General features: G+C 34.4%; 2 protein-coding genes across 2 annotated transcripts in view; both read left to right on the top strand.

The window, feature by feature from the left end:
* Positions 1-2,215: 2,215 nt before the first annotated feature.
* Positions 2,216-35,221, top strand: LOC110116065 (cycloartenol-C-24-methyltransferase 1). The gene is made up of 13 exons (XM_020849511.2): positions 2,216-2,339; positions 3,472-3,563; positions 18,660-18,726; positions 21,534-21,607; positions 28,541-28,625; positions 28,725-28,780; positions 30,224-30,278; positions 30,468-30,515; positions 32,922-33,005; positions 33,113-33,313; positions 33,383-33,508; positions 33,643-33,740; positions 34,825-35,221. Exons 2-13 carry the CDS (start codon positions 3,481-3,483, stop codon positions 34,883-34,885), a joined length of 1,038 nt encoding a protein of 345 aa, XP_020705170.1. The 5' UTR covers positions 2,216-2,339; positions 3,472-3,480; the 3' UTR covers positions 34,886-35,221.
* Positions 35,222-42,898: 7,677 nt separating this feature from the next.
* LOC110109799 (cycloartenol-C-24-methyltransferase) overlaps positions 42,899-50,524 on the top strand; it is an 11,025-nt gene continuing 3,399 nt past the window's right edge. Inside the window, exons 1-5 of the mRNA XM_028697029.1 lie at positions 42,899-43,143; positions 44,406-44,472; positions 44,725-44,798; positions 45,221-45,305; positions 45,405-45,460. Coding sequence (XP_028552862.1) covers positions 42,899-43,143; positions 44,406-44,472; positions 44,725-44,798; positions 45,221-45,305; positions 45,405-45,460 — 527 coding nt within the window. The remainder of the gene's footprint in view (positions 43,144-44,405; positions 44,473-44,724; positions 44,799-45,220; positions 45,306-45,404; positions 45,461-50,524) is intronic.

Raw genomic sequence — 50,524 nt, forward strand, 5'->3', positions numbered from 1 at the left:
CATATGTAGATCCTCCTTATTCTCTCTATATTTCTCTGTCAAACCTCTCAAAATGTATGGCTTCCATAGTAAACCTTCCCGGCTTGAATCCAAATTGATTTTGAGAAACATTAGTATCATGCCTCAACCTACGCTTCATAACTCGCTCCCATAGTTTTAAAGTATGACACATTAACTTAATTCCTCTATAATTCACACACTCATGTGCATCACATTTATTCTTAAAAATAAGAATTAACACACTCATTCTACACTGATCTGGAATCTTTTTAGTCTTCAAAATAATATTAAAAAGTTTAGTAAGCCAAGAAATTCTTTCATCTCCTAAGCATTTTTACATCTCTTTTGGAATATCATCAGGTCCAACAGCTTTTCCACACTTCATTTTCTTTAAAGCATCTCTAACTTCGGTTTTACTTATACGTCGATAAAAACTAAAATCTTTATTTTCATTTTTGGTGATAAAGTCACTAAAATCAATCATATTTTCACATTCTTCATTAAAAGTTTAGCAAAATATATCATCCACATTTGTTGAATATCATCTTCTAAGAAAAGTACTTTTTTATCTTTATCCTTAATACACTTCACTTGAACTAAATCCTTACTACTCTAATCTCTTTGTTTGGCTAACTTATACATATATCATTCTCCCTCCTTAGTATCTAATATAGTATATAAATTATTAAAAGCTAAACTCTTTGCATCGCAAATAGCTTTCTTAGATTCCTTACGAGCCTCTTTATAACTTTCCTAATTATCAGAATTTTTACATCTAAACTAATTTTTATAACAAATCTTCTTATTTTTTTATTTTTTCTTGTACATTTGTATTCCACCACCATCTATTTTTACTATTATGAGCATTTTCTTTTGAAACTCTAAGAACATCTTTTGCAATATTCTTAATATCATAAGCCATTTTTTTTTCACATAATATTGGCATCCTCATGCACAGATAGAATCTTAAGATCTAAAATCTTACTCTCAAAAATACTTTTATTAATATTCTTTAAATGTCCCCATCTAATTCTAGAAAATCGTTTTACTTTATTTTTTATTTTTTGCCCCTTTATCTTAAAGTCCAAAACTAATAATTGATGTTGAGTACATAAATTTTCACTTGGAATAACTTTACAATCTTTGCAATCTAAACGATCTAATTTTCTTGTAAGAAAATAATCAATCTACGTTTTACTATATCCATTTTTATAAGTGATAAGATGCTCATGTGGAGATTTGTCAGAATGCTTCATGTCAGCGAAACCGAGCCACAATGCCAGTGGCGAAGCCATTAATTTTTATTTAAGGGGGTTTTAATTCTTTTTATAATAATTATTTTATAAGAAGATAAATTTTATAATAATTAAAAAAAAATGATTGCCATGTTAATCTAAATATATGAAAATTATAAAAAGCATATTTAGGCTATTTAATTTAAATTAAATATTATAATTCTGCTCTAATAGAATTTATTGATTGTAATTACATAAATTTTCTATAAAAGAGATATGAGGTTTTCAAAATAATAAAAATTGAAGGAATTACGTGCGCCCCCCACCCCCCCTAAATCCGCCGTTGCACGGTGCTGAGCTTTGTCGAGCAGTACCGATCCGCAGTATCGAGCAAAGGGGTGACGTGGTGCATTCTGATTTATTCTATTATGCGACAATTTTTTTATAATTATTTTTTTTATTGTTTTGAAAAAAATACTAAAAAATTATATTGAAAAATAATAAAAAAGTTATTCCAAACAAAATTTTAATCACATAAGATTTATCACTAATAGGGGTGTCAATTTCGTGTTTGGGTCGAACCCGGAATTGACCCGATATTATTTGGGTTCGGGTCAACCCGACCCGTTTTTGTAAACAGGTCGATTTTGTGGACCCGAACAAGACCCGCTTCGGGTTCGGATCAACCCGACCCGACCCGCTTCGGTCAAATTATTGAACCCGAATCCGATCCGCTTTGGGTTCGGGTCAACCTAAACCCGAAATTTTCGGGTCGGATTTTCGGATCAGGTCCAATATCGATAGCTCTAATCACTAAGCGCTGAGCTTATACAGAGGCAAAATAAAGTGTCTCCATCCTTTTAATTTGCATGGATAAATATGCCTTAAATAGTAAGATAGTGACATATTTTTGCTGAATTAAAAAAAAAAAAAAAACTATTAACCGTATTGTAAAGTCTATGCGGGTGTACTTATACAAATGTCACCACCCTGGAATCCGTTCTTCACGTTACACGTATTTACTCTGCAGATGTGCTTATAAATCCGTTCTTCTGCACTGCAGAGAGCGCGAGAGCGGCGACGAGAGGAGGAGCCAACGGAGAGGTATATTATCTTTCATGGCCTAATTACCTAATTAGCTTTATAATCAAATCATTATCTTTTATAATTAACGCTCCTCTATTCATTTCTAGTTAATTATCCATAGTAATGCAATTATTTTCTTTCAGATCTAAGATTTTTAACTTTAATTTTTTTCTTGTATTGGTTGTTTTTTCTCCATTTAAATACAAGAAAATTGTTCTTTTTAAATTTTTTATTTGTGTATTTTTTTTGGCTTATTAAAATAATTTTTGGGTTTTTAAATTCTGTTGTGTTGATTAATCAAATTTTTATTTGATTAAATTCACGATTTGTTAAATATTTAACATTTTATTTGAGGCAGATTTAGGCTTTGTTTGGGATGACTTTTTTATTACTTCTTAAAATAACTTTTTTTTCTATTAGAAGGCTGCCTTAAGAAGCATTAAAGCTTCGTTTGGGACGGCTTTTTTATTGCTTCTTGAAGCAGCTTTTTAGCATAAAAATTAAAAATTTTGTATTAGAAAGCTGCTTCAAGAAGCAGTAAAAAAGCCGTCCCAAACGAAGCCTAAGAAAGCCATACCAAACAAAACTTTGGGATAACTTTCTTATTAATTCTTAAATTAACTTTTTAGTATAAAAATTTTAATTTTTTTACTAAAAAATTATTTTATGAAACAATATGAAAACCGTCCCAAACGAAACCTTAGTTTTTCTTATTTTGCCTTTAGAAGCTTCTTTCTCAGCTACTTTTCAAAAATATTTAAAAAGAAAAAAAGAAAAAAATTGAAATAAGGGTTAAAGTGTTATCATTCAAACACATAATATTTTCTCTAAGTATTTTTCTTATCACTAAAACTGTCGAAAAGTTGTTCAAAATAAAATTTAAATGATTATAAAATTTTCTCCTCTCAAATAAATATGAAAATAAATAGTCAAATAATTTAGCAAAAAATAGTAGTTGCTCTATCAAATAATATTTTAATTTTAGGCATCACAAGATTTATTAATTCTAACTTAATCCTAACTTCTAATAATTATCTTGAACAACTTTCTTATATATATATAAAAGAAAGTTTTTCTCTATTTGCAGCTTTATTTATAAGAATATTTGTATTTTTTTTTTTTAATAATGTTGTTTTTCTTGATGAAAAAGAATTTCAAGATGGCTAAATCTGGAGCGTTGGATCTCGCTACGGGAGTTGGAGGAAGTATCAAGAAAAAAGATGTTGAATCAGCTGTGGAGAAGTACGTATTTCTCTGCTTGTTCTGTGATTTTTATATACAATTCTTGTGAAACTATAGGAAAGAAAAGTTAGCTGTAAAAACTAGATGAGGCGTGTAGCTAGAAAATTCAGTCGATCATGCACGCATTTTGATGCACATTGAAATTGTTAATTTTCAAATTTAAATTTAGAGTCGTTTGAACTTTGATTTTAAGAAATTTATAGTCACATTAAACGTCTTAATGAGACTAAATGAGCTCAAAACATGGACTTAGTGTAATTAGATAATTTATGACTTTAATTTAGAGACTAAGGTTTCGTTTGGGATAATTTTGTTACTGTTTTCTAAAACTATTTTTTAGTGTAAAATTTTTTTGAACTAGAAATTTTTATACTTAAAAGTCATTTTAAGAAGAATTAAGAAAGTTGCCTCAAACAAAGTTAAAATGATCTCCAATTTTTACATTTTTATAGTCAATCAAGTATCTTGACTAGATGAATCCAACGAGCCAAATATCGCTAAATTCTAATATGATGAAGTTACCTAAAAGCTAAAAAATATGAAGAGTACCACTCTTAAAAACCATAATAAAGACGATCTCTCTAAGTGAAAAGAGGAACACATATATGTGTTCCTCCGAAAGAGCACCGCTCGTGGAGTTTGAATGCAAATGGTACGACCGCACTATCCCGGAGGACAAAACGATCGCAGGCCTTTACACTCGACACGAACAGGTCAATGGAAGGGCAGATTAGATCGTGCATACGACTAACCATTGAGGATAGAGACTCTCGCCAACACACACCGATGGATAGTAATATACACGACTTGATCAAAACGGGTTTCCCCCACTCGATACAACAGCTCGAGCGGGATTTATTAGATGTGGGGTCAAGTTTCCCACAGGCGCAAGCCCCCGTGGTTAATTACATTCCAAGCCGGAGCCCGAGAAGACTCTCGATTAAGGATCATATATTATCCCTTTCAAAGTGGGATTAGCACAAGGGTATAGACTAAGAAGTCTTACTAAAGAAGGAAGAAAGGTCTCAAATGGATCAGTCAACATGTGTGGTTCACACAAGCATTCGGAGTTTCTAGGGTAATAAAGAGAAACTGGAAAAAAAGAAGATCAAGCATCCAATTACATGCGTGAGAGAATGATGAAGGTGACGTCATCCATGTGACGCAGATAAGTAGGATTTAGAGTCCCTAGAGAATAGGGAACTTACCTACTATTTTAGGCATACTACGAGACCGAATATAGTAGCCTTGAATCCTAAGTCTAGGTTGGCTTTAGTGCTCTACGCACACTAACACCCGTGTCCTAACTAATACAGTGCAAAGATTTGTACATACACCGACCTGAATTTGGGAGCCAACTAACCACCTAATTGCTTTAAAATTATGCTATCAAGTCATATATGAAAGATGGGTGGGTGGTATAATTTTTTTGTAAATAGGACCGACATCTAGAGAGTTTCCTAATTGATCCTGGACTTATGTTGGGTAAATGCTCCTAACTGAAGCAATTAAATTTTAATTAGATTTGTTTCTAATGCGATGCATGCTAGTTGAAGTTTCCAAATCAAATATGCATTGGATTTTAAAAACAAGCTTATTAGAAAATAATTTTTTTATAAGGAGTCTAGACTTCCTCAGGTCCGGCACCTCATCCTCATATGCCAGATTATCCAGACTTTACCCGCAGGTGGGGAAGTGTCTCATAAGAAGGAGAGAGAGAGAGAGATGCAGCATTATGTATGCAACCCCGGACGATCCCGGCAATTCCCTAGCTTCATTAAGTTTTTATATTATTTAAACCTTAAATATTAAATTCTTATTACGAGTAAAAAAATTTTGTAGTCCTTAAAGAGCCTAACGAATATCTAGACTAAACCAAAATATGGCATGCAATTCACCAATAAACTAGAAAGAGCATGCAATCTTAAAGGCACACAGCATAAGTAAAACATATCAATATAAATCAACTAATTAGTTAAATGTTCATAGGCCAACTGCACTTTAATTATAACCCAGGGTCTGTAGAAAATAAAGTGGTCGGGCACCACTGCCAACAACCCGGATTTCTAAGCCTAGGACTGACGCAAATGACTTTGAGTGGGATATTGGTCTTCAAGTCTTTGGTCTTCTTGGACTTCTTTTCCTTGAACTTCTTGGATTTCTCCTCCTTGGACTCCTGGATATCTCCTCCATGGACTCCTTGGAACTCTCCTCCTTGGACTCCTTGGATCCGTCGTGCCTTGAATATCCAAACGAAGAGACAATTCCCCTGAAAGGGGTGTTGCCTTTTCTCTTTGGATATCTATATCCATCTAAACTCGATCTTCCAAGTGAAAGAAGACTCTCCCCTATGAGGATGCCTTCTTTTTTTAGAATCCGAGTTGGATAACTCAAAGTTGCATTTTCATAACTCTTTATAATTTATTACAAATAATTACATTAATTGAAAGCAGTAAATCTAAGGTCACCTGTAAGGTTATCCTAATAAAAATTCCAAGCAGTTATAATCCCAAGCAGTTTATATGAATATAAAAGTACACATCACAGTCATGCTTGATCATGCTCTTAATTACTAAGGGTTAAGCAGTCTCTAGAGCACCTGTAGTAGTTATTATTAATGATTTTTAGCCCTCATTTGTTTATGAGGGCTGAGCAAGCACATGAACAAAATATTATTAGTATAAATCATGATAGTTGCCCCCTTTTAACATTGCATGAGCATGAACACCTGCAAGAAAAGCAATATATATGCCATCCCAAATCTAGGGGTATATCTAACTTACATCACATCAATTTCACAAAGTACAGTAAAGTAAGCAAACACAGTAATTTTATCACAACATGCAGTGAAAACCTTAGAAAAAACTAAGCACATAGCAGAAAAGAAAACACCGGTCTAGCCTAGATCTATAAGTGGTTCCCTAACAAATAATTCTATGTGTGTGTAAGATTTGTGTGGTTATGATGGATCATAAGTTGAGTAATTAGTTAAAGTTACATAGAGTTCAATTTGTTGAAGGCTAGAAAAGAAAATTTTAGTTCAAATTCAAAATTAGTGGATTAAGATCAATTTCAATTAATTTAGTTTGTTGATCACTTTTTAATGCTTAGGGTGATGATATTTTAAGTTTAAATAATATTATCTAATTTTGGAAAGTCCCGGAGCCTCCTAGGTATGAGGCTGAGCAGGGTCCAAAAGGTCGCTATGGGAAATAGGCTAGATCTAGGGTTCCTAACATTTTAGGTAAATACTAGACCTTAAGGTGAGTAGTTAGACATGTAGTTTGTTGAATTTGGAGCTTCCTAGGCAAAGCTATGAATTTTCTAAGTTTCAGACTTTAGACTATAGGCTGAGGTTGGCCGGAGAGTTGACTTTTAGATTTAAGCTAGTTTCTGGAATCCTTATATTTTTAATAAATACTAGACCCTAATTAGAGTTAAATTTAATTAAGTTTTTCTAATTTGGAATTTTTTACAATTAGTTATGAATTTCTAAGGTTTGGATATTTATTGAATTATTTAAATTATCTAATTAAGGGGGGATTTTATGGTTTTGATCCAAATCAGCTCCAAACTGATTGGAATCACCACTAAAGGTCATAAATGACCTAAGAAGGTGTTCTCAAGTGTTTGGGAAAAATTTGGAATTTTTAATATTTTTTAATTATTTATTAGAGACAAAAAGGTAATTTTCAATTGAGGCTAAGTTAAGGATTAGGCTGAGATCAACCTAAAGTGCCCTATTTATCCCTAGTTAAGAACCTAATTCTAAACAATTTGAGGTATTGTGGGTATTTTTTTGAGTTGAAATAAATTTATTGTAATTTTTAGAAGGTATTGGGCCCTATTTAACGGGTAAATTATGGTTGATTAATTAAGGGGTCTAAAGAGCCCTAAAAATTCATAAAAAATTCTAAGATATTTCAAATGTCGCTAGGTTTAAGTGTTAAAGTTTTCATATCAATCGATGATCTACCCTAGCTCATAAAAATTTTCTAAGTTCGCTAGACGGGTCCTTAATTATTGTCCTCAGGGTGTCGCTACGTTATAAAGGTTTAAACTGTGTTTTGAACTAATCCTCAAGGTAACAATGCATGGGAATACACAAAAGTAGTAAACACATGAAGTCCTTAGATCTAGGAGAGCCTAAACTAAGTGCTCGTGCATCCTACACATGCAAACTACGATAAAGAAAAATAAATGCAATTAATGAAATGATCACTAATCTACTCCCCCATGATTACTCTTCACATATACAACCTATGTTTAAAATTTTACTGGAAATGGATCTCCCAAAGATTAGGATTTAATTATAAATAGTTTTAAAGTAATTAAAAATACTTATAAATATATATATTTTAGAAAATAATGTAATTAAAAATAGATCAATTTTATAATAGATAAATATACGGGAGATCCCACTGGCCACCCAAACGAGGTTTCAAAAAGGGTTTAAAAATAGTTTTTAATTTAAAAATAATTACTATATTTATTATTTAAATAATAGTAAAATAATCAAATAATAAACTTGTACAAAACTATAACAAAAAAATAATATTTAATGTTTGCAAATAATTTTAAAATAAAATAAATGTTTTTCTGAAAAGAACGAGGTATGGCACGCCAAAATAGGATTTAAAACGAGGAAGTTATAAATTTTTGAAGTTTAAAGGTAATTAAAGGCTTTAGAATAATTAATATCTGAAAATAATTATAAAATTAGGTATGCAAATAAATGATAATAATATTATTAATAATAATAAATAATGAAAAATACTTTAAAATAACAATAATAATAAATGTTAAAAGTACTTTTAATTTAAAATACCAATAATATTAATAATAATGATAGTAACTCATGAAAATAATACTTAAAATATTTAAATAGTATTACAAATAACAAGTAATAATAATTAAAATAAAATAGGATACAAAATAATAATGATAATGAAAAATAATAATATAGTTTTACTATTTTTAGAATATTAAAATAAATACTTACTTTTTTTAATCAAAATTAATTTTAAATTAAGGAGAATTAAAATACGAACAATTCGATATATTATGTGCGAAAAACGGATTGAAAATGAATTTCCTATGATTTTCCAATGTTCTGTCTCTTAAAATATATTTAAAATTAATTAAAACCCAATTAAAACCCTAATCCGACGACGGGACCTGCGGGAGTGCCACGTGGCCCGCGTTCAATGGCTTCGCGGAACGGCGGTGGCTGCACCCAATCATGGGTAATGATTGGCGCCGCCGCCAATCATTACCCGATGATTGTGGCGGCGAACGGGACCCACGCGGCATTCACTTATGTGAGTCAGCGAGCCGCGCTAGCCATTCGATCCCCGCCGTCTGGATTGGACGGTCGAGATTACGCAAAGCGGCCAGCGTAACTGCTGGGTCAAGACCCACAATCAATCCAAACCACAGACTAAACTGATAGCTTCCGTTGATCGAGAGATCAACGGTCATGATCTCCCTAGGCGCATGCATGTGTAAACCGAACCCTTAGAGGGGTTTTCGCCACGTCCTCCCTTGATACACAACTAAATCGAATAAAATTTTATACGTATGATTTACACGTGAAGAACATCAATGGGGGAAAAAATCAGGTCATAAAACACATTGTACAGGGAGTCATTTAAATCTAAGTGCTCTAGCCTAAGGTTAGGGTTTTACCTCAATCCACACAGTGGATTCAGGAGATCTTAGACTTGTTGCACTTGTAGTCTATCCTCGTACATTTCTCCTCTTAAAACCACGATTAAACGAGCTCTGGATCGAGTGGATCGAAGCCTTGGACGGATATAGCCTTGGGTCGCCGAAAATTTGCCACTGGCAACTTAGAAAGGTCGGGTTTTGGTCGGGGAAGATGGGAGGGATCTCTAAGAGTTCTCACACGAGATCTCAGAGGTTGTGGGGCTTGGGGTTAGAGAATTTTGCAAAAAGTCTCTTCCTAAACCTAATCTCTCCCTATTTAAACATCAAAGCCATAGATGAACTGTCTAGATCGAATATAGAATGAATTAGGAAGGAAAATCCCTTGCCTTAGCAGTGGTTTGCAATTCAAATCCCCCTTGGCATTAATTAGGGCATTAAAAGAGATTCAATGGGCCTTAATGGGTCAATTTGACCCATTAAGACCTAAGGTTGACCAAGTCAACATTTGACTTGGTCAAACCAGTTAATTAGACCCAATGAAAGAGTGGATTGAGCCAAGGATGAGTCTAAAATAGTTTGGGATTCAAATTAGCATTAATTGGGCTCTTAAGGGTTTTAATGGGTCAGAATGACCCATTAAGGCTTGGATTGACCAAGTCAAAGATTGACTTGGTCAACCTTGTCATTTAGACCCATTGAAATGATGGGAATGAGTCCAAGAAGGTTTGAAATCAGTTTGGAATCAAATTGGGCTTAAATAGGTCAAAGGGGTCAATTTGGTCACCCTGGTTGACCTGGTGAACCAGGTTGACCCAGGACCTGAGTTTGGGCTCAGCAGACTTGGCTTGACTCCCTGAATCCATTGGGATGGGTCATGGGGTCTAGCTTGGTCAAATTTGACTAGGTCAACTCTTTGACCTGTTCTGGGGCAAAAGCAGGTCAATAAGATATAATTTGTAGAGAGATTGAGAGTTTAAAGAATCCTAAAGCTCTACTCAACCATCGACATCATAAGAAATCGTTCAATATCAGATCACCTACTGACCTCTACCATTAAAAAATTGTCTTATCACTGTTGTTGGACCACCGCTTGATGTTCATCAACAAAAAACTACTCGATCATCACCGATGGACCACTACTCAATCACCATTGTTGGACCATCATTCGATCAATGTTGTTAGACCCCAAACCTACCAATATCATCATAATACTACAATATTGTTGCTATTAGATCACCACCCAATCACCATCATTGGACCCTCATGTTAAACCTCTGCTCGACTCCTGTCGTTGGACCATTACTTTCTAAAAATTGCTCTACTAACATAGTAAGAATGCTTTCTTTGAAACACCACATGACTATTGTTGTTAGACCACTATCGAATTATTGTTGTTGAACCAACGCTATATCACTACTGTTGGACCACCACCTGGCTACTGCTGTTAGACCACCATCAAACAACAACCATTGAAAAATTCCTCAACCATTGCTTATTATTTATGTCAAATGGTGTTACTAAAAGGCAAAATTATCTCTATCAGACCTAAATTAGGTTTAATATCATCTTCCATAGGGTTATTTCCAATTGTATTAGTACACATTTTAGAAGTCATTCACCTATTATAGAATAATAAATTAATATTAATTGCTCACTCTCAATAATAAGAAAGAATTTTTTTGAAGAAATTGACATTGAAAAATATAAAAATGGTTGAATTGACAGAGAGAAAATAGTATGATTGAAAACACAAGTGTAAATTTATTAAAAACATTGATAATAAATGAAGTATACTCTACTACCCAAAATAAAGTACTCATCATAACATATAATGAATAAATTCAACTTTAAATATACACCAATATACTCTTTTATATTTGATTATATATATTGGCTTGTGCAACTCTTTGGTGGCTTTTAACCAAATACTTAGATGCACTAATAAATAGTAAAGAGGTGATGGGTCTTCTTTCTTAACCCTCTAACAAATTTAAAGAAACACTACTGTCATTCAATATGATAGAGAACCAATAGCCAAGAATGCAAGCTTGGATCAATAATATCCATTCAATACTAATGTGAAAAAATTCTATAACCTTGAAAATGAAATCCCAAGTTATTTTCTCATAAGCTTTGTGTATGTCTAATTTAAATATAATATTGTGGACCTCCGAAAGGATACCCCTGACTGTAGAGTGTAGAGGGTATTCGACAGCTCCACCCCGAGGGATAGAGATAATCGCAGGCCTCCGTACTCCTCGCAAGAGGGCCAATGGGAGGACAGATTAGATCATACATACGATTAACCATTCAAGATAGCGGCTCTTGCCCGCGTACCCCGATGGCCGGGTATTAATATATATGACCTGATAGTAACGGGTTCCCCCACCCAATACATCAGCTCGAGTGGAATTTATTTGATGATGGAGTTCCATTTCCGACGGGTGCAAGCCTCCATGATTAATTACATTTCAAGCCTAGGGCTTGAGAAAACTCTCAATTAAGGATCTGATAATCTTCTTCTTGAAAAGGAGGATTGGTACACTAAGGGGTGACTAGGAAGTTTCTACTCAAAGCGAAAGAAAGTGTTCAAGTGGATTAGTCAACATGCACGGTTCACACTGACATCCGAAAAGACTAAGGCAAGTTAAGAATATGGAGAGACTCATACACTTAGGACATACAGAGAGAAAGGATAGAAGTGGCATCATCCATATGACATAGATATGTAAGATTTATAGCTCCTAAAGGGAAGGAACTTACCCACTGTTTAGGCGTATTTTGAGACTCGAATGTAGTAGCCTTGAACTGTATATCTAAGGTGGGTTTAGTATTCTACCCAATACTAATACTTGTGTCCTAGCTAATCACCTGAGCTTATATCCTCCTGAAAAGGAATGCCAGCTAACCACCTAAGCGTTTAAAATCCATGCTGTCTAGTCTTTATGAAAGATGGATAGGTAGTTAAGTTCTTGGAAGTAGGGCCGACGTCTAGAGAGTTTCCTAATTAGCCCTAGACTTATGTGGGGTGAATGCTTCTAGAGCTAATGCAATTAAATTTTGATTAAATTAGTTTCTAATACAATACATACTAGTTGAAGGTATAAATCATGTATGCATTATATTTTAAAAATAGACTTATATAAAAATAATATTTAGAAAAGATTGGGCCTCCCTAGGTCTTTCACTTCATCCTCACAAGCCAGATTATTCGGACTCTACCCGCAGGCAAGGAGGTGTCTTATTAGAAGTAAAAAGAAAATTACAATAATATGAATGCAACCCCAATTCCGCTATTCCCTAGGTCATTAAGTTTCTAAGTTATTTAATTCTTAAAATATTAATTTTTAATTACGAGTAAATTTTTTTAAAAATCTTTAAAAAGCCTAGTGAAAACATGGTACACACATGCAAGAAAGAAATCTAAAAAAAGCAGAAAATTTTTACTGCGCACAGAAAATAAGCACATTAATATAAATCTACAAAAATATAGTAAAATCCAAAGTTCACGGCAAGTGCTGTATAAGTATAACCTAGGGTATGCAGAAAAGTAATGGTTGTCAGGCTCCACCGACAACATCCAGAATTTTAATCCTAATTAACTACGCAAGTCTTAAAAGTGGGGCATTTCATCTTCAAGCCTTCGTCTTTGAGTGGATCGTTCTTCTCCAGCTCATCTCCATTTGGATCATCTCTTTCAGGCTCCGTCTTGTTCATCATCTGGAAGGGTACCCAAATGACTAAGAACTTCCCTGTGATGGGCCTTTCTTATTCTCTTTGGGTACCAATTATTTGAAATGTCAGACTTTTAACGACTTTCATAACTCATTGCAAAAAAAATTATGTTACATTTACAATAAGAAAAATTTAGACCCGGACTCCTGCATGGTTATCTTAATAAAAATTATAACCAGTTTATATATCACATTCAAGTAGTTTATAATTATGCAGAAAAGATAAACATGCTTGACCATACTCTTTTAATTTAAAGGGGGCTAAGCAGTCTCTGGAGCATCTACAGAAAACATTGTTAGTATTTAAAGCTTAATTATAACTGCCCCCTTTATTTTAGTGTTGCATGAGCGTGACCACATGCATAAAATTGGATTAGTATAAAAGCGGCCCTAGCCCATGAGCAGTCTAACACACACATCAATCATAAGCAAATATTAAAAGAATAATAATGAAGTAAGCATCACATCAATCATAATAAATAAGGGCTATCAATCAACACTCGTGCCACACACACTCACATCTCATCACAAAAATAGAAAGAAGAGAAAGTAAACACCGGCCCTAATCCTAGAGCTAGAAGTGGTGTCCTAGCAAACAAATCTATGTGTCTGTAGTAGGCTTGTGTAGCTTTTAGATAGGTCCTATACAGGATAGTTAATTCAAGTTACCTAAAGTTCAGGTTTGTTGAAAGGTTTAAAAAGGAACTTTGATTGAAGTTTAAATATTAATGGGTTGGGGTTTATTTTAGTTAATTTAGTTTGTTAATCCATTTTAATACATAGGATAGTGATCTTTGAAGTTTAAGTTTTCTTACTAGATTTTAGAAAGTCTAGGGTCCTTCTATACACTAGGATGAGGGGTCCAAAAGGTCACTGTTAGAAATAGGCTATGTTTGTAGATTATAATATTTTATTTAAATATTAGGCCTTACAAGAAATAATTTGACTTTGAGTTTACTGGATTTGGAGTTTTCAAGACAAAGTTGTGAATTTTAGAAGTTTTAGTGAATTAATAAATTATTAAAATTACTTAATAAAGGGTATATTAGGGGTTTTGATCCAAATCAGCTCCAAGTTGATTGAAATCACCCCCAAAGGTCAGGAATGACCTAAGAAGATTTTCACAAGTATTTGGAGAAAATTTGGAATTTTTAATAATTTTTAATTATTTAATATGGGAAAAAAATTAATTTTTAATTAAAATTAAATTAAAGCTCAAATTAAAGTCTTATTAAAGGGCCCTAATTATCTAAGGTTAAGGACTTAATTATGAAGATCTTGAGCTATTATGGGTAATTTTTTGAGTTGAAATGGATTTATTATAATTTTTTGAAGCTATTGAGGGCTTAATTAATGGGCAAATTAGGGTTTGCTAATTAAAGGGTCTAAAGGGTCCTAAAAAAATCCTAGAAAAATTTGAAAGGTTTAGGATGTCACTAAGTTTAAGTTTTAAAAATTTCATGTCAATCGGGGATCTATCCTTGCTCCTATAATTTTCTAAGTTCGCTAAACGGGTCCTTAATTATTGTAATTAGGGTGTCGCTATGTAATTTTGGTTTAAATACAAGGCTTGAGACTAACCCTTAAGATAAAATGCGGGGATGCATAAAAACTGTAAACACATCAATTCCTAGGATCTAGGAGGGTCTAGGCTAAGTGATCGTGCGTCATACACATGTAAAAAATGGTAAAAGAAAAGGAAACATACTTATTGGTGAGATTAATGAATTATTAGAACTCAACCACCCACTAATCTACCTCCCCTATGAATGCTATCCATGTGCATGAATCTATATTCAGAATTTCAAGTAGTGGGTCTCTCAAATTTAGGGATTTAATCGTATAGGTAATCTCAAAATAATTCAAAATATTCGTGCTTACTAGCGCACGAATACATAAGTTTCAAAATAATATGATTCAAAGTAATTAAATATTCATACCCTTGAGAGATGCACTGGCCCCTTCAGAGAGGTTTTAAAATAATTCAAAATAATTTTGTAATTTCAAAATATTTAACATATTATTTAATTTAAATAATAGTTAAATAATATAAATAATTAAGTAATACAGAAAACAAGTCAGAATAATAAATTTTCAAATATGAAAATATTTTTAAATAAAAGTGCATAATATTTTAAAATTTTAGAGGTATAATTCTGAAAAATCTGATTTAAAGTGAAATAATTATGAATTTTTAAAGTTTAAGGGTAATTAAAAGTAATTTTAAAATAATTTAAAATAATTACCATTTGAAAATAATTATTAAGCTAAGTTAAAGTAAGTGTTAAAGTGCGTGAATTTAGAATAATTTAAAAGTAATTTTAAAAATAAAAAGAAAACATTTAAAAAAAATAAAAAATCAAAAAAGATGAGGCGGCATACCAGACACGCGGTGACCTGGGATTAGGTCTAAAAAATGCGGTGGCGGTGCCCAATCATGGGCAATGATTGGCGCCGCCGCCAATCATTATCCTATGATTACGGCGGCTGCAGGACCCACGCAGTTTCCCACTAATCTGCGTTAGCATCTCTCGGCAGTCATCCGATCTCGCGTGGTATCAAATAGACGGTGCAAATCGAGCCGCACTGCTGCCCAAACAGAGGATCCAGCCGCGCGGTCAATGCAGAACCACGGGATGACATGATATGAACCGCTGATTAAAATGTCAAAGGTCCAGAAAACACATAGCCCAGGTATGCATTTTTCGAGAACCCTAAGGCAATAATCATCTTATTTGATCGATTTACTCAACTAAATCAAACAAAATTTTAAACACAGATCCCAAACATGAAGAGCATTTATGGGGGACAAAAATCATGATCTACAATGCACTATAAATAAATCTATTTAACCCTAAGTGTTGTGACCTAGGTCTAAGGTTTTTGAGGAATCAAATCGTTGGATCTTCAAACTTTTTGCACGGTTGAACTTGTAGATTATCCTCGTCTATTTTTCTAGTTTGGATCGAGCTTCGAAACGCCTCAGATTGAACGAGAGAAGTCTTGGAATAATTTTAACCTTGGTTGGACAGAGATCCCGCTGCCAGCGGGGTCTTGGCGGCGGGTTGCACTTGGGGAAGGAGGAAGGGAGTAAGAAGAGCTCACCCATGAGAGAACTCGGCTTAGGGAGGCTTGAGGAGAGAGTAATTTCAAAAATTCCACAAATTGGAACCCTAAAATCCTTATTTATAGCCTTAGAGTCATGATGGATGATTGGGATTGATCCTAAGGGTAATTAGGAGGAAATTAGGTTGAAATAGCCGTATCTTCTCAAGGGATTGATAGGAAGGCTTTTAAATGCTATATGGGAGAGAATTTGACCTAAAATAGGTCAAATTTGACCATGCAAAGCTAAGGTTGACCAGGCCAAGGGTTGACCCAGTCAACCCAATCAAATAGGTCCAAGGGAGGTGGGGTTTGAGTTAAAGAAAGGTTTTTAAATGATTTAGAATTGAATTGACCCATTTAGGCCTAATTAGGTCAACCTGGTCAACCAAGTTGACCTAGGATGTGGGTTAGGGCCCAATGGGTTGGGCCCGACCCACTAAGCCCAAAGGAGGTTAGATTTGAGCTTGAGAAGCTCTGGAAGAGATTTGAAATCAAATAAAGGGTGTTTGGGTCAATTTGGGTCAACCAGGTTAGCCCAAGGCCTGGGCCAGAGCTCCATAAAATTGATTTGACCATCTAAATTGATTGGGAGGGGTCTTGGAGCCTGGCCTGATCAATTTGACCAGGTCAACCCTTTTATCCAGGGGTTTTGAGAAAAAACAAGGTTAACAAACATTCCCTCCTTTTACGTTATAGTTTATCTCATAAGAAAAGTTTGAGCTAAATGAATATTTTCACAAGTGTTCCTACAACAAATAAAACCATTATGATTGGGAAGGATAATTTCATGATGATAGACTCCTATGTTTTGGAAAATAATTTAAAAAGAATCTTATTTACCATAATATAGAGGTTGCTGAATCTATAATCTTTCCAACAAATGGGATTAGGACTTTAAGTGCTAAAATAATTATAGAAAATTGAAATAATTTTTGGCTAGAAAACCCACGAAAGAATGCTAGAACAAAATCAGAAAGGTCTTCATTATTAAAATCCCAACACTCTTGATAGAAGAGCCTAGTGAAATCATAAGCTCAATAGATTTATCGTTGTTTATTTCAAAATTCATAATTTTAAGCTCTTCATGAAAGATAATTTAATTAATGATTTATTATCCTATTGATTGATTAGGATATATACCAAGGAAGTATAAATATCATAGGAAAACTTATTATCAACTATGAATATATTATTAAAGTATGCAATCTCAATCCCCATTTTGTTTTGACCCATTTTCTTCTCGAAAGGATTAGTAAGGGAAGGAGGGGGATATTAATGTCCCAATCTGACCACCTCATAACAAGGGCATGTGCAAAACTTCATTTTAAAGAGCCATAAAAATCTTAGGATTGGAGAGCAAATCTTGGCCATCAACCTACATGATGTCTTTTTAAAAATAAAATAAATACTATCAAAAGAGACATTGCCAACTATTGCATCAATAATGGTTTCTAATGGGGTGTTAACATGAGTATGTTGGTTTTCATCCAAGGAAAGTTAATCGAGCCATCCTCTTTGTTTCTAGGTGTGTTAATAAGATCATTAGGTTGCATATTCATATTAAAATTTTTATCATTTGGTTAAACCTCCATAGTTATTTTGGAAGGCTTCTTGAAGTTGGGTTGCAAGATGGAGTGTTTTTGAGGTTATGTTCATGTATACAGCTTAAAGTATAGTAATCAATGATATTTTTAAACACAATTCTTGCTAGTATCTATTGTCTTCTCATTAATCCAAATCTCTTTAATAAAGAAGTTTTGATATCGATTTCAACCAACACTCTTGCAACTGCTAACCTATAGAGCTTAGATGTAGTAGCATCCATGAAAAATGGTCTTAAAAAAGTAGAAACAAAAGAATAGCTAGCAACATGATCTACATAGTGAATTGACAAATGAGGAAAGATAGCCAAACAGGAATAATTGGAGTTTCTTTTTAGGATTAAACACAAGAGTCCATTTATGGAGTCTCACGAGGAAACTAAAAATAAAGTTAAATATATGAGAAAAAAAATTCAAATAGTCTTTTTTTTTTTTCTGAGCCTTAATTAAGATGTGCTTGAAAAGCTTATCAGCTTAAGTTCTTATCGATGATTTTTCTTTTGAAACTTGCTAGCCTTTTTCCCCTATGATTTTTATAGGATTTTACTCTTTCATTTGACAATGTAAGGGCTTTCTATTTTTATTTGTTAAGCTATGAGAATTTTGGGTTATTTCCTCCTTCATTTGGCATTAAATCATTTATCTAATGCAGCGTGATATTTTGCAAAACTTGCTCTATTAAATAAAAAGGCTCTATTGTGGATTAACATTGAGAATAACTTTTTCAACATTTTTATCATCTTCCTTATATTGCATTGATGATGAATCTTTTGGTTGATAATGAATTATGAACCCGAAACCTTTTTACCCAATGATGTTTCAAATTTTATTATATCATCTTTTCCATTTTATTGATGTTCCTTCTCAATTTTAAAATTGATATCACATCCTAAGGTCCAAGACTATTTTTCTTATTTTCACCTCTTGTTCATGATTTTTTTTTACCTCTTGTTCATGATATATTGCTTGATTTGTTGCTCTAGGTATGAGAAATACCATGTCGTATTTGGAGGTGACAAGGAAACAAGGAAAACTAATTATAGTGATATGGCAAGTCATTCAATCTTATTCTCTTATTTTACTTGAGTTTTTGGTATTCTAAGTTACTTGAATGTCATTATGAACACTAGTTATATGCTATATTTAAGCTAATTATAGGCCATATCTTTCCATTGATATTTGATGCATTAATTGCAACTAGTCTACTTGTACTAATATTGTCATATTCTCTTTATATATATGAATGTTAAAGATGGATTAGTAAGTATGCCTCAAATAGTTGGGTTGAGGCAAATGATGATCATGAAAAAGTCATGACAGTGTTTTCGTTTGTATAGATATGGGGGACAACTTAGAATTTTTTGTTTTAATATTTGTCACTTCACGCATTCATAAATATTGTGCTAAACATTGAACCCATAGATATTACTTCATAGTTCTGCATGCATGCTATTACTCATTAGTACTGATCATGTTCATATATATAATTATAAAATAGTTACATGTTATAGGCGAGTTGACTTATATTTATTAAGATTTGCTTTCATTGATAGTGCTATTAATGCTAATCGATAGTTTAGGATTAGATTAACAAGTCATTGTGGATTATGGTGTTTCATCGGTAATTAGTGGATATTAGTTAGTTAATGCATCCTTAGGAGTTCTATTTTTATAAATACTCCCCATTATTGAGTATTAAGGCATCAATTTATAAAATAAAATAGCCTCATTCTCTATTAATATGGTTTTTTCTTCTCACCATTCCAATCTTTGGAGTTGTTGATATCCTCAAATATGTCATTTTTATCTACATATTTGTTGTATTTTGGTGGTCCCAACAATAAAGGTGCTCTCATTGAGTAGTGAGACTACCCCATTATTTCTCTAGCTTTGGTGCATGAACACTCACTGTTGTCCTTGGTTCCTTCGACACGTTTGCATTGCTAGCTAAATAACCTTAAATTTAAAAAGGAAAATACTTAATCAAATTATCTTTTGTTTGAACACGAGAAATATCTCCTATATACATATCCTTAATGACTTGAATATCAGCATGAAAAGAACTCTCCGGAGCTTTTTTTTTAGAACCTTATCATATTCTTTTTTTTAAATAAATAGATATCATATTTATATCCTCTTTACTCTCTCTATACTCTCATCCATCAAACCTCTCAACAAATGTATAGCTTCCATAGGAGATCTACCAAGCATGAATCCAAAATGATTACAAGAAACATTAGTATCATGTTGTAACTTATGCTCAATTATTCTCTCCCATAATTTCAATGTAGCCATCCCTCCCATTGAAGAAAAAATTAGATCCTATTGATGATCATCCTTTCCCAATTTCATATGCCAATTTTAGATCTAGATTCACGACCAACACCCTCTTTTGGCATTCACAAATCCATCACCTTATCGTTATATCTCCCACAACACCATTACCATAACAAATTCAACGACATTTCTTAATCTTCCTTCCATAATTTCCATTCATGAGCTAGATCCAACGATCCTTTCAAGTTCTGATCTCCTTTGCTATCCAAATTTGCATCCTCCATTCCTTCTGTAAATGCCTTTACCTAATTCCAAATTCTCAGTGATTTATGTTGCCAATTCTTCCAACCACCAGATCCCCGACCATTTCCTCCAGTCTCGTAGTTTTCATCTTGCAAGATTCTCCACCCCAATTTCCCATCTAGATGTCACTATTTTTTTTCTTTTTTTATCTCGTTTCTCTAATCTTGAGGGCAAGGTCAGTTTCAAGAGGTGACCTCGGGAGTTACTGCATTTTTATATTAGGGCATCAATGAATGAAATGAAATAGCATCCCTTTATATTACTTTAGTTCTTTCTTCTCCTTGTTCCCATTTATTGAATTATCAACTTTGTTGAATGTCATTTATCCCCCTTCTATTTTGTAAGAGATCCTTGCCATGGCTCCGAATCATTCATCATTCTAAGCAAGTTTGTCTTATAATTTTTAAAAGTTCTCATTCATGTTGTCTTTTTTTTTTTCTTTTGGAGTTACATGCACTATGAGGAGTTGCCTCGTACTTTTTCACAATGATGAGTCATTCTGGTTCTTTTATTTACACCAAAGATTCTTCTGCTCAAAAGTTTTTGAGTTCTATTTATTTGATTAAGCTGTTACTGGTAATATGGTGACATGTCAGGCTCCAACTCCTTAGATTAAATTCTTTTTTTCTCTTGGTAATGGTGGTTTGAAATTAGGTTATTCACTTCCTCACCTTCATGTTGGCTGCTGTCAAAGTGGCCTTAAAATTTGAATGAACGGTGCACCACTTTGGGTATATTGGTGTTATAGCCTTTACATATAGTTGTGGTAGTCTAATATAATTTTGTATCAGAATTTTTGTCTCTTGTTCAGGTGAGTGGAAACAGTTGGACTAATTATCCTAAGCAAGTTGGTATCTTTGTTGTCCTTTAAATGATAAAGTTCGCCCAACTCTTATTATTGCAATTTGTATGATTTTTTGTTAGATCACATTTAGAAAAACTCTTGTGACTGATAGTTTTCATATTTAAGTACTCGTGCAGATGAAATATGCATTTTCACTAGCTCTTTAGAATAAAAGAGTTCAACACACATCAGTTGATAGTTCTTATATGTATTGACTTGTGAGATATAACTAGGATGTTTATATAAAGGAATGTTCTTTTTTGCTGGCATTGTTATATCAATCTTAAGTGTAATCTAGAACATTTTGGTTGTTATACTTTATGAATGCCTTCATTAAATTGCATTTTACTTTTGAGTCAATGCTAATATTTATTAAATTTTGTTGATGTCTTTATTGCAAATTATATATACTAATGATTTTTATGCATTTCAGGTAAATAAATACTATGATCTTGCAACTAGCTTTTATGAATTTGGCTGGGGGGAATCTTTCCATTTTGCATCCAGGTTAGATAAGTCCTTTTGTTTATGGTAAAAATTATATATATAAGGCAAGGGGATCAATTAATATTAGGTCTATATGTTAAAAACATTTCATTCAGTCTCACACTTTATAGGATAGTTTTTTTCATCACCTTTTGAAAAGATAAGGTGGTACTCTTGTTAGGTTAACTAGTTGCCTCTGTCCCTCTCTCACCTTCCTGGTTTGTTCTATTACAAAGTGGGTTAAGATTGATTGACCTTTTTCCAGTTTTATGTGTGGACCTCCGGAAGGACACCGACATGGCAACAGAGTGTAGAGGGTATACGACCGCTCCACCTTAAGGGATAGAGAAGATTGTAAGCCTCTGCACTCCTCACAAGAAAGCAAATGGGAGGGCAGATTAGATCCTACATACGATCAATCATTAAGGATAGCGTCTCTCGCTGGCTCATCCCAATGGGTGATAATATGCATGATCTGATCAGTGTCACCGGGCTTCCCCCACCCGATACATCAGCTCGAGTGGGCTTTATTTATTATGAAATTATGTTTCCCACTGACACAAGCCCTCATGGTTAATTACATATCAGGCCAGAGCCTGAGAATACTCTCAATTAAGGATATAATATTATTCTTCCCAAAAAGAGATTAGCACAAAAGGGAGATTAGAAAATCCCACTCAAAAGGAAAGAAAAGCGCAAGTGGCTTAGTCAATATGCACATCTCACACTAACATCCAGAGGGACTATAACAGTAACGAGTGAAAGAGAATCATACACTCAGAGCATACAGAGGGGAAGGATGGATGTGGCGTCATCCATGTGACACAGATAGGTATGATTTGTAATCCATGAAGAAAAGGAACTTACCTACAATTTATGCATACTACGAGACACCCAATGTAGTAGCCTTGAACCCTAGATCTAAAGTGGGTTTAGTGTTCTACCCAACACTAACACCCGTGTCCTAGCTAATGCATCTAGGCTTATGTCCTGCCTGAAAAGAAAAGCCAACTAACCACCTAGGTGCGTAAAATCTATGTTATCCGATCTTTATGAAAGATTAGTAAGTAGTTTAGTTTTTTGGAAGTAAAGCCGACGTCTAGAGAATTTTTTAATTTGCATTGAACATATGTAGGGTGAATGCCTATAGAGCTAATATAATTAAAGTTTTAATTTAATTGATTTATAATGCAATTCATGCTAGTTAAAAGATCCAAATCATGTATGCTTAGGATTTAAAAAAGGCTTATAGAAAATAATTTTTTTAAAAAAGTCTAGACTTCCCCAAGTCTGACACTTCTTCCTCACAGGCCAAATTATCCGGACTCTACCCACAGGCGGGGAAGTGTCTTATAGAAGGAGAAGAGAATGCATTAATATGCATGCGACCATAGAGGCTTCGGCTATTCCCTAGGTCGTTAGATTTTAAGTTATTTAATTTCTAAAATATTAAATTTTAATTATGAGCAGAAAAATATTTTTTAATCCTTAAAGAGCATAGTGAAAATCACTACAGGAAAAACGTGATTTTCGCCGGATTTTTCAGCAGAAAAAAAATCCGTCAACATTTCCGATAAATTTTCTAGCGAATTTCTGACGGATTTTTCGACAGAATTTTTGGTTGTATTATCGACAGATTTTTCATCAAATTTTTTTGTGGAATTTTCGGTAGATTTTTGATGGAATTATAAATTTCCTTGAAAATGATTATTAGAAAATCAATTTAAAAATTTTAAAAATTTAGTATTAGACAAATTAAAAATTTATTTAAGTATATTTAAAAATTTAGAAAAATGATTATTATTAAATTTATTGTTAAATTAAATATAATAATTATTTTGATCTAAATTAATTTAAGATAAAATATAATTTAAATTAAAATAACTAAGCTTTTATAAATTATTATAATTATTTAATATTTTATTAAGTTTATATTTTATTTAGTTTATTATTTAAATATATTAATAATTAAAAATTTAATATTCTATCATTATAATTTAAATTAAAAAGACTCATTTTCTTTAACAGTTTTGCAATATTGGCATGGTGGTAAGGACGGTTTGTCGCGCGCGTAAGGGGAGGCAGGCAAGGTTCGAATCCCGCTTGGCGCAAGTTTGCGGGTGGGTCATGTGCCGATTGGAGATGGGTCGTGGGTTTGAGTTGGCTAGGTGAATCGAGTGGGTCGCCTGGGTCTATAGGACCGGGCCTGCTGGGGGAGAGGGGTTGGGCAGGTAGGATGCCGGGGGTTGTGGGCTGTTGGGCGGGGGCGGTGTGTTATAATTTTTTTTTTCATTTTTTTTTTCTGGCGGAGTATATATGTTGGATAAATTTTTGACATTTTTTCCACTGGAAATTGGCCGGAAATATTTTTCGACGGATTTTTTTTTGTGTCGGTAGAATTTTTCCGACACGCGTTTTAACGTCAAAAACAAATCTGTCAGAAATCCATCGGAAATTATAATTTCTGACGGATTTTGGGCATTTTCTGATGAATTTGGTCCGCCGGTAATGCACGTTTTTTCTATAGTGAATCTGGCCATACACATACAATAAAAGAAATCTAGAAAAAAATATGCAATTTCTACTGCGTAATCGATATAAACACATCAATATAAATTCATAGAAAAAGTAAGAAAAGAAAGTCCACGGCAAGTGCCATATAAGTACAACCCATGGTATGCAAAAAAGTAATGGTGACCAGGCTCCACCGATAATAATCTGGATTTTAATCCTACTGAATGATGTAAGTCTTAAATGCAAGACATTTCATCTTTAAGTCTCCATCTTCAAATGGAGTCTTCCTCCGGATCGCCTTCCTTCGGATCACCTTCTTTTGGATCGTCCTCCTTTGGTTCGTCCTCCAACAGGGTATCCAAATGAGAAAGAAACTCCCCGATAGGGGCCTTTCTTTCTCTCTTTGGGTACCTAACTTTTAAAATATCATGCCTTTGAAGACCTTCACAACTTGATATGAATACAAATTATATTACATTTGAAAAATAAAATCTAGACTTAAAGTCCTGTATGATTATCCTAATAGAAATTACAAATAATAATACATAACATCCCAAGCAGTTAATAATGGTGCAGAAAAATAAACACGTTTGGCCACGCTCTTTTTAATTTAGGGATGAGACTTTAGTAATTTCTGGAGTGCATGCCGGAAGCAAAATTGATTTTAAAGCTTAATGATTATTGCCCCCTCTTTATTAGCGCTCTATGAGCGTCGCCACCTATATAAGACTAGATTAGTATCAAAAGCGTCCCAAGCCCATGGGCAATCTAACACACAAATCACATCATAAGCAGATAATGTAGTAATAAAACATCACAACAATCATAACAAGTCAAACCAAAATAAATCAAGCAATCACACATGCCACATGCAATAAAAATCACATCATAGAGAATAAAAAAGAAAGAAAAGCACCGGCCATAATCTTAGAACTAGAAGTGGTAACCTAGCAAACAACTCTATGTGTGTGTAATAGGCTTATGTGGCTTTGGATATGTCCTATGTAGGGTAGCTCAAGTTGCTTAAAGTTAGAGTTTATTGGAGGCTAAAAGGAGAAATTTTATTTAAAGTTCAAATATTAATGGATTAGGATTCATTTTAGTTAATTTTAGTTTGTTGATCCATTTTAATATTTAGGATAGTGATCTTTGAAGTTTAAATTACATTAGTCAATTTTGGAAGGTCTCGGATCCTCCTATGTATTAGGCTAAAATGGTCCAAAAGGTCATTATTGAAAGTGAGCTAGGTTTGGGAGCTCTAGCATTTTATTTAAATATTAGGCCTCATAAGTAGTAGTTAGGCTTTGAGTTTTCTAGATTTTGAGTTTTCTAGGCTAAATTATGAATTTTAGAAGGTTCGGGCAATTAATGAATTATTAAAATTGCTTAATAAGGGATATTTAGGGGGTTTTGATCCAAATCAACTCCAAACTGATTGGAATCACTCCCAAAGGTCACAAATGACCTAAAAAGATGTTCCCAAGTGTTTGAAAAAAATTTGGATTTTTTAATAATTTTTAATTAATACAAAAAGGTGAATTTTAATTAAAGTTAAATTAGGGTTTAGATTAAATTCCAATTAATAGGCCATAATTATCTATGATTAAGGTTTAAATTTTAAATAGTTCAAGATATTATGGGTAATTTTCTGAGTTAAAATGGATTTATTAAAATTTTCTGAAGTTATCGGTGCCTAATTAATGGGTAAATTAGGATTTATTTATTAAATGGTCCTAAAAAATTCCTAGAAAATTTTGAGAGATTTAAGATGTCACTAAGTTCAAGTGTTGAAAGTTTCATGCCAATCAGAGATCTATCCTAGCTCATAGAATTTTTCTAAGTTCACTAGACGGATCCTTAATTATTGTCCTAAGGGTTTCACTACGTTGAATAAGTTTAAAATAAGTTTTGGACTGACCCTTAGGATAACATGCAGGGAAATGTATAAAAATAGTAAACTCATCAATTCTAAGATCTAGGAGGGCCTAAGCGAAGTGGTCGTGTGTCTTACACATGCAAAAGATGGTAAAATAAGTAATTAAACATGCTAATCGATGTAATTAGTGGATGATTGTAACTCAAACACTCACTAATCATTCCCCCATGAATGTTATTCATGTGCAAAGCCTATGTTTAAAATTTTAAAGTGTAGATCTCTTAAAATTAAAGGGTTTAATAATATGTATAATTTTAAAAAAATTTAAAAAATACACATTAATTAAATATATAGATTTAAAAGTAGATTAATTAAAAAAAATTAATGCAAACACATATGTAAATATAGGAGAGATATACCTGTCACCCGATCGAGATTTCAAAATAATTTCAAAAAAAAATTTTTAATTTTAAAATTATTAGGCTATTAATTATAATAATTAAATAGTCAAATTTATTATAATTAGTTAAAAAAAGTTAAAAAAACACTTAAAAAAGATTTAAAAATAATAATAATAATAAGAGAGGCGGTGGAGGTCAGACCACGTGGCGGCTCCCAATTTGCTCCAAAAATCGTGAGCGGCGGCGATGGCCAATGATTGGCAATTATTACGCCGCCGCGCAATCATTGCCAGGTGATTGAAACGGCGGCGGGACCCACGTGGTTTCACTAATCTGCGTCAGCATCCCGCTGCGGCCGTTGGATTGCCCGTGGTATGGAATGAGCGGCTCAGATCTCGCTGAATCGAAGGCGTGTCCATTAGATCAATCCCGCGGTCAAACGAGATGGCGGAGAGACTGGATCCGGACCATTGATCAAGCAATCAATGGTCTAGGGGCAATGCAACGCACACGAGCGGTTGACCGAAACCCTAAACAAACAAAGCCCTCGTTCTCGCAAATGGCTCAATAAAATTTGATGAAATTTTGAACTTAGGTATTGATATTGAAGAGCATCTATGGGGAGCAAAAACCTCATTCTAAAATTCGGTGATTAAAAAGTTTTTTAAATCTAAGTGTTGTGACCTAGGTTTAAGGTTTTAGAGAAATTTCAGCATTGGATCTTCTAGATCTTTATACGGTTGAGCTTGTAGATTATTCTCGTATAATTCCCTAGTTGAAGGTGTGATCAAATGAGCGATAGATCGTCGGGAAATCATCTTAGATGTTTTTTGGCCTCGGTTCGTCGAAAAGCTCGCCGCAGGCGGGGGTTTGGCGGTGGGTTTGAGTGGAAGAAGGTAGAGAGATGCTAGGGGATCTCACACATGAGAAATCTCGGGTTGAGAGCCACTAAGGAGAGACTAAAAGCAAGAGTCCCCTCCTTGGAACCCTAAATGTGATATTTATAGACCCAAGCCCTATATGGATGGCTTAGATCATCACTAGGGTTAATTAGGAGGGTTGGGAGGAGATTAGCATGGGATTTGGCTCTAGGGATCATTAGGTAATGATTTGAATGCATTAAATGGCCCAATTTGACCAAATTAGGTCAAATTTAACTGGAGAAAACTTGAGTTGACCAAGTAAAAACCTGGCTTGATGAACTTAGTCAATTTGACCCAAGGGATGAATGGATTGAGCAAAGGATAGGGCATGGAGCTGATTTGAATTTGATTTGACCCATGCATGTTAATTGGGTAAACATGGGTTGATCAGGTCAACCAGGTTGACCCAGGACATGAGTCAGGGCCCAATGGGTTGGGTCTGACCCCCTGAGTCAAAAGGAGGTTAGATCTTAAGCTTGAGGAGCTCTGGATTTGATCTGAAATCAAGAAAAGGGGGTTTGGGTCAATTTGGGTCAACCCAGGTTGATTCAGGGCTTGGGTTTGGACTCAATAGACTTGGCTTGACCTACTGAATGCAAGAGAAGCTGTCTTGGGGTCTAGCTTGGTCAATTTGACTAAGTCAAACCCTTTGACCCAAGAGTTAGGGCAAAAATAAGGTCAACATTATGGTGGCATTATATCATCAAAACCTCTCTCTCTCTCTCTCTACCACCAAAATCCCTCCTCCCTCGCTCACACACACAATCTCTCCTCCCTCTCTCTCTCTCTCTTCTAGAATGAATCCATCCTAAAATGGATGGAGGATTGATTAACTTTGGTCACTTTTTTCCCTTCACCTCTCTCTCTCTCTCCTCCCTTGTCACCTTTCTCTTCTGCTTCTCTCTCTGTAAGCCATGCACCCAAAGGGGTTCGCTAGTCTGAGTTTTTTTGGACTATCTGGATTCACTTGATTTTGTTCAACAGTTAAATGTAATGATACTGGTCATCATGGAGCTTTGTGAAATTTGGAAAATTAGGTTGAGAGACCTAGGTGAGATCAGAGTATGATGCTACAACCTTGGTGAAACATTTTAAGAACATGTGAACTTGTGTGAAATGAATCTTATACCTCAAGGAATAAATGTAATTTATTCTATTTATCGTTGTAAGGCTAAAAGAGTACTAGTTGCATTTTCCTGTGTGGAGCTAAATGAGTATACTAAATAGTTTCTATGTGAAGATGGAAAGGTGAATCATTAAAGGCAAGCATCAGACGTTATGAGCACTTTCTTGCCCTTCAGCTAGCCCTCAAAAGTGGAATGAAGGTATTACATGCAACAATTATCCATGCGTGCTATTATGTTATTTGAATTACTCAATACTATGGCTTACTGATGCAACTTTTCTCTCTTTGGATGATATAGGTATTAGATGTTGGAAGTGGAATTGGTGGTCCTCTGAGGGAACTTTCTCGATTCAGGAAATACATTTTTTTCTTTATTTGCTTTACTTATCTAATTCTTTTACTTTTTATTTAAAAATTTATAAATGGTAAATATCACCTAGGTTTTTAAGGTTTAAACCATAGTTACATTTTTGAAAAATCTCTGCATAGGTTTTTCAACTTATGCTTTGGTTGCACCTAGATCCTCACCATAATCATTCCATCAGTTAGAGTCAGAATATCTAAAATGTCCCTCTTAGGTGCCCTATGTTACTGTCCTTATTTATAGATTTTCAAGTGAATAAAGAATCCTACCTAGACCGGCCTTCTTTGTTGTAGATGAATCATGGGTATTATTAAATTACAGAAGGTTTGTTGGTGGTAAAATCCTTGAAATCACCACCAGTAAGTTGATTGTTAATTTGTTCTTGATGTGCTCCTTTACACAGACTAGAACATTATTGGAGAGTAGCTCATTGATTGCAACCCTACTTTCTTCTTTGTCCTTCTCCATTTCCTCCGCTATAGTTAGCTTCACTTCCATGAAAGGTCCTATATGTTGAAGCCCTCCTGTAAGCCTCCTCAACCATGTCCATCCCACCTAGTGTGATCCATTCAACGTCAGCTACCTCTGTCTATCGAAGGAGAGATTATTTTGTGCGGACGCCGAACGCGGTTCACTGTCCGGAGACCATCCAGAATGTGCCACGTCAGCGGTACCGAGCCGCACTACCGAGCCGGGTACTGAGTAGGGGGTGACGTGCCACATTCTGGTTTGTCTCTCCGGATGGCGTTCGGCCGTCCCCACATAATAATTTCACCTATCGAAGAGGGGAAGGGCGATATTGTCTTCAGAATCATCCAATGCTTAAAAAATATCATGTGTCGAGTTATATAATAGAATCTAATAGCAAATTCGTGACAGTGTTAGGCACAAAGGATAATATTGAAGAATGGAAATTAAGGGGACCATAGTGAAATCTCGAAAGACGCTAGTGACCTTTCTGCAGGTTTTCAAAAATGTGAACCTTGGTGAAATGTGGTCTAAGTATCATAGATCTAGGTGATATTTACCTATTTTTAGTATGATTTTGTTATCATTTGATTCTATAATCATATTTTTAATACTGCATATAGTTCCTTTAGGTATCATATGAAAAATGCATGATATGAATAAACTTGTGAGATTTGAGGGTTTCCAAGTTACAGTTTGCTTTGTTGAAAGCAAGTATTCATTACTGTTTGAAAGTTTTGTTGATCAATTTTTTAAAGGGAAATTTACATACGCTTAAACTTGACAATTTTTGTGAAATTTGAAACTAGACTGTAGCCCTTGCCTTCCATCCAAACAGCAGCCTTATGCATTCATATTCCATTTCAAATATTGCTTCAACAAGCGTTATTTGTGTGATATCTTCTAGTTGATCAAAAGAAAGTATGGTTATAGTAATAAGAATCTTGCTGTTGGACTAATTGCAGTTTAGTGTCCATCACTGGGTTGAACAACAATGAATACCAAATAACCAGGGGAACTGTAAGTATATTTTGATACTGGATTCTCTTCAATGTAGTTTATGCAGCTCTCATCATACATCGCTCAAAATGACAGTTTAACTACAATAATTTATACCTGTTTAATTTTTGAGTTTATTCACTTTTTTTTTTCATTGAGAGTGATTTGATCCGTAATTTAAGAGAATAATCTTCTCTTGCTGATTTTCAGGAGCTAAACCGCTTAGCTGGACTAGGCGATTCTTGCAATTTCGTCAAGGTACATTTTAATCTTTTATTATTCTTCTTTGTGTTCACTTTTGATCGCTGAAGCAATTGCCTGTCCATTTGAATGCCTTCTCCATAATGTATGATCTTGCTATGTCGTCTAATATATGTCTTTCTAAGGTTTCGTTTGGGACGGCTTTCTTACTGATACTTAAAGCAACTTTTTAGTTCAAAAATTAAAATTTGAATTTTTAGTTCTAAGGAGTCTGGTGGTTCCTACCTCGATCTAAGGTGTCAAATCGGTCAGTGGTAGTTCTACGGAGTTCAGCGATGTTAGCCTGGTTTTCCTTGAGTTGCTGGCTAATGGTGTTCATTTGACCTACCAACAAGTCTAAAGTCCGGTGAAATTGTTTAGGGTCCATCCTAATATCTAGGGTCACTCAGACTTATGCAGAAATAAAAGAAAGTAATATGCAAATAAATAATTTATGCAGGATGCGATTTAGATGCTAAAATATGTAATAAAATTTTTCTATCATGCATCTAAATGCAACCATGCTATGATACCAGAAGATGCAGGACTAAGTATGATTTAAATGAATGCGATAAGAACTTGCACGTTTCGAATAAGAGAAATTAATAATTAAGAACATTAGTTACTAAACGATAATAGCAAACAAAAGAGGGGTGGCTTCACTTAGGCCAAATCACATGCTAAGAACTAGAATCATCAAAATAATTAGAATTTGAACCGATGCAAATTAAGTAGTTATTCAATAGAATCCTTAAGTTAACAAATAGATTACAAATATAGAAAATCAAAACTCAAATATGATGTTTACTAAGTGAAGGTAGAGAGCTTGGCATGAGTCCTTGTGCTTGAAGCACCACCTACAAGAGCAGAGGATTAGAAGATAATTTGAATAGGGGAAAAAGTTAACCCTTGTCAAGGATCAGAAGTGATTTGACACTGAACATTGGCAAGCTACTCTTCGATTGCTTCGGACAAGGTGAAGATGATACGATCTAGGTATTCTTCGGCGAAATTGTCTATTTCCAGGTTGACGTCGAAGAATGTTGACTGAAGAATGTCGATGTTTCCTTGCTTGTTGTAAACGAATCCGGAGTCAAGATCTGGATCGGCCATTTATCGATTCTGTAGGGTTGAAGTGTTGGAGACGACGGTCTTTGCTTCCCTTAAAGACTCCTCTTGAGAGAAAAAAGTTTCTCTCAAGGGTTTAAGTGGAGAAGAGGGAGAGAGGTGGCCAACCCAATGAAGGGGGCTTATGGAAGAAATAGGTATATATTTTGGGAGGATGGAGGGGAATTTATTTCATCTAATTAATTCTTAAATTTGGAAAGAATTAAAAGAGGAGAGGGGGGGGGGGGGGCGTAGGAGAGAGGTGGGGGGTTGAAATCTTCCCAAAGAGAGGAGTTAGTAATTTGGAAAGAAATTCAAAGGAATTACGGGGGGGGGGGCATAGAGAGAGAGAGGGGGTCGGAGGAGGTTTCAATAGGGAGGAGGGATTTAGGGAGATGCATTTAAAGGTTGCTTGTTTTGGTCTTGGATATTTTGGAAGGTGTAATTAAATCCAATTGTTTTTAAATTCAAATAGGATTTAATTTTGGAAATTTTCCAAAAAAAGAATTTTGTAATTTAGGAAACAATTCAAATTAAATTTGAATATGAATTAAATTGGTTTCCTATCTTAGAAAGACCAAGTTGGAAGGGCTTGAATACTAGCCTTGATGGGGGAATTCCTAGGGGGGGTGGCTTGGGTCGCTTGAGTGCCAGTTTTGGGTGAGGGGAGATGGGGGTCGGATGGGGGTGGAGAGCTAGGGGTGTTAGCCCAAAGCTAAGGAGTGGTGGGCTTGTGGTTGGCCGGAGGTAGAGGTTTAAAAGGTGGCTGGCGGCTTAGGTTGTAGGTGGACCGAGTGATAGAAAGGAAAGCGAAGGAGAAGGAGATAAAGAAAATTATGAAGAAACTAGCCAAGAACCCGGATTTCTAAGGTTTGTGGGTGATTCTCTTCCCTCTCCACGGGATTTCTCTCCAAACCCTCTCAAGTTCTCATAAGAACTCAATATGCAAAAAATTTTATAATTCATTCATTAACCTTCAAAAGAAAACATAAGGGATATATATAGCCTCATACAATGGATGGGAAAATAAAAAGACGACTTAACCCTTTGGGCTTACACATGGCCACCCTTAAGTAAGGGGTAAAAAAAGGAAATACAACTAAAACAAGTATAAAAACAAATAAATAAAACAAGTACATATGAGGACTCAAAAATATATCGGCGCGATCATGGCTGAAGATCGATGACCACGCCTCTGATAAAATTTTCATGCTATTTTGTCATGTTTCTGATATCTTTATTAGCCACTACGTAATTTGTTGATTAATTAACCAAAAATTTTCATGAGTTTCTAAGTTTTGTTCTCAACTTATGCAGGCTGACTTTATGAAGATGCCTTTCCCTGACAATACTTTCGATGCTATATATGCTATAGAATCAACCTGCCATGCCCCTGATTCTGTATATCACTTAGAAGCTTTGAATCGTCTCCTCCAATCTATCCTTTTGAACATGCTTTATTACTGCATTGGAGATTGATACTTTATGTGTTTTTTGTTCTTGACTAGCTTGGATGCTATAAGGAGATTTACAGGGTATTGAAGCCCGGGCAGTGCTTTGCTGCTTATGAATGGTGCATGACTGATCATTATGATCCCAACAATCAGATCCATAAAAACATAAAGGCTGATATTGAGGTTGGTGGTGGGCTTCCTGACATAAGGTCGACATATCAATGCCTTGATGCCTTACAAAAAGCTGGATTTGAGGTAAATTTTAGACTATAACAATGGCAATTGGAGAAGTTGTGGATATTAACCAGTAACTTGATATTGAAGGTTATTTGGAAGAAGGATTTTGCGGCTGATTCACCTGTACCATGGTATTTGCCTTTGGATACCAGACATTTTTCATTAAGTAGCTTCCGCTTGACTGCTTTTGGACGTTTTATCACAAGAACAATGGTGAGAATATACTTTTTCTGGAATGTAAAACATCAACACTCTCCGCTTTTGCTTTTTACGGGGATTGAAATCAACCGAACAATGGTGAGAATGTTATTCTGATGGTAAGTTTCATTATTTTTTTGGCTTTTCAGGTTCGGGTGCTAGAATTTGTGCGACTTGCTCCGACAGGAAGTACGAGAGTTTCATCATTCTTGGAAAAGGCTGCAGAAGGTCTGGTAGCTGGTGGAAGGTTTGTTTAAAACTATTGGCTTGTGATTCTTAGAGAAGGTTGCTAAAGACTTGCTAGAAATAAAAATGTTAAGGTGAATATGGCTAAATAAAATTTTTTTTTTGATGAATCATTATATAAGAGGAATGTGAGGATAAAATATTAAATTTTGTTAAAAATGTGATAATGAAATATAAACTTAGACAATTTTAACATCATGCAATGTTCTATTTAATGATTAGGGCATCTCCAACCGAAAATCCCTTTTTTCACTCCAAAATGCAGTGAAATTAAAAAATGGCGTGATTCATCTCCAATCGAACTCCATTTTGCACCCCTTGCAAAAGGTAATTGTCTTTCTTCTCTTTCACGCGTTTCTTCGACAAATTCAGTAGAGACAGAAAAATAACGCAGGTGAACAGTGCAATGCCAATATTGGCATCGCACTGTTCACCCACAACCAAATACCGGAAGTTTTCCCGTTCGGTTGGAGCTCGTGAGCAACGCTATTCATGCTTTTGGAGTTCGGTTGGAGAATGCCTTATTATCATTGCTTTCTGGCGGAGCTATTCAAGTGAAAAAAACATGTTTTTTATACCACTTTCTTATAAGAAAAGAATTAACTATCCTTTTTTAAAACAAAGCAATCGCAAGCTCATAGGCCCACTAACACAATATATTTGCCATCTACCATATTGTCAAAATACATAATAAGGTAGGACAATGAAAATTTCTAAAAGTGGTTGAAAAGTTGGAGGAATGAAAAGTAACCCTACACTAGATTAGATTGAGCAACCCATGGAGCATCTAGGCTTTGCTTGTCGTTGGTCGTAGATTCTTTGCTGCCTTTCACCATTGCAAATCAACACTATCTCTAATACCACTTCTAGCCTAGAAGCCAATTCAAATTTTAAATCCAAAAAATTTTTTATACTAAAAATTTATTTTAGAAAGCAAGAAGAAAGCAGTCCCAAACGAAATCTTAATTGAAACAAATGCAGAATAATAATTTACAAAACCAACCCCAAATATTTAGAATATGAGCCCAAAAAAACTTTGTTCCCAGATCCATTTCTTTCAATTAATTGTGTGCTTATTTGTTCAGGATGGAGATCTTCACCCCTATGTACTTCTTCCTGGCTCGGAAGCCTCTTTCAGAATCCTGATGAACAAAAACCAGTTTAACACAGAAGCTCCAGATGTTTTTGTAATCCAATGGCCTTCGAGAGGACATCAATGAGCAACCAGAAGCCATTGTTGACGATGATTTCTTCATTGCCATTTCAACTCTATCCTGCATGTATGTGTGTAATTATTCTATTTTATTTCAGTATAAAGAATTATCCTGCTTTGTATTAAGAATTATCATTTTGATTATTTTGCACTGCATGAATACTTTATTGTGTGCAAGTGGACCTGTTATTGACATGTTTAATAATCTATGTACATGAAGAGCAATAAATGAACATGAAAGACATTATGGAAGTCAAATTGCATTCAAATCTATGCTACAATATACATAACATGATGGCTGTCTCCTGGCCCATATCATCAGAACTGTTCATCATCCTCTTTGTGAGGAATAAAAATCTTATATAGATTGCATTGCGTAGGCTTATCCCATTCTCTGTCCCCACACACACTCTAAAGAAATTATTCTGTGCAGTCACCGGACGTTATCTGAAGGGAATTAGTATTCGCCACATCATTTTTTTTGCTGTGTATTGGTGATATGTATCAGATGATGTGACGCGTTCTGATTCACCTCAGGACCGTCTGGATATATATATATATAAAGAGAGAGAGAGAGAGAGAGAGAGAGAGAGAATAACAAGATGGATTATAGCCTTTTCTAATACACTTGATGAAAATCATGGCAAATGAGCCATAGGAATCAAGAGAAAGTGAGGAACAAAGAAAATTATTGACTTTATTTTAAAGGCTAAGGTTTCATTCGGGATAGTTTCTTATTATTTTATAAAATTATCATAATTTTTTTTTTTCAAAATTATTGTAGAAAATAACTTCATAATATATATATTTTTTAAAACAATGAAAGAATAATAAACATATAGAAATTGTGATAGCGCTTTGACAAGCATAGCAGTAAGAAAGTTGTTCTAATTGAAGATTAAATCATTTTGATCATCTAAACAAATAAAGTAGTAAAAAATTACCTTTCCAATCTGAGGAGAATTTATTGTAAGTCATAGATATCTTTCCAATTTGATTTAATGCTTGCTAAGGCAAAATAATGGCATCTCTGAACATGCAAAAAGTAATATTCTAAAGAGTGGAGCCATTATTTATCTCTCTATAAGCACCCCAACCATCAAGAACCACTTATAATAAAAGATTGGAGCCATCATTTATTTTTCTTAATGGACTTTAAAAATAGGGTCTCAACCATTTTCTTAGGGCATCTCCAATGGAGAACTTCATTTTTTCACGGCAAAATAACGCAAAACTTCAAAATGTTGTGATGCTGCTCCAATTGAACACCATTTTATGTGTTTCTGGGAAGTTAACGATCCTTCTTCTTTTGTGTGACAGTGTGACGCCAATATTGTCGTCGCACTGTTCTCACCTGCAAGGAAATGACAGGAAATTTGGCGTTTGGTTGGAGGGACTGAACGACGCCATACGCTCGTTTGGCGTTCGGTTGGAGATGACCTTACTAAAATTTCGAAGTTATCATAAAAAAAAATATAAAAAAATCTATAAAAAATATATTAAATCATAATTAGGCAAGTTGAAGTTTGATGTAATGGGAGAGAAGGAATTGGGAATTATATGAAGTTGAAAATTCTATGTATTATTTTAGGAGAGAGAGAGAGAGAGTGACTCCATTACCGTTTGCATTTAATTCATATCTTATTATTATATGAATATTTAGTCTATATCCCAGCACGTATGGTTATCTGAGTTTAAAAGCCAATTAAATAAAGAAAATTACACAAAATAGTGCCTATAGACCTAACTACCTAATAGTGACAAATCAATTTATTACATTTATTTCCTAACAATATAAATATAATTACATGCATACATTTGTCACAAAAAAATTAAGAAATTCAAGTAAATCTTAAAATTCCAACCACTTTAGGAAGAAGCAAAGGAGATAGTCCAAAAATAAAAATCAACGCTCCGAGGCTTAGAATGATTGGTGGGTGAGTACGGTTGGGAATCCCCCATCCCAGGTTCGAATCTCTTCTACTACGGCCTCCCCTCTTCAGTGGGGTAAAACAAGTGTGGGACTGATGCCGGTGGGTGACATCGCTAGATTTCGTTGAGGGATTAGTTACGCCGCCAAGAACTCCCTTTAGATTGGTAGCGGATAGATACCCTCGTTCAAAAAAAAAAAAAAATTCGAAATCAAGATACAGAGAAGCAAATCATAAAAATTAAAAAATCATATAAAATTTTTGATCTAACATAAATATATCCAATAAAATATCTCAAATCAAAGAAGAGAAACTATGTAGTAGAATTCAAAAAAACTATGACGATGAGTTATAACATTTTTAGAAAAAAATTGAAATTAGTGTAATATAAATTGCTCATAATCTTCATATATTGTACTAATCTAAAAGCAGTTTGAAGTGTGATAAAAAATTTAATGAGTTTACCATTTTTTTTTTGACAAACAAAACTTAGCCAACCAATATTTAGGCTTTGTTTGGGGAGAAATTATTTTGTCCAGAGGCCAGACGCAGAACGCCATCCTGAAACAACCAGAATGTGCCACGCCAGCTGTACCGAGCTACCGTACTAAGCAATATCGAGTCGTGGTACCCAACGAAAGAGTGACGTAGCGCTTTCTGATTGGTTTCCGGATGGTGTTCGACATCCGCACAGAATAAATAATCTCGTTTGGGAAAAAGTTTATAAAAAAATAAATTTAGAAATTATTTTGCCTCTGTATAAGCACATAAGATTTTTATTATATTGATAAAAAGTTTATAAAAAATTAAATTTAGAAAACAGTAAGGAAGTTATTCCAAATAAAATTTTAATCACATAAGATTTATCACTAATCGCTGAGCTTATACAGAGGCAAAATAAAGTGTCTCCATCCTTTTAATTTGCATGGATAAATATGCCTTAAATAGTAAGATAATGACATATTTTTGCTGAATTAAAAAAGAAAAAAAAAACTACTAACCGTATTGTAAAGTCTATGCGGGTGTACTTATACAAATGTCACCACCCTGAAATCCGTTCTTCACGTTACACGTATTTACTCCTCTGCATATGCTTATAAATCCGTTCTTCTGCACCGCAGAGAGCGAGAGCGGCGACGCGAGAGGAGGAGCCATCGGAGAGGTATATTATCTTTCATGGCCTAATTACTTAATTAGCGCTATAATCAAATCATTATCTTTTATAATTAGAAATGCTCGTCTATTCATTTCTAATTAATTATGCTAAGTAATGCTATTATTTTTTTTCAGATCTAAGATTTTCACCTTTAATTTTTTCTTGTATTGGTTCATTGGTTGTTTTTTTCTCCATTTAAATACAATAAAATTGTTTTTTTTAATTTTTTATTTGTGTACTTTTTTTTTATGTTCGTTGGGGCTTATTAAAATAATTTTTGGGTTTTTAAATTCTGTTGTTTTGATTAATCAAATTTTAATTTGATTAAGTTCACGATTTGTTAAATGTTTTAACATTTTATTTGAGGCATATTTAGGCTTCGTTTGGGATGACTTTCTTATTGCTTCTTAAAATAACTTTTTTTTATTAGAAAGATGCCTTAAGAAGCATTAAGAAAGCAATACCAAAAGAAGCTTTGGGACGGCTTTCTTACTGCTTCTTAAAACAACTTTATAGTACAAAAATTTTAATTTTTTACTAAAAATCTGCTTTATAAAACAATAAAATTACCGTCCCAAACGAAGCCTTAGTTTTTCTAATTTTGCTTTTAGAAGCTCTTTCTCAGCTACTTTTCAAAAAAAAAATTAAAAAAAAAAAAGTAAAAATTGTATTTTTCTTATCACTAAAATTGTCAAAAAATTGTTTCAAATAAAATTTAAATGATTATAAAATTTTCTCCTCTCAAAGAAATACGAAAATAAATAGTCTTTCTCTGCTTGTTCTGTGATTTTTATATACAATTCTTGTGAAACTATAGGAAAAAAGAAAAAAATTAGCTGTAAAAACTAGATGAGGCGTGTCGCTAGAAAATTCAGTTGATCATGCACGCATTTTGATGCACATTGAAATAGTTAATTTTCAAATTTAAATTTAGGGTCATTTGAACTTTAATTTTAGGAAATTTATAGTCACATCGAACGTCTTAATGAGAAGAATCCAACTAGGCCAAAAATAATCTTATTTGAGTCTAAATGAGCTCAAAACATGGAGTTAGTGTAATTAGATAACTTGACTTTAATTTAGAGACTAAGGTTGCATTTGGGACATTTTTGTTACTGCTTGCTAAAGCAGTCTTTTAGTGTAAAAATATTTTGAACTAGAAATTTTTGTACTAAAAAATCATTTTATGAAGAAATAAGAAAATTGCCTCAAACAAAGTCTAAATGATCTACAATTTTTACATTTTTATAGTCAATCAAGTGCCTTGACGAGATAAATCCAACGAGCCAATTATCGCTAAATTCTAATATGTTGAAGTTACCTAAAAGCTAAAAATTATGAAGAGTACCACACTTAAAAAACCATAATCAAGCCAAACTTTCTACACGAAAAGAGGAATAGGGATATAAGTTTGTAGAGAGCTCGAGGGTTTAAAGAACCCCAAAGCTCTACTCAACCATCGACATCATAAGAAAAGCATCTAACTGCCATTATCATATCACGTCCTTGACCTCTACCATTGAAAAATTATCTGATCACTGTTGTCGATCGGACCACTGCCTGATGTTCATCATCAGAAAACTACTCAATCACCATTGTTGGACCATCGTTTGATCAATGTTGTTAGACCCCATACCTACCTCTACCATCAGACTACTATAATATTGTTGCTATTAGATCACCATCAGACTACTATCCAAAAATTGTTCTACTAACATAGCCAGAACCCTTTCTTTGAAACATCACATGACTGTCACTATTAGACCATTGTCCGATCATTGTTGTTGGACCAACGCTATATCACTACTATTCGACCACCATTTGGCTATTGCTATCAGACCATCATCAAACAACAACCATTGAAAAATTCCTCAATTGCTGCTATCAAACAACCACCGTTAAAACACCTCTGTATCGTCGCCATCAGACTATCACTCAATTATTGCAGTCGAACCACCATCGTTGGATCACTGCATGACTATGATTGCCTCCATCGGGCTACCACATGACTAAGATTCTTCAACCATGATTGCTTGACTATATAACATTCCAACCACCATCGATCAACTACAATACTTCACCCACCATTGCTCAATTATGATCCACCAACCACTGTGGCTCAAGCATAGTTCTCTATCCACCGTCAGCTAAATATGGTATCCTAACAATTACTTGACTATAGTCTTCTAACTATTAACCCTTGACTACAATCCTTCGACCATATTCACCTAATTATAGACCTCCATCTACCATTGTCTGACTACAACCCTCTAACAACTATCCTACGACTATAATCCTCCAGCCACTATCACCCAACTACGTCCCTCCGAGTACATTCACCATATTATGACTCTATAATCATTATTTCCCAAAATGTATCTTCGAGCACCATCTCTTGGCTACGATACTTTGAGCACCATTGATCAATTATGGTTCTTCAAGCATCGTTGCCCAACTAGAATCCTCTAATTACCATCATCTAACAATGATCCTCTCATAACTATACTATGATTTATGACCCTCTCATCACTGTTTTATGAATATAGTCATCTAATTATCATCGCCCGACTATAACCATCTAACCAATGTTGCCTGACTATTGCCCTCCGAACACCATCATTAAACTATAGATCTCTAAATATCATCACATGACTACAACCATTTGACTACTTTCACTCAATTATGGCCCTTAATTCGATTGATGTCGCCAAGATCCTTTAACCATCATCGCTCAACTACTATCCTCTAACCACCTTCACCCTAGATGATCCTCTGACCATTGTTACCTTACTATAGTCCTGTAACCATTATATCATCACATGACTATAACCATTCGATCACCATCACCCAACTATAGTCCTTCAACCACCTTCTCTTGATTGTAGTCTCTCTATAGCATCACCAAAATACAGCCTTCTAATTACTATCTCTTGACAATGGTATCACGACCAACACTTGACTATTATTGCCTAACTATGGTCCTATGATTAAAATCGTTTGATTATGATCATCTAATCAGTATCACTTGATTACAATCCTCCAACCACATCTAATCATCTATAGTCCTTCGACCATAATTTTTTGACTACAATTAATCGATCATCATGGCCCAATTCTGGGCTCTTAACCAATGTTGCTTGGCAACAATCTTCCAACTAATGTTGCAACTATAGTCTGCCGAACACCATCTTCTGCCTATGATTTTATGCGTGCTATTTTTTTATTTTGGTCATCATCTAACTATAGTCTCTTGACCATTTTCGCATGCTTACACTATCGCCGATAAGGCCAATGCATGCCTTAGATACTAAATTTGACTCCTACCATCAATATCAAAACTGCATTGAACTTCTTTTTCTATAATATCCTCTCTTTAAGGGAGAGCTATCAAACAAAACATGTCTACTATGTATTATTAATACTTTCTCCAATTGCACACAAGGACATCATTTGTAACCAATAATATAACTCATGATTTTTATCCTTGGGGTTTTTATTTAAAATCATTGGTCCTTTACAACTCTTCTTTTATATATGCTTGTTGTATCTTTGTACAAAACTAAGATATTAAACACTCTATCTCCATCATAAATATTTTTGCATACAACAGTTAGGCACTATTTATGGGAGATGATTCTTAATGCATGCCATCTCCGAGAATAGTTTAAAAGTAGTCGAAGGAAACGATGGCACAAGAGGGGTCGTTGAAGCTCGAGGGAACGATAGCAGAATAGAACGAGAGTGAATGAAAAAAAAACAATAAGGATGCCAGTTTAGATAGAATTAGTTGTGACGGATTTGCAGCGGATTATTTGCAGCAAATCTGTCACAAAATAAACGACAAAAAATTATGTTGCAAATCTGCTGCTATCTCAGAGAATTTTTTTTATTTTTTTTTCAAAGTCCGCTGCAAATTGTTCTTTTCTGTAGTGTACACACAATCCCTAGCTAGACTTTTACTTCCCTAGTAATGTCATAATTGTGAGGACAATAACAATCATCAACTAACACTCTGACAAACAATATATGACAGTTCAAACAAATCTGGTGAATTTCTTTTGATATATTTCGCACAAGTTAACATCATGAAGAAATACTCTAAAAAATAATCTCGGATAGGTTAAAATTTTTGTGTGGATTTCTCTTGATATCTTCCACATAGGTTAACATCATTTAGTAGCACCCTAACAAATAACTTAAGATAAGCCAAAAGTCCTAATTAGTGGATTTTTTTTCAACATCTCTTGCCATGAGTTAAGAGTCGGGTGACACACCATTATAATAACTTAAAGAAAATAAACTCTTCATAACCTTAGCATTGATAAAGAGTTTGGCTAAATTATAATATCAAGAAAGTCTTTCACTATTATGTCAAAATATCAATTATGCTTAGAGAAGCATACATCAAAATGTATTAATTTTCCAGGGGAAAGTTCTTAGAAATTTGAAGTATTCTTACTAAAAGATTAAGAGTTCATTAATTATTAACATTATTTTCACAAACATGATTGTAAATATAAATCAAGCTTATATATCAATACACGAAGGAACCTATATTCGAAGAATGGATAAAAAAAAGTCTTATTTTAAACCCTTATGCAGCTAAATCTAAATGATATTAACATATCTTCATCACTTCAGGAAATTCAGCTGTTATCAGCGGCTTAGACTGGCGGTTGTCTAGCCACCAGTAATAACAGTGGTTTAACCGGCGGTTTGGCCGTCGGTTAATACCGGCGGCCTCACCGGCGGTTATTTAAGATACCGGAAATCTCTTTAAACCACCGGTTTTTACCGGCGGTTTACCGACGCTTGCCGGCTGGTATCCGGCGATACACCGCCGGCTTACACCGCCGGACATGCCGTCAGTTCGGACCGCCGGTATTTTACCGGCGGTTTACCGACGCTTGCTGGCGGTTGTTCGGCGACACGTCGGCGGCTACAACCGCCAGCAATTCCGTCGGCACGGACCGTTGGGTAGCCGCCGGTATGGTTGTCGGTGGTTGGATGGCCGGAAAGCTACCGGTAATAACTCCGGTGATAACCGGCAGCAAGCATCGCCGGAAAGCCGTCGGAGAAATAAACCGCCGGAAAAAAACTGCCGGCAATGATTTCCGACGCCGTTTTTTCCGGCGTCTTATAAAACGCCGAAAAGCCGTGGTAAAACCAGGTAAACCGCCAGTAATAGCTAAATTTCCTGTAGTGCATTAACATCACAAGATATTTCATAAAGTCTTTCACAACTTTCAAACTCTTCTCTCATCTTCCACATGTAGTCTCTTGTCCTTTGAAATTTGTTATAGTTTTCAAGAAAGTAACATCTACATCTATTGTTGCTCATCTTATATGATTTTAATGACATCAATATCAACGTCGATGCTCGATATCACCAATATAGATATCCAACATCATCAAGCTCTTTCTTTGATGATACCTAAAATAAATCAATACATCAACATAAGATTTAGGTGAATTTTGAAATAAAAAAGAAGACAAAAAACATACTAAATATATAAAAAAACTATGGAAACATATGAACATATGAATTTTCTTTCGAATGACATCAAGTAAAGAAAGAAAATTAATTTATTTTCAGCTTCAACAATTTTTTTTATTGATATAGTGCAACAATTATTGAGCAAGAGTTACTCAAAGAATATATCTTAAGAAAATACTTCAAGAAAAATTTTAAATTTTTTTGTGAAGTGTTTAAACATCAGTAGGAGATTCCACAAAAAATTTCAACTAAGTTTTGACAATTTTGGTGCCCAACAAAGCCTCTACAGTTTATTTTAAGTATTTTTAAAAACTTTTGACTAAAATTTATTTGTAATTTTTGTTCCAATTGATGCACCAACTTTAAGGAAGGTTAAAAGTATGATTGGAAAGATTTGTCTAACTTTGCCCCCCATGCTTTTTTATAAGATTGCATTCTTTCTTTTGAAACATTAGGATTGTAATTTATTTACTTAAAATGAGAATTTTAGATTATTTTCTCCTTATTTTGCCCATTGAATCCTTTATCAGTTGTAGCATGAATTGGTATTATGCAAATATTAATGAAAGAAAATTATAACACTTATTCTTTTTAAATCTAAGGTGGCTTTAATGTAAACTGATATGAAGAACAATTTTCAAACATTTTTTTCATCTTTCTTCTATTGTAGTTATGTGAATCTTTTGACCGATAATGAATTCTGAATCTTATACTTGATTTATCAATGATGTTTTATTTTTTATTCTTTTTTACGTCTTATTGATGTTCCTTTTCAATTTTGAAATAGCTAGTGCATTTTAAGATCCAATCCTATTACTCTTTTTTTTAAGCACTTTGTTCATAATGCTTTCCTTGGTTTATTGCTCTAGATATGAGAAGTATCACGTCGAATTTGGAGGTGATGAGAAAACAAGGAAAACTAACTACACTGATATGGCAAGTTATTTAACCTTATCCTCTTATTTTATCCGAGTTTTCGATTTTTTTTATTACTTGATTGTCATTTTGAACACTTGTTACAAATAAGCTCTATCTTACCATTAATGTCTTAATGCTTTAAAAGCTATATCTTGTCATTAAGAGTTTGATGCACCACCTTTGATAGTTTTTGCATGTATTGCCTTGTGACAGAAGGAAAATATTTACATAGCTTTCCTATTTATGTTTTTTTTTTTTAATGAATTTTAGGTAAACAAGTACTATGATCTTGCAACCAGCTTTTATGAATTTGGCTGGGGTGAATCTTTCCACTTTGCTGACAGGTTAGGCAAGCCCTTTTGTTTATGTATATATGTTGCATTGACATCAATGAGGTAAATTGATCATTTAACATAGGCCCATATGCTAAAAAATATATCATAATATGATGCTAGAACCTAGATGAAATCTTATATCCAAAGGACCAATGTTATTTACTCTATGAATTTGTTGGGGAAGCTTAAACTTTCATGTTTTTGCTTTTAAAAGCTTCTTCTCCAATCATAATTTTAAAAATGCTTTTCCAAAAGCAGCTTTTCAAAAACAAATGTTCGAAATAACGGTGAGAATGTTCTTCCAAACACACATTGTTTTCTTACTTACTAACAACTCTTCTTATCACAAAAGCAGTTGAAATGCTATTCTAAGCAAAGCCTATATCTTTGTAAGGCTAAAGAGTAGTAGTTGAATTTTTCTTTTTGTGAAGATGGAAAGGTGAATCATTAAAGGAAAGTATCAAACGCCAAGAGCACTTTCTTGCCCTTCAGCTAGGCCTCAAAAGAGGAATGCGGGTATTGCACAATCTTGCTATCAATGAATGTTATGATGTTATTTGAATTTAACAGTTCCATGTAAAACTGATGCAGCTTTTCTCTGTCTGGCTGATATAGGTATTAGATGTTGGATGTGGAATTGGTGGCCCTTTGAGGGAAATATCTCGGTTCAGGCAAGATATCTTTTCTTAAGCTTTTGTATCTAATTCCTTTATTTTTGTCTAAATTTATTAAGGATAAATATCACTTAGGAGAAATTATTACGTATAGTCACTAGATCATTCAGAGGCGAATCAGGATGTGCCACGTCACCCAATACACAGCAGTATACAGTAAAATTATGATGTGACATGTCTTGATTCGCCTCTGGACAACGTCCGATGACGATACATAATAATCTCTCATACCTTAGTGATCTTATTGACATACTTTCAAGTGAATGAAGAATCTCACATAGAGTCGGCCTCTTTGTTGTTGATAAACCAAATCATTTTTAAAGTGCACAAGATTTGTTAGTGGCAAAGTCTTAGAAAACGCCACAGCACGGTCCATGATTTTTTAAGTACACATATTTTCAAAAGCTTGAGGTGCTCTTTTTTGATGATTAATGAGGATTAATTATTTTATGCGGACGTCAAACGTCGTTTGGAGACCAATCAGAATACATCATGTCACCCCTTCATTTTGTATCACGGCTCGATACTGCTCTGTACCGCTCGGTACTTCAGTTCAGTGCCATTGACAGTTGACTGTCATTATCACCGGAGAGTAGCACATCAATTGGAACCCTACTTTCTTCTTCTTCCTTCTCAACTTCCTCAGCCTTTGCAAGCTCCTCTTCCTTATGCCTTGTTCTAAAACCTCCTCGGCCACTTGCATATCAGTTGGTGGGTCTCCTTCAATAGTAACCGCTTTTATCTCAAAATCTTATCAAATAGTAAAGTGCAATACTTGTCTCGCACGAGGGATGATATTGAAGACCAGAAATCAAAGCTTGTTTAAGACAACTTTCTTAGGCTTCGTTTGGGACGATTTTTTTAATGCTTTTTAAATCAGCTTCTTAGCATAAAAATTTTTAATTGAAGAAATTTTTGAACTAACAAGTTGCTTTAGAAAATAGTAAGAAAACCGTCAAAAACAAAACCTTAATCTTTTCTAAAGCAGTATTTTGTTAAAAAACTTTTTGAAGTAGTGAAAAATTGCAGCTTTGTGTCTATCACTGGACTGAACAACAATGAATACCAGATAGCCAGGGCTATTGTAAGTATATATTTTTACTGAATGTTCATTAATGTAGTTTTGTTGATTGATATTATTTAAAACCTCTTCTGGGAGACTCATCTTCTCTTCCCTTTCTCAGGAGCTAAACCGCTTAGTTGGACTGGTCAATTCTTGCGATTTCGTCAAGGTGCATTTTAGGCTTCGTTTGGGATGGCTTTTTTTATTGCTTCTTAAAACAGCTTTCTAGTACAAAAATTAAAAAAAATTGTATTAGGAAGCTCCTTTAAGAAACATAAAAAAAGAGGTCTCAAACAAAACCTTAATCATTTCTTCATTGTCACTGCATAAGCTATGTTGTTTAATTAATATCTGGTTGAAATCTCTGCAATCTTTGGCATTTTTCTGATATCTTTATTAGTCTCCACATAATTTGTTAAGTTCTGAACCAAAAAATTTGATGTGTTTTTGTTCTTAACTTTTGCAGGCTGACTTTATGAAGATGCCTTTCCGTGACAATACTTATGATGCTATATATGCTATAGCAGCAACCTGCCATGCTCCTGATGTTGTGAGTCGCTACTAAGCTCTTAATCCATCATTGTGAGCATGCTTTATTACTAGATTGGGGAGTAGGGGTGTAATTGAAATAATGTGGCTTGTGAGTGATGAATGGTTAGTGAGTTGAACTTTATGACCGAATGAAGTAGACTTGAGCCAATCTCAAATCGGCTCATTAGCTCATGAGCTGGCTCATTTAAAAAATATTCAAATTCTTAGAATTGGGCTTGAGCTTGAGCGTGTACTTGATAAGTTAATCAAGCTCATAAGCTAAAGATGACTTGAGCTCGGCCAGACTAGTTTTACATGTAAGATTCAAGAGTTCTCATATTCTTATAAGAACTTTCTTTAAGATTAAGTTCTCTAACTTTTACAAGAACTCGCAACATGCATTATGAGTTTTCTAACTCTTGGAAGAACTCGCATCATAAATTATGAAAAAGAAATCAAAATGAAAAATATGAATTTACGTAAATCTTAAATCCACAAGATCTTAAACAAGATGATTTTTACAAGATTTTAATCGGAAGAAAACATATCTTGACTCATGTTGAATTCATTGAATTCTAAACTACGGTTTTTCTCCCTTTTTCATTTCACTTTTTTCTTTGATGAGTAAATTCTCTATGGAACAAACTAACTCCTCATAATGTGAGAGAGAGAGATGACCGGTAGTTATTTACTACGAATTAATTATAATAATCGCTCATATGATATATTTGATCAAACGGTCCATATACGATTGATCAAATTATCTCTTCTTGACCAATAGGATTTAAATATAAATAATTAAATTTCAATAATTCAAATATATGGATCACTTATTGATTTATATAGTTAAATATATATACATAAATATTTAGTGCGATGTCTCGCATAATTATTATATTTAAGTATACTAACATTACACCCCTAGTGGAGACTGATAATTGCTTTGTGTTTTTTGTTTGTTTGACTAGTTTGGATGCTATAAGGAGATATACAGGGTACTGAAGCCAGGGCAGTGCTTTGCTGCTTATGAATGGTGCATGACCGATCAATATGATCCCACTAATGAAAGCCATAAGAAGATAAAGGCTGAGATTGAGATTGGTAATGGGCTTCCTGACATAAGATCAACACATCAATGCCTTGATGCCTTACAAAAAGCTGGATTTGAGGTAAATTTTCGACCATGGCTTTGTTTGAGACGGCTTTCCAACTGCTTCCTAAAGAAGCTTTAAAATCTTTGTGCTAAAAAGCTGCTTTAAGAAGTAGTAAGAAAACTGTCCCAAACAAAGCCTATAACAAAGGCAATTGGAGAAGTTGGGGATATAAACCTGTAACTTGTTTTGTTGAAGGTCATTTGGGAGAAGGATTTTGCTACTGATTCACCTTTGCCATGGTATTTGCCTATGGATACGAGCCATTTCTCCTTGAGTAGCTTCCCCTCGACAGCTATTGGACGTTTTATGACAAGAGTAATGGTGAGAATCTGTAACACTCTCTCCTTTCATGTTCTTCTGAAGGCAATTGTTTCATTAAAGTTTTTGGCTTTTCAGGTTCGGGTGCTGGAATTTGTGCGCCTTGCTCCTGCAGGAAGTATGAGAGTTTCGAGATCTCTACTTGTTAACAAATTTGTAATTAAGAAGACTATAGTGAAAATAAAAATTTGCAAAGAGTTTTTCTGCTCGCTCGCAGATCAGGACGCCTTCCTGGCTAGCTAGCTCGAGCGGATCGCTCTCAAAAAGAAGTGACCAACAGCGTTCAAAATTTGGTTCGAAATGGAATTGAAATATAAAACAGAACATCCAAACCCATTTCAAAATTTAATTTCACCGTATCAAAACAGAAAACGCAGTAAAAATATTCTTTAAACATAGTAATATTTAGTTTCTTTCAAACAGCTTTTAACAGACACACATATCACACATATAATAACACCAAATTCACTCCATTACATATTTTAAACAAACAACTAGTTAGTCAAAAAAGACACAACGTAGAACTATCACTGAGATTGTGACAGTTATAACAACAGCAACTGTGCCGTATCCACTAATGCTCGTTGTGTCGCCTTTCCCGTGGTGCGCTGACCGGCGAGCTGAAAGGGTGGCGGATCGGTTCTTGGGGACGTTGATGTCCAGTTTTTGGCCGGCTACACAGTGGCCGGGGAATCCACAGGCGAAGAAACTGTGGCCATACCGGTAAATGACAATGGAGTCATTTCCGGTGGAGTAGGATGCAATGGGTGCGGTGACATTGCAGGAGGAAAACTCAGCTTCCTCCAGCTCCACCACATCGTGTGACGATTTATCATATGTGAACACTTTTTTTTTTTTTCAACAAATTAATAAAAGGCTAAAAGCATTAGAAATGATGCAAAAAATTTTAGTTAGACAAAGGGGTTGCTAGGTCTCTCACCGATGGTATCTCCCAGATTGAAAGTCTTCGTTGCAGCCCAAGCCGAATAGTTCACTTCTACGGTCCAGCCTGCGAAATCACCGACGTTATGGACAGTGGCGGTTGTAAGGCTTGCAGCGCCGGTGGCGACAATGAGGAGAGCGATGACGATCGAAGCTCTCATTTCTGGACGATGAAAAACTTGAGAAGAATGGAGAGGGGAATGGAACACTGGAGCGATGAGGATCAGATGAAGAAGAGCTGCACCAACTATATATAGGCGAAAATAACGCAAGAAGTTCATTATTATAAAATTATTTGTAATCATTAGGTGGGGGAGAGAGAGAGAGGCTGCTATTTAGGGGGTTGAGAGAGAGAGAGAGAGAGGGGGAGAGAGGGTAAATTATTGGGTAACGTCATCCGACACAGCTTAAGCTCGATATTCATAATATTGAGCTCGGCACTGTGAAGTACTGAGTACCGAGTAGTACTGAGGTCGGTATTGAGCAGTACTTAAATTTAAATTAAGAATATGAACAATTATGTGAAATTTAATTGTTTTGGGGGGCATGCGAGGGTCAAATTATTTGATGTATATTTTGGAATGCACCATGTCATTTGGTGCATTTTAATTTGATGCAATATTTAGAATGTGTCAATTATTTGTTTTTTTTTTGGAACTGTTAGGGATCAAATATGGGAGTCGGGGGAGGAATTTTTTCGCTCAACCACTGAGCTGCCCCACTAGTCCCTGTCAAATATTTGTTACGTTTATATTTTTAAACTTGCGTGCTATATGTTCCTTTAAAAACATCCTAAAGGGAGAAAGGTGTAATTAATAATTTATTCTTCTAAGTACATAGTTTGGACCCGCCTTTCCCTCTTTATTCTGGTCTTAAATTTTTTATCCGTAATTATTTCAAATTAATCACAACAAAAATTATTAATGATTTTTTTTGTCAGTATTTCCCTCATTAAGTTCATGATGAAATTTTTTTAAATATTTAATTGTATAGAAATTTGCATCATGAATTTAAGCAAACACCTGAAGTAAAAACCAAAAAAGCAAGCGTCTC

Source organism: Dendrobium catenatum, unplaced genomic scaffold (assembly GCF_001605985.2).
Source record: "Dendrobium catenatum unplaced genomic scaffold, ASM160598v2 fragScaff_scaffold_853, whole genome shotgun sequence".
NCBI classification, from domain to species: Eukaryota; Viridiplantae; Streptophyta; class Magnoliopsida; order Asparagales; family Orchidaceae; genus Dendrobium; species Dendrobium catenatum.

Excerpts from the sequence above, each read along its gene's own strand:
- LOC110116065 (XM_020849511.2), top strand. The coding sequence starts at position 3,481 with ATGGCTAAATCTGGAGCGTTGGATCTCGCTACGGGAGTTGGAGGAAGT. Across the intron at positions 28,781-30,223 it reads AGGGAACTTTCTCGATTCAG|TTTAGTGTCCATCACTGGGT; the intron begins GAAATACATTTT and ends GACTAATTGCAG. Across the intron at positions 33,741-34,824 it reads GGTCTGGTAGCTGGTGGAAG|GATGGAGATCTTCACCCCTA; the intron begins GTTTGTTTAAAA and ends TTATTTGTTCAG.